This window comes from Siniperca chuatsi, linkage group LG4, assembly GCF_020085105.1.
Source record: "Siniperca chuatsi isolate FFG_IHB_CAS linkage group LG4, ASM2008510v1, whole genome shotgun sequence".
NCBI classification, from domain to species: Eukaryota; Metazoa; Chordata; class Actinopteri; order Centrarchiformes; family Sinipercidae; genus Siniperca; species Siniperca chuatsi.
In genome coordinates this window covers 23,819,817-23,880,764 of record NC_058045.1, presented here as the reverse complement: position 1 = coordinate 23,880,764, position 60,948 = coordinate 23,819,817, and the positions used below count along the sequence as shown (strand labels likewise).

General features: G+C 40.8%; 2 protein-coding genes across 3 annotated transcripts in view; both read left to right on the top strand.

The window, feature by feature from the left end:
* The first annotated feature begins 11,544 nt into the window (after window positions 1–11,544).
* Window positions 11,545–22,809, top strand: klhdc4 (kelch domain containing 4). Of its 2 annotated transcripts, XM_044193907.1 has the most exons (14): window positions 11,545–11,775; window positions 12,089–12,180; window positions 13,109–13,187; window positions 13,568–13,666; window positions 14,960–15,096; window positions 15,406–15,498; window positions 16,291–16,453; window positions 16,570–16,648; window positions 16,784–16,992; window positions 17,120–17,348; window positions 17,450–17,638; window positions 17,841–17,857; window positions 17,927–17,960; window positions 20,525–22,809. In XM_044193907.1, the coding sequence occupies exons 1-14, from the start codon at window positions 11,677–11,679 to the stop codon at window positions 20,695–20,697; spliced, it is 1,692 nt and encodes a 563-aa protein (XP_044049842.1). In that variant the 5' UTR covers window positions 11,545–11,676; the 3' UTR covers window positions 20,698–22,809. The 2 variants fall into 2 exon arrangements, with proteins under 2 accessions (XP_044049842.1, XP_044049841.1); XM_044193906.1 differs by having other exon boundaries at window positions 11,546–11,775; window positions 17,841–17,960.
* A 9,724-nt stretch (window positions 22,810–32,533) lies between these two features.
* jph3b (junctophilin 3b) overlaps window positions 32,534–60,948 on the top strand; it is a 51,457-nt gene continuing 23,042 nt past the window's right edge. The window contains 3 exon segments of the mRNA XM_044194969.1: window positions 32,534–33,624; window positions 48,463–48,949; window positions 51,542–51,907. Of these exon segments, the coding sequence (XP_044050904.1) occupies window positions 33,243–33,624; window positions 48,463–48,949; window positions 51,542–51,907 (1,235 nt within the window). The 5' untranslated portion in view covers window positions 32,534–33,242.

Below are 60,948 nucleotides of genomic sequence, written 5' to 3'. Positions count from 1 at the left end.
GGTGTAATTAGAGCAACAGATTCCAGATTGTGCTGGAATAACTGTACTGCTTTGACATTCTTTGCTGTCTCCACAGCAAGATTTCTTTTAGCTTTTTTCAATCTTAAGATTGTCATCCATCACCCCTTTTACCCATCCCACTTCTTCAAAGCAGGATTAAACACACAAACTGGTCTTTCTATTAGTTTCTGATGCTTGTGTGTCTTTATACATTCTCTGCAAAATGGGGCAATGTTGACATGTGCTCCAGTGTATGCTGTGCCACTAATAAAAGCTAAAGACGTATGGGTGATGTCATCAAAAACATTACATCCCTGTACCACACACCAGCAGAGCCTAATGAGGACTTGAGACGACATAACAGTCACAAACTCTGTTACTCTGTAAGAGTGTTTTAGCAAATTGCAGTATAGGGGAGGTTGCTGCAGGTTGCTGCAACATTTCACAAAGAGGCCTCAGCTGACCCTGGGTGTCCCTGCCGGCCACTTCTCAGGACTCAGAGGCAGCAACAGGGTTTTCTTCAAACAGCCTGAGAGGTGTGAAAGCTGATCATGAGACTGTTGTTGGAGGAATACCTACATGTGTTTGTTTGTATAGGTATAGGGGTGCGTAGTCCTTAATTATACTGGCTGCAATTCAACACTCAACACTTACTTGAAAATGTACTGGATGTTTTTGTGGATCCAGCTGGAGTCATTATTGGATTCTTTAACTTCCGATGTTCGTTATATAGTCTTTTGTTAACAGGAAATAAAGCATGGAAATCAACATCTGGATTCCTCAGTTTTTATCAAAACATTATGAGCGAATGTTGGACCTCAGTGAAATTCATCTTCAGTTGAACTTTGAGTGTCTTCGTATTTCTCATAAAATCTCAGATTTAGTTGCATCTGCAGACATAGGCCTGTTGTTTTACTGCCCTGGCTCTTTGATCAGTGAAAAGAAGTCTAAAAATCTGACTAACAACGACCTGATGAAAGAGGAATGCCTCTCCTTCACAAGACTCAGTAATTACGAAGACTAAATCACAGAAAACAAAAGTCGAGGAATAAACTTGAATAAACTTGTGCCGCAGACATTTCAAAGAAATCCTTTTTCCAACATTTTTTTTCCCATCAATCCTTCCAAATTATCCTGTGATCACCTTTGACCAGTAGTTAACAAAATATCTCATACAGTGGTCTGATGCCTGTTGCCCTGGGTTGGTTAGTTTTACAGGTCGGATGGAAACCAACCTTTTTGAGTTTAGGGCTCAACTCATAATCACTGTACAGCCCCTTCTGCCCCAATAATTACACACTCTACCTGTCTCGCTCTCATATTTCTGTATGATTAACTTTAAGGTGCGGTTGTTGCTCATGGGTAGGTGAAATCAAGTGGGCATGAGCCAACAAACCTTCTGACAGCTCACTAATGTAACATTCCTTACTGAGTCATAAAATACATGCACTCTTCGTGTACGTACACCATGTTGCACAAATCATATGTACGTTAGCTGATCAAGTTTGCTCAGTGAGTATGATCGAAACAATCAAGTAGATACATCAGTAATGAAATGATCCATGTATATGTTGAGACCCTTATATGTTTAGAGGCAGGCAGGCTGGAGTCCAGCTGAATTGTTGGCACTGAACTAATCAGACATGTTTGACAAGTGCTTGAACAAGACTGAACGGCATTAACAATTCACACACTAGTACACTAATGCGTGGTTGTAGTGGTGCATGATTGAAACCTGACAATTTAAAGATTGCTTTGGCTGCAGGTTTCAAAATATAAATCAAGTGGGTTATTAGAAACAGAATTCTTTCTTTAGTGTACATGGAAAATGACTTATTACTTTTTACTTGATTACTACTGACAAAGTTTTACACAGTGAAACAAGAAGGTGTCGGCCAAAACCTACCAAATTTTCCTTTGTAAAATATCAGAGCATTCTTTTATAAATATTCTGTACAGTTCGCAATTTGAACAAATAAAACAGTTGCTCGGGATAAGTAAAACATAGCTCATTAGTCATGACATTCATGGAAAAAAAAATCATACAGAGTGAAACAACCCATCTAAGTTATAAAAAAGCATGGCAACGAACTTTTTGATGACAAAACCATTTCTGTTGCATGTGAACATCATGTGCTTGAGAAACTACAAACATAGAAAAACTGCCAGCGGGGTCACTTATGCTATAAAGAATGATCTCGTTCTCAGGGTGAGTAGATTAATACTCCTCAACAACCCAACAGTCTGTTGGCAAGTTTTGAGTTAGATGAGACAAGCATATGTTCCAAGTCTGTTGACCCACAACTTTATACTCGAATATTACAAACTTACTATAATAGTAAGACTGAGTGGAGACGTGGTCTCTAGTAGGACTCATGATGGCTAATATTCAGAGTAAAAGCTGCCAAAAGCCATTATTTCTTGCATTATTTAATCTTAACATCTTCATCCTCAGTAGACCTGTCTCACAGCAGACACACACAGGTGTAATTAATAATATTAATAATAGCTGCATACCATTTAAGTATGGCATTGGGACGTTCAGACGTGGATGGGAATGACAACAATATCACATTTTTATTAAACACTGTTATTGGCCTCATAGCCAAATACACTGACCAACAGGAGTTTCTTCTTACTCACAAGCCTCCTCTGTTATCAGAATAAAACAACCAAAACCAAACTAATTTACAAGCTGCAGCCTTTAAACCAGATGAGATAAACCAGGCTCTGTAAATGTCAAGCCCCTTTGTGTGAAATGAGCAAACATTGTGTCATTCGTCAGAGCCCAGCAGGGGACACACATGGCTGTTTATCTGACTTCACTTTACATTTCTCATCAGAATCAGAATCAGCTGTATTGCCAAGTAGGTTTATATATACAAGACATTTGCTTTGGTATTATGGTGCATACAATAAACATAGGAAGTAGAAAAATATAAAGAAAAATAGCAAGCAAGTACTGCTAGTCAAAAGTCTTACTTATAAAATAGACAATAAGATATGAAAAATATTAGAAAAATAGTAAATAATATGTACAATATGACTGCAATTTCAATTAAATTACTGTTTGTACTGGGATGTGCAAGACGTTTACATGGGAATGTACAAGAGTACAAAGAATATCTGCAACCCCGTAGGCAATGTCCTCTAGCAAATAAGCTCAGATAAAGCAAATGTACAATACCTGTCCACCGGCACAAAACAGCAGACAAAGTTAGTGACTAACTGAGAAGCTGTACATCTATCAAACTAAAGATGCACATATTTTACTCAAAAAATCAATTACACTCAAATCCTATGATGACTTTACTGAACTGCTGTCTATAATCTGTATTGACTTTGACAGTGTAGTTATTGTTGGTGATTTTAACATCCATGTTGACAACACCCAGGACAGAGGGACTAAAGAACTGTGTCGTGTTCTTGATAACTATGCACTGACTCAGCATGTGACGGAGCCCACACACAACAAGGGGCGCACATTGGACTTAATCATCTCCAAGGGTCTGAACATTTCTAAGGTTGTGATGTCGCTCTCTCTGATCATTCCTGCGTTTTCTTTGAGAGTGCCATCTCCGTGCACACATATGTTCAAACAGAAGTAATCACAAAACAGTATATCACTGAAAACACCAGTGAAATATTTAATCAGACTTTCTCTTCCACACCCACCCTCTCTTGGGTCTCAGTCAATGAGCTTGTACGTAACTTAAATTCTAAAATTACAAATGTTACTGATGCCATTGCACTCACTAAGGTGAAGACTGTCTCTGGTAAGAAATGATCTCCATGGAGAAATGCCACGCTGGTAAGAACAAAAACAAGAGAGTGTCGTAAAGCTGAACGCAGGTGACGATAAACAAATCTCCAGGTTCATTATGACATCTATAAAGAGAGACTTCGCATTTACAATTTAGAACTGTGAAATGCAAGGAGGTCCTTCTTCTCTGACATCATCACCAAAAACAATAATAATGCACGTGCCTTGTTTGCTGCTGTCGACAGGCTAACAACCCCTCCTCTGTCAGTAGCCTCTGAACTTCTATCTACCAGGGCCTGCAATGAATTTGCCTCTTTCTCAAAGAATTGATTTAAAAACACTGCTGTTGGTTTATAAAGCCCTGAATGCTTTAGGGCCAAAGTACATTTCTGATCTTCTGCTACGTTATGAACCATCCAGACCTCTCAGGTCGTCTGGGACAGGTCTGCTTTCTGTCCCCAGAGTCAAAACTAAACACGGAGAAGCAGCCTTCAGTTTTTATGCTCCACATATCTGGAACAAACGCCCAGAAAACTGCAGGTCCGCTGCAACTTTCAGTTCTTTTCAATCAAGGCTGAAGACTTTTCTGTTTGCCGCTGCCTTTTATTAAATCAGATAATGATTAATTTCTTGCACTGCAGTGTAACTTTTGTTTTTGTGTTTTATACCTGTCTGATTATTAATAATAAAAAAAAATATTATTCTATTATAGCTTGTTATATTTTTGATTATCTTGGCTCTTAATGAGCTTTCTTTTGTGGTGTGTTTCTTTTGCACTTTGTCGCAATGCTTTTGATGTTTTGTGTGAAGCACTTTGAATTGCCTTGTTGCTGAAATGTGTTATACAAATAAACTTGCCTTGCCTCGCCAAGTTACAGTATGTGTTATGTACGCTAGTTACCTGTTTGCTGACAGAGGGATTATTGTCTGCTATGCTTCTGATAAGATGAGAAAAGTGTTCATTGCTGACCATAAATTCTACAATTTCAGTTCAAGTTAACTTTATTCAGACACATAGGTCCATATCAGTATAAAAAAAAATTAAAATACAATATCAGTACAGACATTTGTTCCAATGTTTCTAAAAACAAGAGGAGTACCTACTACTGGCACTAACATAGAGTCAGGTAGCATGCCATGCATTAGCAATCCAGAAAAGCACACAGCAAATAACACTGAGATTCTATGACTAGCATACTTCAGATGTTCTGCTGTTGTTTGGTCAAGGCCACATGCTTTGTTCGCTGCCAATTTCTCAGTGGCGTAGCGTACTTCATCAGGTCTAATATCTACACCATCATTGTTAGAAAAATCACCAACCTATAAATCCATCACTCTTAACACAATTAAAAAGATCTATGTAATGTTTTCTCCACAGTTCAGCAATATTTTCAGACCCAGTAACCCCATCAAAACTGGATGGCAAGGGCATCTTACTGATAATCGTAATTCCTTTCCAGAATTCATAAACATAAACTCATGGCCTGCTCGATTCTTTTAATAAAGCGCACAGTGTTTCGTGTGTTCACACTCTGGGCCATGCTTAGCTTTTCCTGATAAAACCCAGTTTTTAAAAGCTTCTTTTGCCTCTACATGGAGTTCATTCCATCCTGGCCTGAAATGTTGTTGTTTAGCCCATTTTGGCAGAATGATTTACTGCCATTATTTAGTAAATGTTAGAAGTTAGAGTTACTTTCCATCAGTGGTGGTTGAAACATTCATATTCTCAGAACCTTTTTGTATCTAACACACACAGATCCTCTCCACAGCTGTGATTTCTGACAGCTACACAAAATAGACAAAATCACAATGCAACCTCCTTTTCACTCCATCTTCCTTTTACTATTTCCTCTCTTTCCCACACTCTGCTGCTGCTGATAAAAGCTGTGTGAGAGGAAACCAGACAGAGCAGTGGCTGCAGTACAACAAACAGTCTATATCCACACTACAGGGAACACTGACAGGCGTGAGCTCTGATTTTCACTTCCCTATATAAACACACACACACACACACACACACACACACACACACACACTCACTGAAACATCCACACGTAGCTGCGTTTACATGCTCCCTGGAACATAGTGAACACACATGTGCATGGAGGCTCACACAGACACACACTGGGTGGTGCACTGGGATCAAACAGTCGCTTTTTACTTGTGTTTGTCTTTCTCTATTGTTTGTGAGGTTTAAAGGAGCACAGAGGAAGAAGATGTCACACACACACACACACACACACACACACACACACACACACACACACACACACAGCACCTCTGTGTTTGTATTTGCCTTGCTGCTGACTGGATTTTTACAAAACTCATAGGGAGATTTGTTTTCACAGCCGGTACATACTTCACACAAATATGATTCTCACAAACATGTCCTAGCATTTTCATACTTGTATTACATTTTTTTAACAATGTTCTCAATACTGTGTTCACTTATTCAAACCTCTTCACACAGTCAGCACAACAGAAGTCAGTGTGGACTAAACCGTGGATCACCTTTCATTGCTTTGACACAAAATCTATTCAATGACACCATCTTTCAAAATTCATGAACTGTTTTCTCACTCAAACTCAGCCACCACCAAAACTCTGTGTATTTACACTCCATTTTGCATGTTTACTTACTATTGACAAAACTGTTACATTTATGCTTAAAACCTAACATAACGCAAAATTTGTGTAAATTAGACTGCAATTTGCTATATTTTGCCCATTCTACATCTAAAAAGAAACAAACTCCTAATTGGGACATACAACACTGAGCGCCTATTTTCATTCCTTGATGACCTCTATGAAAGACTTGTGCCGGGCGAGGAAAGGGGGGCCAGTGAGGCAGAATCCAGAAGGTTTTGTAATTGTACGGGACGATGCGACGTTTCACCATCTCTTCCAGTCACAGAGTGGTTAACAGCCCATCCCAGGATGGCGTCACTTTTCCTTCCACCTTACTCTCCATTCCTCAACCCCACAGATGAATTATTTTCCCAGCCACGTGATCACATGTCCCTCTTGGACACAATGAATGCTGGATGTCTGGACATATCTGCAGAAGATTGCCACACATGCAAAAAGATCTCTTGTGAATTACAAGAGAGGACATAGGTGTGATGTGGATGAGAACTTGTAGTTAAAGACAGGGTTGACTAGCACTGTTGTATTACTATATCTGTAGCTAACTTATACATGTACTGTGTGTATAGTGAATATGTATAGGTTTGTATCGCATCACTGGAATTACTTTAGTTTCATTTTGTGCACTTGGAATTACTCTCTGCAAAAATAGCAACAAAAAAAAGCCTACTGAAGCACATTGCAACATTTCATTTTCAGGGAGAACAAGGCCTCTGTCAGCTATTGCTTCATAAATTAGTGCCTAAAAGCCATTGACTTGTGTGCCAGTTAAGTGTGGACAGGTTAAACTAATAAGAACAAAGAGGATGGATAAAAAGAGAAGGATGAAGGATTGTTGAGCATGCTAGATGTCTATAGCTCCAGCATGAAAAGGTATCAGAATATGTTGTATTATAATCTCATGACCTAACACATAAAGGATACTTTTTAGCCTGTTATCCTAGAGCTAAACATGTAGGCTGAATGTACTGTATGTCTTAATTCTTAAGTAATAAGAATTTAACCAAATAGTAAAATGTTAAAAAATCAGTGGCAGACTGGTATGGAGCAAGATAAATCTAGACGGGGTGATACCATTTTGGGGGCAGTAGCCCACTGTGGCTAACAATATTGGGCCTTGCTGCAGGCTGAGCTGACAGAGCGGTGCACTCACACTTGTGGAAATTTGCTTACTTGCTTTCTTGCTTAGACTGAGTTGAGAAGACTGATGCCACTCTCATATCTGCGTCGAACCAGAAGGAGGTTAGCCTAGCTTAGCATCAAACCTGGAAGCAGGGAGAAGTTCAAAAATACACCTAGCACACCTAATTAACACTTTGTATAACAAACAACAGCTTTTCCAACTGCGCAGCACTTCAGCACAGCGACACTGCTGGTCGACCGGAAACCTTGATTTGGCAAGACTCTGGGAAGTCACTACACCAGTCTGTTGTTATATTTACAGCACACAACTCCCCCCAAATTGACATGTTTACATTTCTGTTTGTGTATGGATACAACAAATGACATGTAACCTATTAACTGGTGAGCTTTGAAGTTGTTGATGAGGGTATTTTTCGCTTTGGACAGAATCAAGCTAGCTGTTCCCCACTGCTGTCAGTCTGTATGCAAAACTAGGCTAATCTATCTCCAGCTCCATATTTAACACACAAACATGTGACTGGAATCAATCCTCTCATCTAAATAAAGTAAGCGTATTTCTCAAAAATTTGAACTTGCAAGAGAGCTTATTGCTAGCTCCAGTCTAAGAAATATGCAGGTAAAAATCTCATGGTTAATGAAACAACAGAAGCATATGGTGCTGGGTGCTCAGGATAAAACTGAATTTTATTAGATTTGGAGTTATATTGATGTTGGGGTGAGAGTTAGAAGCCCAGAATTAGGAAATTAATATTGTACTGTAAATGCAAGGTTTTCACAAACACAATGATAGAAATATAATGTATGTGGGTTTGCTTGAATTTGAGAAAGTAAATCTGAGCATGAAGATTGGTTGCTTTGTTTCTGAACAACAGCAGAATGATATCAGTTTTCCATGTTGGGCCACAATTGTGTTTGTATTCCTGCTCCCTTGTTCGTGTGTTTGCAGCAACATTTCAGAAACCTTCATAACCACAGCTTGGGTAATTGCCTACCTAGGTGTCAACATCTCCGCTAATCTCATCACCTCTGTCCTTTATTCTCTCCCTTCAGCGTCAGTCACGTCCAGACGTTTAGGCTAACAGGCAGACAGCATGGTTCTGAGAGCAGTATTGACGCACTGATGCTGAGTCACAAATGCATTTGTTTGTGTGTGTGTGTGTGTGTGTGTGTGTGTGTGTGTGTGTGTGTTCATGCAGATGGGCACCGGTGCAAAGCAGCCATCTGTTCTTCTGTCTTCATCACGGTAAAGATGTCCATGTTCTCTTTTGGCTCACTGACCTAGGCTTGAAAAGTACCTGTGTTGTCAAGTCCAGTTAAATTATCTTGAATTAACTTGACTCACATCAAGTCAAGTCAAACTAGGTCATGCTGAGCAAAGCCAAGGTATTCTAGATCAAATCTAGTCAACCCATGTCATATCAGTTCAGAGACAAGACGAGCCATGTCTAGTCAAATTGAATAACCTCAAAACAAGCCAAAACAAATAAAATTAAATCAATAAATTCAAGTCAAGGCAAGTAAAATCAAAAACTGAAACCAAGCAAAGCCAAGTCAATCAAGTCAAGTCCAGACAAGTGTTTTGCCTTTAGGGCATTCTGCGTATACTTCAGTAAGCTTGCAGGCTGGTCTCAAGAATAATGGTCAAGGAACCAGTATTGCTCAAGGGCCGCTGTCTCATGGATCCCCACATGACTTCAGTGAAATTTTTTAATGGGCATGGCTCCCAGGAAGGGGTGCATGTTTCCTATTTGAAACATAAATATAATGTGAATTTGTAGTTCATTGTGCTATTTCATTTCTTGACACGATCTGTACCAGCACAAGTGGAGAACTTGTGATAAAATGTGTGACTGCCCTGCAATGCCCTGAGGTGGAGAAGATGGAGATGTGGTCCCTTAGGCTCTCTACGGAAGTAAAAATTCACTTGTATTCGGTCCCTTACTCATGTGAACAAACAAACACACACACACACACACACAGTAGCACACACACACACACACACACACACACACACACACACACACACACACACACACACACACACACACTGTAGCACATACCCAGGGAGCCTCATAAAAGCACCAAAGGTTAGCAGTCAGGAGTGAGTGTTGGGCAGAGCAGTCATGTGCTTTATGTGCGTGTGTGTGTGTGTAGTCAGCTGATGTGTGTGTGTGTACACGTGTGTATGAGCTTTTGTGAGTGTTTGTAGATGCTGGGAAGGAAAATGAATATCACAAAATGCTGACAGATGGCTGGAAAGAACGGGTACCCACAGCAGAAACTGGCCTTGATGAATTCATAGGTCAGGTCTAAACATTGTGTCCTCCATTTTTAATCACTGTGAACAGATATGAAATAATTAGAAGTGATGGAGATGAAGGATAAGACTTCCATTTAACCAGAGAGGGCCGATCCATTCAAAGCAGCGGAAGGCATAGATGAGACATCCTCACTGATATTGTGAAAGCAATATATAGCAATATATATATAGCAATCTTGTTCATTTGACTGCTACATTTAATTCTGCGGTGGACAATGTTTCACTGTAAAAATAGCCTCCCTTCACAAAGCAGACATCATCACTCAATTTCCAGGTGTTGCTTTAGTTGGACATTTTATCTCTTCGAGTGTCAGGCACTAATATATTTCTCCAAATATCAAAGGAGATTAACACAATACCCCTTGAAATTGCAGGGCTATTGTAATGCTGTGGTTCAAGTCACCTGTAAAGGTTTTGAATGACTGGGTCCAAAGAAATACACAGCTGCCCCCTTCTGATTATAATGTATACTGTCATCCATTTTTAAAGTGTCCTTAACTCTATTTGCTGCATCTCCGTGGTGTTCAATTTTTCTTTGAGAAAGTACCCAACTTTCAGCGTCCTCTCATCAAACCATCACATTTTAGCTGAAAATTAACAAATATTACTGTTGATGAATGATGGATCACTGCTGCTGTGTGCATGCAGGGACTGTTAAGAGGGTTTTCTTGTAAAAAAAAAAAGTTATATCAGGGTGTCAAGACACCCTTTCCTGCTCATTAGTACCTGTCGTTTCTCTCTGTGACATTTCACACAGGTTGAGCACTACTGCTGCATGTTAGGTTGACGGTGAGAACATGGATGTGGGTGAGAGACATACATCCATGGTGAGAGAGCAGTGTGCTCAAGATGGCTAGAGTTAGAGAAAACAGCATTAGTGGTTGTGAAACATACAATAATATCTGCTACGATGTTACAGTGTGTTCATTATTATGTAACGTTAGTAGATAGTGGAAGGAAGCTCCAGGGTGTGGTTTACATCCCAAAACTGCACACTCTACCATGTTTGCTTTCAAAACTTTCACTCCGCTAACTTAGTGCAAACTGTCACTCTGCGCTGACAAGTCCGCTCTGCTGGAGCTTTCTTTGCTGGTGGTATTGGTTTTCGAATTTGTTCACGTTCCATATCTAACTTGCCGGGAGTACGTTTGAATCTCAGATTTTATGGAAGTGTACAGACATCTCCCCCTTTAATAGAGGAATGTGAAAACACCTCTCTAGTGACAAACTTTGCACAGATTCAAGTCAGTAAATTCAAGGTCTGACATTTCAGGGGACATAAACATAAGAAAAACACATTTTTGAATGGAGGGGTACTTTAGGACCAAATTTTCAACATTCTCTGCTTTCACCCTGTGTTTGTTGGCTGCTCTTTGTTCAAAAAATAAATTATATTCAACCATGAAAGTCGCCACTGTGTTTGAGATAACACATGGAGGCTCTTTCAGGATGCTGAACTTGGCATGTTTTATCATTTTGAGTGTTTACAATGTGGCTGCACTCGGTTTAGAACATAGATATCTATATAAAGATATTTATATACCGTTTATGGTTCAGAAAGTCAAAGTTTAGAGCTCAGTGGCAAAGCCTGAACTTCTATATGTCTTCCGCACGCTAGAGGGCGCTGTTACATTTCCACGCCGTGCTAACGTCCAGTGTGTTGCCGGAAGTAAATCTCGCTTGTCAGAGGAAAGGCATTCGGCATGCCAGTTTGTTTGGATCTCCATGTGACACCGACTTCATTTACAATCACAGATCAAACCCCTGGAAATTGAACGGTAGTTGCCAGTGCATCACAGCTGTCATGGGCAAAAAGGGAAAGAAAGAAAAGAAGGTGAAGGGAGCGGAGAAGACGGCTGCCAAAATGGAGAAAAAGGTTTCAAAGAGGTCCAAACGAGAAGAGGTAACACTCAAACTGGACTAAATGATTAACGCTATATGTTACATTTTGTTCTTTTCATATGACACAAAGAAGACATTGTGCCGCACTAATAGCCGTTAATATGTTGTGCAAATTACTTTTAGCTAGCTATTGGTCCTTTCACTGCATAGTTTACTGCAAGTGCTAACTAAAATTCAACTCTCAAACTAAATGAGTGCAAGTTAACACAACTGTCTGCAATATTACTAGGACCCGCAACATTATCTAATTTTTGAAAGCCATTTACATCCTTCTGGTTTTGATCTTCTTACCTTCCTTCCTTCTCTGTCTCCAGGAGGATTTGGAGGCTCTGATTGCTGAGTTTCAGAATCTGGATGCAAATAAGACCCAAGTTGTAGAGACAACATGTCCACCTCCATCACCAAGGTGAAAGACTGCATCACTTTCTACAACTTCAACTCCCCCCCTGCGGCCGAGTGAAACACGGAACACATACAGGCCATAGAACATAATGAAACATATCAAACATAAAACAAACATATCACTAGCTCGCACAAAACAGTGTAGATCAGTGATAGCATAACATCAACATCCCGCCATAATCATCCAGCCTAGGTTAAAATAACATCACCATTGTCACCCACCAATTTTTATATGCAAGATCATCAGCTGACTCATCAACAGTTAACAGTTTAAAGACATGAGAGACAAAATGATTTCTTACCCTGAAATCTGAATCTCCTTCCAGAGGGGAGAAGCTCAAATTCTTAACTATGTGATGAAGCCTGTTCTCGTCATGAATGACTCCACCAAAGAGTTGTAGATGAGTATCATGAGTTTTCCACTTCCAAAGGAAGTTGCTTCTGGGCTGTTTTACAGATTGGTGGTGTTATTGGTGTTATTATGCTAAAATGCTAATGTTTAGCAGGTATAATGTTAACTATGTTCACCATTTTAGTTTAGCATGTTAGCATGTTAACTAGCACTAAACACAAAGTACAGCTGAGGCTGATGGGAATGTCATTAGTTTTGCACGTCATAAACCAAAGTATTGGACAAATTGAAATTTTGACCCGATGGTGGCACAAGATGAAGGTTCAGGGATCACAAAAAGATCTCAAATCATCCTGAAGGGGACAAGAATGTCTATACCAAATTTCATGGCAATCCATCCAATAGTTGTTGAGATATTTCAGTCTTGACCGACAGACCAACATTGCCATCCCTAGAGCCATGCTGCTAGCTTAGCTAAGAAGCCATTTCAGGGTTGTAACATTATGCATGAATCATGCCTGCCAGCCAAAGTAGGAGGATGTACGTGTCTTAGTCTCTGATGTCTTGTCATGTCTTTCAGGTTGAGTGCGTCTCTCTCTGCCCATCCTGAGAAAGATGAACTCATCCTGTTTGGAGGAGAATTCTTCAATGGAAAGAAGGTAGTAAACATTATTCTAATAAATGCTTCTTTATCTATCTATTAGTGATTTATGAAACTTGTCACTTTGGATGCAGACTTTCCAAATATGTCTTTTGAAGATGAAAGACTGAAAGATGGTTCAACATGGTGACATTTAATCTGTGTCCACCAGCTCGCAGCCACAGATTTTGCAGTACTAATAGCAGCTTCTTTAAAGCAGAAGCCATCTGTATTCTTAATGTAAACAATTGGTCATCACAGTTTCACAATCATCCACACTGTGTAACTGTTTATAAAGCTCATGAGCTTTCTTCTTTTCCCAGTTTTGTCAATACATTTCAGCAGAAATTCCACTAAATCAACTGTTAATTTAAAAACCTGTTGTTGCCTTTTTTGCAGACGTACCTGTACAACGATCTGTTTTTCTACAGCATCAAGAAGAACAGCTGGGTTAAGTCAGAGATCCCCAACCCTCCTCCCCCACGCTGCTCTCACCAGGTACGCCCACAAAGAGGATCCTTATGCCTCTTTTGTTGCACACTCTGCTAATATTTCTGCTCACATCGAAACACTGCAGTGGTTTTCTGTTTGAAAATCCAGCAGCCAGCAAATGCCACATTGTCCACTGTTTCTCCCTCTGCCTGTATAAGTTCTCAGCTTTCCATGAAAGTATTTGATTCTCAGCAACAGTTTTAGTTACATAGTACCGCTTCCAAGTAAGCAAAGATCAGGGGTCTCATTTAGAAAAAAATGCGTAGGATCCTTACTAAAAGTGTACGTGTGCACAAAAGCTGAAAATGTTGTGCGCCAAAAAAAAATTCAGATTTAGAAAACCATGCATAGGCACACCTGCAGGCAACTTTCCCTTTATAAATCATAGTCCGCCTGCAAACGTGCGCAGGTGGATCAGCCTCATATCCCGCCCTCTACACGCCCACATTCAACCATAAATGGTCCCCTCCTGATCCTTGCATTCGTTGTCCTGTAGCGATTGTGCGAGAGTTGTCACTTTATTTCCAAACTTAGCTAATTTACACAATTCATGTGTGCAGGTGGTGAAGATGTGCCGGGTGATGTGATGGTCAGACAGCGCTGATGAAATATTGAGCGGACTTTGATTTAATATTTGAGTTGGCTTATGTCTTTTACAATTGAAAGGTGCTTAAGGAATAGGAATAGAATACTGCTGGTTTGAATGTTTATGATAACGTGGATCTATAATTAATGTTTGATATTAAGTGAAATTAAATGTGTGAGAGGCATCATTATACAATCTGGCTTCAGTTCACCACCTCACCATCTGCGTCGCCAATTTCCCCTGTCTCCAAAATGCACGTACACATGGGTCAGAGTTTGCTTACAGGTGTGCACATTCTCCCGTCAAGTTTGTTTTTACAGAGCACAGCTTTCGCGTTACTCCTCTTTAAGGCCCCATTTCGTGCGTAGACAACGGTTATAAATGAGACCCCAGGTGACTAGTATTAATCATATTACTCTTATGTTTAATGGACCCTGGTAATGCTACATTTGCTACACTGGAATATAATTTTGCTTGGGAGTCCTTGATCAATTATGTGATTCTTCATTTAAACCACAAGGGGGCAGACTGTTGTAGCACATTTTGGGGAAACTTTGAAACTTATCAGCAAAGTCATCACGGCTAATGGCCTTTGCAGGAAAACCAATTAAATCTGAGGACATCGAACCTGCTTATCTCGCTCTGTACATGCCCCCCCCCCCCTTCTTCCTGCATCCTGTCTCACTCCTCCCTCCCTCCTTTCCTCCCTTCAGACGGTGGTAGTTCCCCAGGGTGGGGGTCAGCTCTGGGTGTTTGGGGGAGAGTTTGCCTCTCCTAACGGTGAACAGTTCTACCACTACAAGGACCTTTGGGTGCTGCACCTGGCTACACACACCTGGGAGAACATAAAGTATGTGCAGACAGTCATAAAAATAGATGTAATGATGAATGGAAGGCTGGATAAATGGAAGTAATGATTGAATGTGTGAATACAGGGATCTGAGGGTTGTAAGAAATACTACTTTATATTAAATTAATCGATGAGGAATTCTTAATTAGTTCATCCTATCTCGTAATGCAAGCCTAATGAGGAGATAAGTTGATTGGTTAATAAAAAATACACAGGTGCATGGTGTTGTGGATTATTACTTTGTATTTGTAAGTGTCATTTTACAAACATCAGTGATCTGAAATTATTTAAAGTTTTGTGTTTTTCCAGGGCACCTGGTGGTCCATCAGGTCGCAGCGGCCACCGGATGGTCCTCAGCAAGAAACAGCTGCTGGTGTTCGGAGGTTTCCATGAGAGCACCAGGTAGGCAGAAGGTTACTGAATAGTAAACAAGGACAATATGTCTGTAATGGAGTGGACAGTGGGTAGGTAACATGGTTGGATACATCACTACTTCCTTGATACATGCAAAAAATGCTAATGTTTCTTCATGTCTGCAGGATGTGTAAATATGCAACTGTTTGCTAGCACGTTAGCCATATCAACTTTAGGCCCTAATATGTCAAACGTGTGTGTGTGTGTGTGTGTGTGTGTGTGTGTGTGTGTGTGTGTGTGTGATATTACGCTTGTTATAGAGTTCTGCCCCCAAGTGGCCAAAAAAAGGATCAATGCAGCTTTAAAGCCAAATTCATACTTTCTGCGTGTCTGTGAGGGTCTGCTGAACGCGGAAAGTATGTCCAAGCGTTAAGAATGAAATCCAGACTGTCCTCTAAACAGCAGTGTTCTTTTTAAAGAAAACTGGACTAACCCATGTTTGATCTATGGCCTCTTTTGTCCCTTCGGCATCATTTGGTACGAAATACCACAGATCAGGGTGATGAAACAGAAGCATCCTGTATGCAGTGTACTGGTATACTGGCATTGAAGTTCAGGTCATTAAACTCTTCCTGACGTTTTAGGCCATTCATGTCAGAAGTTGCAGATGATTTTGATTCAGTATTTGGTGAGTATCGCATAGATTCAGTGAAGTGAGAATCTTCTTGCAACAGGTCATAAAGTTGACACTCCTTAAGCTCTTAAATGTATCAAATCCTTCTGGTTTTTTGGTTCAGTTTCAGCCCTTTTGTCTCCTGCTTCCTCCTCCTCCCCCTGCAGGGATTTTATCTACTACAATGACGTGTACTCTTTCTCCCTGGACACCTTCTCCTGGTCACGCCTCACTCCATCAGGCTCCGCCCCCTCCCCACGCTCTGCCTGTCAGATGACCTCCACGCCAGACGGCACGGGTGTCATCATCTACGGGGGATACTCTAAAGTGGTGTGTGTGTGTGTGAGAGAGAGAATGCCTCTCCCATATTGCTAATATTACTTTATGTGATGTGGAGATGCCTGATAAATGTGTGTGTGTGTGTGTGTGTGTGTGTGTTTATCTAGAGAGTGAAGAAGGATGTCGAGAAGGGAACCATCCACTCTGACATGTTTCTTTTGAAGCGAGAGGGTAAAGATGGCCAAGGTATGAAAAACTTCATTGTTAGAGACAAAATTATTTAAGACAATACAAGTGATAAATATTAATAGAAATCATCCAGCTACTATCCGTGTTGGTATTTTTTGTGACTTGTCTTGACTGTCTGACTCTGTCCTCCAGAGAAGTGGTCATGGTCCAGAGTGAACCCCTCTGGTAGCAAGCCCCCTCCTCGCTCTGGTTTTTCTCTGGCGGTGGGCCCAGCGGGGCGGGCGGTGCTGTTTGGTGGGGTTTGTGATGAGGAAGAGGAGGAGTCACTGGAGGGCGACTTCTACAACGACCTCTATCTGTATGATACAGTGAAGAACCGCTGGTTCCCCAGCCTGCTCAGGGTAAGCTACAAGGCCATGAACCTGCTGCATGAAGGGGTGTTTGGATGAAAGGATATGATTTCAGAAAAATACATAGCACTGCTTTGGCGGTCTGCTGTAGTTTATCGTTTTGTTTCTGTCTGTCCAGGGAAACAAGTCAGAGAAGAAGAAACGACGGAGGGGGAAGAAGGGTGGAGCGGAGGGAGCAGAGAAGGAGGAGGAGGAGGAGGAGGCGGCACCTCAGGCACCTACTGAGGTCATCAAGGAGATTGTCACGGAGGACGGCACAGTGATGACCATCAAGGAAGTGATCCCTGGAGCTCAGGAGGAGGAGGAGGAGGAGGAAGAGGAGGAAGAGGAAGAGGAGGAGGACGATGGCAAGATTACACACACACACACACACACACACACACTAAACTAATTTAAGATGTGAAAAAATATAGATAGGTTGGACAATAACATGCCTTTATCTCCTCAGGTTCAGCCTCAGCCCCCCTGGTGGAACCTTGCCCAAGGTCCAGCGCCATGGCAACGGTGCGTCAGGGCAAGCTTTTCCTATACGGGGGGATGTTCGAGGTTGGCGACCGCCAGTTCACCCTGAACGACTTCTACTGCCTGGACCTCCACAAGATGGACCAGTGGGAGGTTCTGGTTGAAATGGACCCAAGTGAGTGAAAAAGTTATATAAGTAATAACACATGTAGACAAGAAAGGATATGAAATGTCAGCTCAGCAGGTAGTCCTACAGCAGCCAGTATGCTGATTTGTCTTGTTTGAATATCTCGTGACGCAGGGGAGCAGTTGGAGGACGATAAGATGGGAGAGTAGGGTGTGAGGTTTCAATTGGATTTATGATTCTTTCTCGGCAGAGACACAGGAGTGGCTGGAAGAGTCTGAGTCAGAGGATGAGGAGGAGGAGGAGGAGGAGGAGGAGGCGAAAGGAGCAGAAGAGGAGGAAGAGTCTGAAGAGGAAAGCGAGGATGAAGAAGGCAAGGGATTATTCTGTCTCTTCACTGTGTTACACTTACCTGTCTCTTTCTTTTCCACTTTACCTTTTCATGTGACTTATAATGAGCAACAAGCACATTATCTAGATCAGAATATGCTTGACATTAAACAGATATTGATATGAGGTATACCAACCTTCCAAACACGTGAAACATCTCCAATATGAAAACTGATATGGCATCAGTAGGCGACTCTAGGCGTTAAATGTCTAGATTTAAGTAGAAATCAACATCTTTTTCTAAATATCTTTAATATCAATTTAAATTGGCCACACCAATATATTGACTGATATCAGCTTATTGCAAATATATCTGTATTGGTGAATATGTCTGCAAATAAGTAACAAGAAGTTGCAGTACCGAAGTCCAAACATTTGTTTGAGGTGGGTTGTGAAGCCATTACAGAGTTTGTCCACCAGAGAGCACTGACAAGTTAATTGTCAATGAAAAAATGTCTCCAGCCATGCTAGTAGATCTTTGAGGCAGTACTTTAAGCTAAATGCTAACATTAGCATGTTAACATACACACAGTAGGCCTTTCTCATTTCTCAGTTAGTACCTCCTCGATTCCGCTCCTCGCTTCTCGGCTCGCGTCGTAGTCCCTCCCACCAGAGATGCGAGCGGAGGAGGCGAGGCAGAGACTCGAGGAGAGAGGAGTCGAGGCAACAGACATTTAACCAAATGAAATATCCTCTCTTCGGAGCCGTCATTTTAAAGTGACGTCAATTAAATACGACGTGTGGCACAGCTGCATCAGCTGTCCATTGTTTTGTTGTATTTTATGATCTCTGTCAGATGAGCATAACAGTGTTCAAGACAACTTATATATTTACTTTTAATTAAATTCACAACGTGGCATAATGTGACAAGAATGTACATCATACTTTTCTTTTATTGAACACACACACACACACAGTCATACAGTATATAGCCTTTATATATTTTATGGTCTGAAGCACTACAAATGTTTGTATGAAGAGTACTATACAAATAAAGTGACATACAGTATATTATGTATATGATTGAGGAATATACAGTATATTAAATATGTGATTGAGTTATATAAGCTACAGTATATTATAAAGGCCTACACACAAACACACTGACAAAGTAAAATTGATCTCAAATGGAGCCCACAGCCCCAATTGCAACTGTCATCATAGGACTATAATTTTGGAATGATATTTGCAGACTACATAATGGGCAATAGACTATATGACAACATGAAATACAGCAAATTAGTGCTGAGAAGAGAATGTTCTTGTTGATATAGTAATGTGACGTTAGCAGCTGTTTGCACTTGTAAACATCATGTCACTATTATAGGAGTTGATTAGCCAAGGAGTAGCCGATTAAAAACACAATTAATATAAAGGTGAAATGTCATTAAGGAAATGCGGTTAGAACAGCGCACCTTACGAGGCGCTACACAAATGGTGAAGGCCGTTTGATCATCTTAAATCATTAATACAACTTGTGAGTATAAAAGGATCGCTTGTATGATGGCTGTGGCTTTTAGGTAGAGCAGGTAACCAGATATTTGGTTATAAACCCAAGTATTGGACAAATGAAATGTTGACCTGATGATGGCGCTAGATGAAAAGTCAAGGGATCGCCAAAGTGATTACAGTTTATCCTCTGGGGACCTTGAATATCTGTTGCAAATTCCATGGCAATCCATTAATAGTTATTGTAAAATATTCATTCTGAATCAAAGTGGTGGCCCGCCCAACCGACCGACAATAAGCCTTTTTCAAAGAAGACATTTTCACATGTCACAGTAGGAAAAGCACCGGTGTAAATAAAACCTCAATGATGGACTGAATTGCATTTAGCTCTTTCAGTTTCAGGGTCTTGGTATTGTGACTTACTATCATGACTTACTGGGTGGGACACATGAATGGAATGGATCCACTGTTAGTGTTATTAGCGACACCTGTGCTTTTCCTATTCTGACAAGTCAAAATGTCTGCTTTGAAAAAGGCAAAAAAAACTAATTTGGGATTTTATTTGTTTATGTTCAAAAATAAGTATTGGCTGATATATCATTATCAGATTTTTAAACTTACAAATATCAATATTGGTATTGGCCTCAAAAATACAGTATTGGTGGGGCTATAATCCTGACTTTTACTCCCTAGTGTGGGTCAATCTCCAGTAACACTGGATCTTAGATTTGCTGTAATGCGACTGATAACATCTTTTGCCTGGTACCTCCATGCCCAAGGTTTGTAATGTAGTCTTTCGTATTTTTAACAGAATGGTTAACGGTTATTTTCTCAGATTTGACTAAATTCCTCCAGAGCCAAAGAAGACATTATAAGTTAAGATCTCATTTAATATAAGGTTGGACTAACCTTAGCCACTCCTGTTCACTTGAATCTATGAAATATGCTTGTTGGGGAATTAGGAGCAGATACGCTCCCTTAAAGTTGATGTTTGATTTGGCAGGAAACCAGCTAGAAGCTGTTCTCAGTAAATTTGACCATGAGTTTTTAAAATGTTACAAGCAAAATTAACCTCTCTACTGGACTGTGTGTTTCCAGATGAAGAAGAGCACCCTGCAGTGCAGGAGGGAGAGACAGTGATGGATTACCAGCTCCGTACAGAGCAGTATTGGATAGGATTGGCACGTGCCAACATGGGCTCCGATGCCAAGGACAAAAAGGTCGCTAAAGTCGCCCTCGCCATGGCCAAAGTCTTCTATGAAGACCAGTAGTGGGATATGCCAAACTGTCTGAGTGACTGTGTGTGTGTGAAATATTTGTTTGAAATTATCTTTTTATAAAACATGTCATTTGAACTGTACTGCAAATAAATCAGCAATGCAAGCTGAATTTCATTCAAGTTAAAACCGAAAACTAAAACACTTTATTTTCTTCCAACTGATCAAATGAAATTTGAATATATGGACTATTTTCCATTTGTGAGTATACCATTACATTAGACGTGGTATTATGGTTTGTTGAGTATAACGGTTTTCATTCATTTTCATTAAAATAACCATTCTGTGACTTCACTAAATAATAAATAACGTTAACATTTTTGTACCTATATTGCTGCTGTCAATTTTGAGACCAGTGTTGTAAAGCAAAGTCAAGCAGAAATGAGTGTTTAAAGGGGCAGGTGGAATTAAATTGCATTTGTTTTTGGTTTCATGAGGACTAGCAAGTTGGAGGTTGTACATACTACCAAGTTGTACAACTTCTCTATAACACGTTTCTTTGTTTATACATACATATTCAAAAATCTGTCAAAAGTTTTTTGTAATTTTTCTCTTTTACTGTTGTAAAGTGAAGTACATTGGGGAAACTGCTGCTCGACCATGGTTTGAATCTTTGAAATAGTTTCTGGTCACAGTCCAATCAGTGATGTCACAGCGGGTGTTTTATTTGCAAGCTTCTCAGATTTCTTCAGAAGTACAGAGACCTGTGATGCTACACAGACAAGATGTACCAGAGCTACAACTTGTCTATACTTAAACCTGCATTCAATTTTTTTTTTTTCCTGCTTTACACTGGTCAACTTTTTCATCATTCCAGCCAAGTCGCTTCTTTCTCCATCACTTCTGCTTACCAGGCCTTTCTCTTCTCCCTGTAGCAAGATGACTGCTTCATGGATGTGATGGTTTGGTGTGCCCCCTGCAGATAGCTAGCAGCAACACATGTCCTTTGTCTGAGTTTTACTCCTCTACAACAAGCAAGAGGGATAATGGAAGGAGAGAAAGAGAGAGGAAGGTGCGCTGAGCCGAGCAATGACAGCATTCAGGAATCATCAAAAGATGAGAGGGATGTGAGGGGGTGGAGAGCAGGGGGAGCAGTGTCGAAGAGAGGAGAAGGTAGAGAGAGCAGGTGAGAAAGGTGGGACGACAAGACACTGTCGGCACCAGCAGGGAAGAAAAGGGAGAGGAGGAGGAGCGAGGGATGCAGGGAAGGAGGAGGGGACTAGTGCACGATGTGTGAGGGAAGACATCAGTCACTGCGAGCACCAGCCTATCCCTCTGACCTATTTTATCCTCCATCAGCATGCTGAACAAGGGATGAGAAGAGGCTGATGAATAATAGAGGAGAAAGAGAGATGGATGAGAATGAGGCTGCCTTCCTCTCGATCACGTCTCCCTCCTTCACTACCCCTCTTCTCTCTTTTTTTCTGCGACCCCCTTTTTTATTTTAACTCCGGGACAAAAAAAGATTTTATAAATAACTAAAGAGATTTTTTTGGGTGCACTGCTGACGTCGGGGCACGCAGCGTGTAATCGTCAGAGATACGTCTGTCGTGAGTGTGTGTGTGTGAGCGAGAAACTTGTAGAATACAGGTACGTCAGTTCGAGGCAGGGGGATATTTCTAGCTTTTTCTTTACTTGGTGTACATTATATTGCAAAATAAATTGCCAGACTTTGTATTAATAAAGTCTCTATATGTAGAAGAACTGAATCACTTTTGGCTGCCAGAATATCTTGGATGTCAAAGTGGCCAAAACTAGTGACCCAATATAGAGTTCCCTTTTGTCCACTGGATGGAAACCACAGTAAATGTTATTTACACATGTAAGCAGATCTTTTATCATTTGTTTGGTTGGTGGTTTACAGTCTTTTTGATCCTAAGGTACGCAATTCCAAGGCACACTTACGTAATTATTGACCACCCAGAGGAGTGCCCTTATTGACTGCATGGAGATGTCACACAACAGAGAAGAGAAAAAGGACATTACTGTCATTGTCTGATTTTACCTTTTGAGTTTTCTCCACCCTGGAGTTTATGAGGTGCCATTTGGGCCGTAATTCACACTGTAATTTTCAAATATATTAATAAAACCAATCAAATGACTACATGCAATGTGAAAGGTGTTGCTTGTAGTGATGAACCCACAGAGAATTATCCCAGACCCTGCCGTTGCCCACAGCTCTACAGAGCGTTTCAGCGTCTTTTTGGTTTTATGGCCTCTCGCACCGCTCTCATCAACATTCTTTCTAGATGCAACAGGCAGCTTTTTCAGCAGAACCCCCTGATAAATTCACTGTCCAGTACCTGACCAGCACAGAATGGCAGAAAGACAGAGTTAGCGACTAGCTGGTGAATATAGTGGAGCATTTAGCAGCTAAAGAGCCAGATTTTTCCATTAGGAGTTGGTGGAGACCAAAAAAGAGAAAACAGGATTTAGCTCTGTTTTGGGGTCCACAAACTAAAGTGAATATTGGACTTAAATTCATAGGGGGCCAGAAACACGACTCCAAATGAATGACATTGTTGCTCTGTCTGGTGAATGTGTAAATTAGCAATTAGCAATTAACATGTTTTTGCCAGATGCATCTTTTTGTATGAAACATGGTATATAAAGTTTTATTATATTGACTTAAAAGGGGATAATATGTCAATGTTATGTTTATAGTTTGTTTCCGTTGCCCCAAAAAGGCCAGAAAAATCCTTTAATGCAGTTTTAAAAACTGCAAATGTACCTTTTACCATTTGTTGTACCTTTTTAAATATAACAGTAGATGAGTGCTTGTTGGATTGCTGAACAGTGTTCAATCCCCCCGATGCAGCAATGAAATGTTATTAAAGTTACTGCTGCTAGATTAGTTATATAATCTTGTTACATCCTCTTGAATATATTCTGATTCTGATTCACTGATCTAATGGAAACATAACTACACTGAAATGAATATTCTGAAATAGCTGCCACAAATGCTATGTATAGTATATTTTGTGACAAACTAAACTTTTGTGTGTGATTTTAACTTTGAATTGAGACTGACACGGCCCTTCATACATATATGTAATTTTACTCTGCTTTTTACAATATGTAACAGTAACCATTAGCCAAGATTGTGTCAGCATCTTCTAAGCTCTAATTGACTCTGTTCAGATGATGTCATGGATTTGTGAGGGCAGACAAGTGTAACTTCTAACTTCTCTAAATCCTAATCCCTTTGTTGTGGTCAGGAAATCACACTAACTGCGCCTCCTCCCGCCTGTCCTCTCATTCATCTGCTCAACCTTCTCTCTCTCTTTCTCTCCACTTCCCTCCCCCTCTTTCTCTCTCTCTCTCTCTACAACCAGTGTGTTTAGAGGCCTAAGCCTTAATCCCAGCCTCACAGTGATTTTATTACTGTAATCTGGGCTGGAATTGGCTTAGCTCTTACAGACACTGGCAGACAGAAGGACAAGGACAACAACAGCAACAGGACAGCTGCAGGGAGGAGGTGAACAGGAAAAGAGGACATGGGAGGAAGTGTTAGAGAGGAAGGGACTTTGTGAGCTAAGGAGGAAGGATGAGCAGTCAAGAAGAGGTAGGAGGGGACAGACTTTCTAAGGGAAAGTCCCCTCTAAAATATCTAAAATAATAATTTTAGTAACATTTGCATCACCTGGTGTTTCCTTTCTGCCCACACTGAGATCCACACATCAGTTAAGTGATCCACATTGGCACAAAAAACTCAAATGAGGTCTAGGGTAGAGGGCGGGGGTTTCAATTCACTCCAACACCACTATCACTGAATCCAAATGGAAAAGGTACCTACCACTGTCGAGAGATCTGTTTTGACCTCACTCGGACCATCACTACGGTCTAAACAAAATGATAGCCTTAGTTCCGGTTACTCTCATGACCTTATGTAAACAGTTATGCCCATGACACACTCAGAATTCTGCTTTCTTCTTGCGCCCCCTTCAGTCGTCCAAACGACTATTGTCAAGGACCCACTACTAGAGCCCATAGTAGTGGAGGAAGTGCAGGGTCTACTGCAAAAAGGTGCGATTTCAAAGGTGCCTCCCAGCGCATAGCAGACTGGGTTTTATGCCACCTATTTCATAGTTCCAGAGAAAGATGGTGGTCATCGGCCTGTTCTCGACATCAGGCACCTCAACCGATACCTGAAGGTACTCTTATTCAAAACTATTCATACAAAAATAGTAATGCAGTCCATCAGTGCAGGAGAATGGTTTACATCCCTTGATTTAAAAGACGCATATTTGCATGTCCTGATTTGTCCAGAACACAGACTTTTCTACTCTTTGCTTTCCAAGACCAAGTTTTCCAGTTTCAGATTCTAACTTTTGGTCTGTCACTGGCACTGAGGATCTTTACTTGGGTGGTTTTAGTCTCTCAACAGTTAGACGAGACTGTCCTCGAGACATTGAGCAATGCTTGAGCTCCATCTACTTGAGCTAATTACTCCCTAAGGTGAAGAATCTTTTCAGGCTGGTGTTTGGGCATGAATGTTGACCCAGTAGCCTGTTTTGGGCTGCTTGTCCTTCGCTTGCTGCAGTCTCAATTGGACCAAGTCAAGGCAGCCAGTACAATTAGGGTTTATGCCTCAGCAGTTGCATTAGGGTTTATGCCTCATGTGTCAGTTTAAAGACGCTTGTGTCCAGACTGTACCTTGTGGGCACCAAGCTGGGACTTGCCTCTTGTATTGTCTCTTACTAAGGCCCCATATGAGCCTATTGCTGACAGCTTTTCTTTTGGCTCTCTGCTCTGCTAAACGGGAGCTGTGTGCTCTCTCTGTTAGTGATGATTGTTTACGGTGGAGGGCAGATGGCACAGGGTTGTCACTTTGGCCTAACCCTGCCAAAAGTGCTTAATCCCCAGTCTATGAATCAGGTAGTTGCTCACCCTGTGTCCAGTTAAGGCATTGCATGCCTATGTAACTCGTACTCAGTCTCCAAGGAAGTCTCATTCTCAGCTTTTTGTCTATGGAAAGGCAAAACTGGGGTTACCGCTTTCTACATACCAATTTGTCACATTGGTTGGTTGATGTAATTTCCCATGCTTGGGCATGAGAAAGAGATCAGAGGTTTGCCCAGCAAGGTTCGGATTATTCTGTTCCTCACGACACTTTTGGTATAATTCATCCTAGACCATAGTGATGGTCAGGGGGAGGTCGAAACAGATCGCAAGTTATGAATATAACTGTAGATCTGTGAGACCGAAGGATGACTGTCACTATCCCTGTTGCTTGGAACACTCTGAGGCATTCAAGGTAAGAGGACGAGCCGGAAGTTGACCCTGCTTTTATAGTGCTTGAAGTTCTGCCTCCTGGGGTCGTGGCATGACTGAAGGTCTCTAGTAGGCAGAACAAAGGCCATCATTATGTTTAGACTGTAGTGACGGTCATCCTTCGGTCTCACAGATCCAGTTATATTCTTACGATGTAACTTTGCTTCAAACCGACAAAATTAGTTGTTCTGCAGTAAACTGTATTAACTGACCAGAGGGATCTTTGCAGTTTTTTTGGTAAGTTAAATTTGTGCTTTATAAGCTAATCAGTAAGTTAATGTTATGCTAGTTAGCTAGCTAGCTAAGACAACAAGCAGTCTAACGTTAGCTATGTGGAATGACGTAGGTGATCAGTAGCTAGCAGTTACTAATTATTTTTTATTTTAGAAAAAAATAAATAAATATGAATTAACTTACTCCGTCTAACTCTTTCTACTGTGATGAACTTGAATTAAAAAGGTAGTACCGTAGTCCAGCCATTAGTTCTGCATCACTGACAGTAACGTTACTGGCCAAAAGGATTTAAAGACGTGCAACAATTAAGATGTGAGGTACTGAAACTATTCTGATGAGAAACAGTCAAAGAAAAGTCATCTGGCCTGACCAATCAGGCTCAACTTTTCTTCAGCTCCCTGTGCAGGGCTGAAATACTTATTGCTGTTGTAAACATTACTATTGCTGCGTATTCTTTTTTTAAAATAATATATTTTTAAAAAACAATTATTTAATCATTTTATTAATGAAAAAGAACCAATAAGAGTATCGATTAAATAACCAAACCGATAAGGAGTATCGATAAGAGTAGTAGTATTGATAAAAACCTAACAATACATATCCCTATGTATAACTTATAAGAGCATGCTTTGTTTTTTTGACGGTTTTTAAATTTTGTCAGACATAACTGTTAACCACCATTTTCACATAAGATATCTTGATATAATCACACTGTTTAATTATTTAGCTATGGGCAATGATTCACACAAAACGGCTGGGCAGACCTCACTTCAGGTTTGAGGCATAAGCTTCCCAATTAACTAGAACTGTTTGTGATGATTCTTTTTCTTTATTTATGCGATTACAGAAGCTGCCCTCAGATTCAGACCTCAGCGCCACCCAGTGACAACATGGAGGACTCATCCCATGTGTAGTACTTGTCCATTCTTAATGCTTACTGCAATTCTATGTCTTAATATTGGAGTATATTTCTGTAGTAATTTGTAAATGAACTGATGAAAAAAGTACAAAATCTAAAATGCCTCACTGTATTGTCAGTGAAACCTGCAATTGTAGTAAGAAAGTAATAAGTTACACTTGGAGATGGACAAGTCAATACTAATTGAATAATAATGAAAATGTAATTTGATTTTCTTATGTATCCTTATCCTGCTAGTCCTCTCAATTTATATGCTGCCTTTTACACTTATTGGAATAAACCGTCACTCAGTTTGGTGTTTAAGAATAAGTTCAAAAGCTGTTGATCTTAGACAAGCACAGCTTTTGTTTTTAACACTGACTGTTGTCAACTGCCCCAGGAGTATATGAGAAATCCATTTGTTTTTGTTATGTAATGCATGTTTTCTTTGACAGCATTAAATAAAACCTAATGTAAGGTAAAGGTCTTTACTTGTTTGTTGAGCCAAAAACCTTCCTCTGAAATTCTTTCACATATGCTACAGTAAATCTGGTAAGGCATGCATACCAGAGTTAAATAAAAAATATTTATTTACACAAACCTTTGGCTGACCCTAAAAATCCAATCCAGCATCTACCCTACTGGATTTGGTCTCCTTCATGCAAAACATGGCCAGGACCTCTATACTTTATCCGAGGAGAATGATGTACAATGCTTCCACCAATGGACAAAACCATTGGTGGAAGCACTGGTTAATAAAGCGCCAGGCTTGGTCCATCTTTTTGGTGTGTGCAAACCTCCATTGGCATTGCTGGGTGATGATAGAGAATATGATTTTCATCTGAGGGAACTGCTGGTGGAGATCTTGCAAGTCTCGCTTGATCCCTGTGACGAGCTTCACACTCTTGATGTTTCTGAGATAATTTCCGCCACAGTGGATCAACAGAACATCCTGTTGATTATAAAACGAAAAGAAAACATCACCTTTCTATGAAACATTGTGCTGGTGTGTTATTAAATTTAACATATTTTATTTAATATTTCAATTTTATTTTTCCATAATTTACCAGGTTGTAGTGTGCTCTGAGTGTATAATGGAAATAACTTAATGTTAAAAAATCTTATGCTGAACTCACAATAAGCAAGATTTGATTTCCAGATACTTCCATGATATTTATACTTACTCTTGGCCTCTGTAGAGGATGTCAAACTGAGGATGTAAAAATGAGGATAACAAAAATTAAACAATGACTAACTATCCATTCAAATATATTGACTCTACATGAGAAAAGCAGAGGTGTGTTGCATTGCTAACTACCAGTTGCTAACATATTGAATGCATGTGCTAACCTAGCTAAAGCATAGCCTGTATGAGCTAAAGATATGATTTGGCTGTTCAAAAAGTTATGATAGTTCAATTTCAATAATAATGAAAATTACGTTTTACTTTTACTTTTTAGAGATATAGTAGCCTATGTTAAGATGTGTGATTTTCTAAATATGACTATGTAGTTAGTTGTTGTACCTTATTTTAACAAGCCTTCAGTCGTAGTACAACCAGCGGCAAAGAGCGTCAAGATTGGAGCAGACAGGGGTCAAAAGTTCAGGGGTGTGTGCGCTCGCGATTGAGTTGAGTGTGTGCTCGCGATTGATCACTACTGCGCAGAGTCTGGCTCCAAATGACGTCACCAGCGCAAGATGGCAACGCCCGTATCTGGGATATTTTGGCTTCATTTATGTACAGTGGGAGGAAGTGGAGACGCGTCGTCCATCTTTATTTACAGTCTATGGTTCAGACCGACAGTAGTCCTTCGTGACACAACCCACAGCCCTCTCGTTCATTTGAATGGAGCCAGTCTGTCAACGCAGCGGGGGTGCCAACGCAAAACAATGCAGTCGTCCAGCAAAAAAGTTGAACTAGGCTCAACTGTTGCTGCAATAGAACAATCTTTACAAAAGACATGCTGTAAAACAAACCCTTTATTATCAAAATTTGAGCCAAAGGTCCAATAATAATTAAAAAATTATTTTGTGCCATTCATATGTGCAGGCAGCCAGCTGGAAGAACTCTAATGTGCATGCTCTATTGGCCCAAAACGTGGAAGCTTGAGGGACCCTGAAAAACCTTTCCGGCATATGCACCCAGTTAGCAATTTACACTGGAACTAATGGGGCGCCATCTGGGAACACAGTATCCAGTTTTCTTAACACATCGATGACTTCCTTGTGAGCAACTGGCCTGCTACAACCCTCAACTGTGAAGGCAAAGCTCCTTATTGGGCTCCTCAGTAGACTGTGTACTGGCTGACCATAATAATGTAAATTTAAAAATCTGACTCAGGTTCTCAGTAGTGTAATCAGTCTATCATTTTAAAGAACATAAGTAAATATGTAAGTAGATAAAATCCATTTCACACATAAGTGTTGGTTCCCTAAAGCATCATATTTCTCTTAGTATCATATTAGCTAATCAATAAAGAGGTCTTAGTGCTGTTTCTTCCTCAGAATGACCACTGCATACAGACCATCATTAACAAATGTGTTTCTTCAAATATCCCTCTTACTCCTCCATGCTAATGATGAAACAATAACGTTTGCATTAAATATCTTTTGGGGAACTGACTCCTGTATAATCTTAGATAATTAAAATTAATCTCAGACTTAATTACAGTATATGCAATATGTACTGACAAGTAAAAATATCTGATGATAGAAAGCTTTTTATGTACAGGGATCTGTCAAACTGTATGGAATTGTCATCTGGAAAATTGGGATTAACAGTTGGGAAAGTGCTGCAGAATTTACTGTTTTGTACATGCAGGCAGTAGCAAATATGACATGCTGCCCTTAATTTTAGTTGCAAGGTTAATTTTAGAGGCGATGCAATTGCATACCAAGTCAGTAGACCTCAGAAATGTTAGCATGCTTGCTAAAGATGCAAGGGGGTGTGACTAGATGCAAATTCGCCTGGGGTGATGCAAACTGAGGAAAAGATGTGTCGACACAAGCTGTAAAGGATTCAACTTGAGTAAAGAATTTGCGCTTTTCCTGGGGCTTTACAAATCTAGCGTTTATTGAAGGAAATTGTGTTTAGTGCATAATCAATTTATAACCTAGATGTGTTTTTATTTTATTAAAGCAACCATATTATTTGCATTTCTTAGATGTGTTTCATTTTAATCAAAGAAAGCACTGAATTTATGATCAGAAAGCAACATAGGAACATTGGTGGGAACAAAGGTTGTTTTGTTGGGTAGAGCCTGGGAAGTTGCTAATTAGCACTATTATTACAGGCGAGAGACAGTGAAAGATGAATCATCTATGTGTCCTGGATCCACCTGTTCTGCAGGAGTCTAGGATAAAGTTCAGGCAGACAGGTGTGTCACTTAGCAAAATCACATGACCTGTGCCCCTAAAATCGTAATAGCGCCTCCTAGTGGGTAAATGTGTAATGGCATGGGTCGCCCCGATGGCTCGCCTAGTGGAGCACGTGCACCACCCTTTGCTGCATGTTGCCCCCTCTCTCGCCCCTGTATTTCCTGTCTCTCTTCAGCTGTTCCTATCAAATAAAGGCAAACAATAATCCCCCCCCCCCAAAAAAGTGTAATGATCCCGCCTTTAATTCATGACCAATCAGAGACTTTCACTGAATTCCGTGTTTTGATCATTGACCAACCACACACATCCCATCCCATCAGGAGGAGCTTAGTATGAAAGGTTTCAAAATTGATGCCAGGATATGAAAAATGTCGTTGTCCTGAATTCTGAATCCAGACCCTTTGTATTACAAATTTGTATTGTACTTCCTGCAATCCAAATAATAAACGAGTTTGTTCTAAATGAAGTAGAGCGTTTCGTCCTTCTGTAGCCCAGTGTTTGGTTCCTATGAACCTGATAGTGATTATTTATTTAAAGTTACTGAAGGCTGAACAAGGAAAAGAAAATGAACCACAACACGTTACATCATTAGCATCCAGAAATGAGAGGGAAAAAAGGAGAGAGACTGGAGGAAAACAACAGAAAGAAGTGAAAATCTTGGTGGTGAATTCAGAGATCAGTCAGAGGGTGAGATAAACACAGTCACACACGCAGGTATACTATCATACACACTATTAGTGCGTACATTGCAAACCAACTTATAGCTGTACAGTTGGTACATTGGCTGTTTGGAGCGAATGAACACTGCACAATTCAATGGTAAATTTGCAATTGTCATCGATATTGCAGGGTGAAACAACTATACCTATAATTTACCAACAAAAAAAAGATTGAATTACTCTTTAAAAGAATAGTTCAACATTTTGGGAAATACACTTATTTGCTTTCTGGCCCAGAGTTAGATGACTCTTGATTGACACCACTCTCATGTTTGTATGCTAAATATGAAGCTAGAGCCAGGGTCAGCTTAGCTTAGCATAAAGAAACCGGGGGAAACAGCCAGCCTGGCTCTGTCCAAAGATAAAAAAAAATCACCAGCACTTATTAGTTAACACTTTGCCAAGACAAAGGGTGAGTAAATGATAAAAAAGCTACAGGTGAGGGAGGAAGAGAGAAGCTGGTCTTTGTGTAGAGTGTGTGTCTCTTTAAGAGCTGGAGTGTGCTATTGAGCAGTAGGAGTTGGGGGAGGGTGGGAGGGGGGGTTGTTGGTGGTTGGCTGCATTGGAACAGTCCTCTAATGAGCAGATTTTCTGAGAGAGAGAGACATACACACACACACATAGATCAGGAGAGAGAGAGATACAGAGATCCAGCCGTAGGAGGAGAAGAAATTGTAAGACCAAGACAGCAGGCAGGAACGCAGGCTGTGCGTCAGCCGGCGCTCCATAGGGAAACATGGAGATGAGCAGGAGATGCTGAAGAGGACAGAACACACCATAACAGGATCATATAGATGGATGTTATTTCATCAAGCAGGCAACCTGAAGGCAACCCACACACAGGATAAACCACTTATGGACGCAGTGGATTAAAGACCTACAGACAGACTGAGAGAGAGAGAGAGAGAGGGAGAGGGGGAATAGAGGAGGAGAAATTAATCAATTCAGCTGTTTATTTTCATTGTCTGTGTGTGCGCACTCGCTGTCAAAAAGTGTGTGTATGTGTGCCTTCGTATAGTGTGTGCGTGCATAAGGCAGGAGACTGCATTGCTGCTATCCAGCAATACAGGACAGACAAAAAAAGAAGGCAGTCAAGCAGATTAGCTTTTCTGTCTTTTCCTCTCTCTATGCATGTATGTGTTCCTTTGCTGTGCGACCAGGCACAGTGTGTGTGTGTGTGTGGCAGAGAATAAGAAAAGGATGGTGAAGCCTTAAGTGAGCTACAGATTCTGAGTCTGACTTTAAATGATCTTTTTTATGTCTGATCATCAGTAGTGGGTTCAAAGAAAAAACTATTTCTGAGGAGGAGAGTCTTTTCTCTCCCCCATCACACAACATGTCACAGCTCCAGTTTGGGCCTCGGTGCTGATCAGTGAGCCAAAGGGTGGCTTCTATGCTGGAGGCTTGGAGGTTTGAAGGGCTGCCACCGGGGAGACTTCTCAGCTCTACACCCCAGAGAGGTGGAGGCATCATCAGGTAGGAGGCGGCAGAACACGGGGGTCTGAGCGGAAAGCAGGAGAGGAGTAGGAGGAAGAGTTGTGTGTCGTAGGCAGGCCGATGGCAGGCCGGTAGAGCAGCCTGATGGTTTAAACTCCTGCTGAGAGAGGATAATGGCAGTTCTGGGCCCACTCTCCTCTTCTCTTACCTACATCTTCCACGGAGAAGCTGGAAAGTGCTAGCCGATGCTACAAAGAGCCCACCAAGAGGATGGAGTGAACAGCGTCACCCTTTCCCACCACGCCGGGAGACCCCAGACACCCCTGTGAGGGGCCAAGTTTTGTTGTTCACCTCGTTTCTCCTTCTTCGCCAAACCAGCTGAAAACAAGCAGTGGCGTTGCTTGATTTGTGTGGGAGTTTTCTCCCTCATCCTGCTACTCTCTCCTCCTCCTCACCCCTGGCCTCACCAGCCTCCAAACTCAGCTCCATGGGTTGGTACTAGCATCAACCTGTCCTTCTTTTTCCTCCCTTCGTTTTATGTTTCTTTTCTTTTTCTTTTTGTCGAGGCTTCAGGGGAATTGCCAAGACCTGTTTCATGCATGTCCACTGGCGGCAGGTTCAACTTTGACGATGGGGGGTCATATTGCGGAGGGTGGGAGGAGGGCAAGGCGCACGGCCATGGGATCTGCACAGGACCCAAGGGCCAGGGCGAGTACTGTGGATCCTGGGCCCATGGCTTCGAGCTGCTGGGCGTCTACACTTGGCCCAGCGGGAACACCTACCAGGGCACCTGGGCTCAGGGCAAGAGACATGGCGTGGGCGTTGAGAATAAAGGACGCTGGGTGTACAAGGGCGAGTGGACGCATGGCTTTAAGGGACGCTATGGCCTGCGGGAGAGCACGGGGACGAGTGGGAAGTACGAGGGGACGTGGAACAACGGGCTGCAGGACGGATACGGAACAGAGACGTACTCAGATGGAGGTAAGAGGGGGAGGAGAGACACACGGGCAGATGCATTGTGGGTGTTTTGGGGGTGGGTTTGAGTGTGTGTATGTGAGGATGTGTGAATCAAACAGTGCCTGTCAAGGAGCGATATGACAACTGTCTTCTGTGAAAATGACTTGTTACTGGAGAATGATTGACAGGTTACAGAGGTGACAGATGTAGGAGGGGTTTGTCTAGAGGTCTTCTCAGGTCATCCTTTCTTCTTCACACGCCTTGTCGCCACACAAACACACACACACACACACACACACACACACACACACACACACACACACACACATATACTCGCATCAGCATCAAGACAGGCTTTGAAAATGATTCTTAGCCTTTGACTCTTCCTTTATTCTGTCCTTTTCCTCCGCATCTTCTTTCCTTCCAAACCTCACCCCTCACTTCAGCTGCATGAGAACACACTGTGTACTTTGAGGCCTTCAATTCAGGCCATGCAGTCTTAAGGGATGAGTAAAAGGTTAGACGGACAGAGGAGGACAGCAGCTCCAAACTAACAAGTCCCAAGAAAACAAAGTGTTTTAAAAAACAGATTACAATGTTGTTGTCATTTAACAGAAAGTGAAGAGACATCAAATGCATGTCTTCACCCTCGATTTCCCTTACATACTTACATATACCATGCCAGTTTAATTACCCGTGTATGCTGTAAAATATTTGATCAAATACACCACAGAACAAAAGATTCACATTTCAGTGGCAGTGTAGCAGGCTAATTTTCAAATATTCTTTCACTCCAAATGAGATGTAATTAGTCGTGGCTTTAGTTATTCCTTGTCTAGACAAAACAAGAAGAAGAGTCTACAGCCATTAGTGGCTCTGTGAGGCTAAATGCCAACGTCATCATGCTAACATGCTCACCATAACAATGCTGACATCTTGATGTTAAGCCTGTATAATATTTACCATGTTTACCATCTTAGTTTAGCGTGCTAACATTAGCTAATTAGCACTACACACAAAGTACAGCTGAGGCTGATGGGAATGTCATTAGTTTTGCAGGTATTTGGTCATAAACCAAAGTATAAATTAATATTTTGACCTGATGACGGCACTAGATAAAGGGGGATTTATCTTCTGGGCATCATAAATGTCTGTACTAAACTTTATGGCAATTCATCCAACAGTTGTTGTGACATTTCACTCAAAATCACAAATGTAAACCTCATGGTGACACTAGAGGAAAAGTCACAGGACCACCAAAGTCAAGTCTTCATCTTCTGTGAGCCATGAATGTCTGTACAAAATTTTGTGCCAATCCATCCAGTAGTTGTTGAGATATTTTAGTCTAGACCAAAGTGGTGGATCAACTGACCAACCACTAGATCAGCATTGCCATGCCGCTAGCATGGCTAAAAATACAGCCAAAACAAGTACAGTATCTTCTGGTGGAAATGGCCAGAAAAATCTAATTTGCAATTCTACTGACACTTGCAATATCCCTGAATCTGACAATTTTGCCAAATTAAGTGTTGGCCATTTTCAAGCAAGTAATATATCTGTGACTCTGTTATTTTTTAAATTTGACTGCTGTAAAAAGCTAAAATATTAATTATGGCAACAAATTTCATTTATGATTTACAAGATAAAATTTAAGCCCCTTTGCACATGTAAACATATTTTAAAGGGACTATAATTCATTTGTAAATCTTTTGAATCAGCATCAGATTTGCCCTGAAACAGAAATCAATGCACTTTTAGACTGGGGCACAGTTCAGTCACTGTTAATGAGAAACACACCATATGGATTCCTGCTTAAAAATAGATACACACATGCACACACCGGAGCATACACATTATGTGTGCAATAATGCACACACACGAAATCTGGTGGTGTGAGTTGAGCAACAGAGCTGACAGTAGCATACATGCAATTAAAGCTTTGTTACATAACTCTACAACTTGCAGGCCATTTTACAACTCTGGTCTGGACCACACACACACACACACACACACACACACACACACAGACCCAAGCAGCCTGATAAAATCCTTAGACCAGACTGGTTTGAGGGGTTGAATCAGGACAAAGGAGAAGAAGTTGGCTTGACAGATAACCAGACAGATGGGACGGACGGACAGAGTGAGGGATAGATGAATCGACAGATGTACCAGTGTATGGACCAGTTAAATGATAATGGAAGGATGGCTGGCTGGATAGATGGATGATTATCATGATGTTCTAATCAGGGGATGAGTGAGATCATTACAGAAAGAAAGGGAAAGACAAAAATGGACAGCAAAAAAAGTGATAAGAAAACCTCCCAGAGAGGGATGTGTTGGAGAGACACTGTAGCTCTGTGAAGTATTTGAACCCACATACTGTAAATGCAGCAGCGAATGGCCTAGTTATGAGTGTTTAACTTGCTCCAACAGTACACAGTGTCCTTATTATAACAGCATGCATTTGTCCTTAATATAAATCTATGAGGTGATAAAAATGTGTGTAAAAATAAAACGTTTTTAGTCGAGAGAGTAATTGATCAAGGTGGAGCACGACACCACAGAACTGAACAGAAATATAATAAGAAATAACATCAAAATGATAAATACTTAAATGTCCAAAGAGGAAATGTATTTTCTGCCATGATAATCTATTTCATGTATTGCCAGGATAAACCTTACCTTGCTATGGCTGACTTACTAACATATCTCTTTCTAGTGATTTTCACCTGGCACATTTCCCTCCCTGGGTTATCTTTAGCCCTATGCTAATTGAGTCTCTTTTCACATTGTATCAGTTAGCTTGATTCTGTGTTCTTCAAAGGCCATGGCTAATGGCTAAGGCTTGTGTAAAACTTGTGTAGAACTTTCTAGAACTGCATCCAGGGACACAACATAACAATAGTTGCCACCTCTCAGACGTTCACACAGATGAGGTAAAGACAAAGATTATACTGTAGATGTCAAAGTGCTAATGGTACAGAAACGCTCATGCTGTAATAAATTAAAACAACTTAACACTGAGGTAAAGCACTGTCTGGCAAAAATTGGCCTAACTAAGAGATCTGTTAAAATGCTACATTAATTAGGAAGAGTACATTTCAAATTCAACAGATTGGACCTGTTGTAGCTTGGTGCTAGCTTGATTCGAAAGAGCAGTTCATTAATTTAAAGCTCTAGTAATTGATTTCTGCCCAGGAGGCAGAATAACTCCGAAGCAATCTGACTGACACACTGCCCTGACTGTTTATCACCTAACTTTTACACGGAGCAAAATTAGCATTTATTTGGAGTTGTGTTTTTGGCCACCTGTCAAATGTAAGTTTAATGTCAGTCTCTTTTTAGTTTTGTTTTGAGAAAAATCTCTCTCTCTCTCTCTCTCTAGCAGCTAAATGTTTGGATTTCTTTACCAGCTAGTTGCTAATAGCATAGGTTATAGTGGTTTTCTGCTCCTGATGGAAACACGGTTGATTAGAACAGTAAGACTGAAAGTGAGAACAGTAAGATTGAAAGTAAATGTACCATTAAACTAAAACAAAGAGCTAAAAGAAGCTAAAAAGCTCACTTTACACATTAAGTCATTTTATTCGGTGTCAATTTAAAAAAATATTGATTGATATAGCTTTACAGTATATAGTAGTAACACTGATTTGGCAATATAATTTGCTACATTATGTGAATTGAATGAACAAAATGATTGCGACCTAGAAATGTCATGAAACTCACTTCTCAGTCTTTGGGGATTTAATGGATCTTCCTTGTATACTGGAATTTAAAGTACAGTAGCTGCAGACCAAAGTGTTCTTGCTAAAAAGGCATAAAGGTGGGCATAAATTATGCAGACTATAATTGTCACCACATCAAGACTATTTGATTGTGAAATCAAAATGACAAAATTGTTGAATGGGATGTTGACATGTCCAAATCCCATTGACACTCTGAAATAAACTCTACCATGGAAAGGTCATAGTTGTTTAAGTGGTTAATGCTGACAGTCTTTGCAACCTCAGGGCTCTGTCATGTCCAAAGCAATAAGAGTCGGGAGCCAAAGCATTCAAAGATGCTCTGCTGCCTACATACTTTTGGAACACACTGTGCACTTTAGAGCCAGCTATATTTCCCATAGTCAGGTCTAAAGTGACTGCCAGTCCCACTCTCCCCTCCAACTACACCTGATGCTACATTTCTAGGAAACACTCCTCCGATATCTTATCACTGCTGTTTGGCTTTTTGTTCCTCTCCTACGTTTGCCAACATTCCTCTCTCCTCTCCTCCCACCGCTCTCTTTCCTCCCTCGCTCCACCGCATTTCCACGGAGCCGCTCTGTACAGTAGGGTTTCCATAGCAACTCTCACCGACATGCAGCAGGTCAGCGTGTCACGAGGGACTCAGTGTTCCTCGTTGCTATTGGCCGCCCAGCTGGGCCGGGCTCTGATTGGCTGGCTTGGCCTTCCGGGCTAATGGTGTTTACTGAGATGAAGACCTAAGCTGACTGATTACCAACCACACACAGAGAGAAAGAGAGAGACAGAGGGGAGTAGAAAAATGAAAAGACAGCTTTAGTAATCATTTTAGTGAGAAATGAAGTGAGTCACAAAGGGAGAGGCAGAGATTACAACTGTCACAGTGGTAACAGTTTAAGATTACAGCAGCAGCGGTTGTTGAGTCTGACTAGCTAATACGCCCCACACACAGTGTCAAACACACAGGAACCCACTCATCTATCCCTTGTTCCACTTTATATGAAGACTGCACCAAACGATTTATATCAAGGCACATCCAATCACAGATGCTTCATTAAACGAGGCTCGTGACAGCTCAGCAGCATCCTGGAACCTCCCCCCTGTCCCCCAGCTGTTGGCAAATACGCTACAACAACATTATAATTGTCCTACATTAACATATCTTGCTAGCTTGCTAAAGGCCGCTATCAGTGCAGTAATTATTCCAGCCCTGACCATGTAATGTAAGCTGACATAATAAATTAACTTCTCATGTTTAGCTACACCCAACAACTACATAAATTATTATCTACACTGAATATGGTAGGTGGGCCAAATTAAGTCGAAGACGTGCTTCCTTTGGGTCATGTACTGTAATGGTAAAACATGAGCTTTGGAAGCTTGATGACAGGTGCGTGTAATAGACAGTATTTGAGAGAATATATTTGCAGCCTGTTTGAGCGTGTGGGAGGAAGCTAACAGCCCTGCTCTGTCTTCTATCATCCTGTAACTAAGACATGTTTCTCTGGACCACTCAGCCGTGCATGCAAATGTTATGTTCTGATTGGAAGTATTGAAGACCATTTTCTAAGCAGCTTTTCAAGACATTTAATGCTGTACATCACCATTGTGTCATACTGGTGACTTTCAAGACAAAATTATTTTAGACAAGACCAAATTATATGAGGTCAGAGTCTCAGACAACACCAACAGGCCACGGTTCATGTCCCTCTTACAGCAAACATGAGCACTGCTGAAGTGTCCTTAGGCATGACAGTAGGTCCCTAGATCCTGGGACATAGGTCACCAACAAGACCCTCTATGCCTCTGCTCCATAAAGTAGGACTGACTTAATATAGGTATTAAATAGCCTAATCCTGGTTTGCAAGGGTAGTTTCTTGACGTTTCTAATGTTCCGAGCATTGCTGCTCACTTGTTAATGACACTGCGTATGATACTGTAAAGTTTTCCACCTCTTTCTAACCTTTACCTGCCATTGTAACTGCACTGGCATTGATTGTATTTACACTGAGGATCTTGGTCTTTCCTCTGTGGTGGTTGAGTCCTAAGAGAGAGCTGCAACTGTACTGGTCTTCTCATGCATCTGTTGATAAGAATGGGACAGTAATGCCAAGTCATCTGCAAGGTACAGGTCGCCCAGTTGTGTCTAAAGTCTTGTACGCTGTGAATGTCTTTGATTATTGTGAATTTCCAGCAAGAATAGAAAAGGGGACAGTAGGCATCCTTGACCCCAGTCCTCACTTCAAAAGCATTTGTGAGTTGCCCTTTATGGACTGCTTTGCAGGTCATTGCCTCATGTTTTTGATAATGTTGACAAACTTGGCTGATATACCACAATGCTGAAGAATATTCCAAAGAGTCTCCCTATCCATTCCGTCAAATACTCCTTGATTAATTTGGTGGATATAGAGTGGAAAGCTATATTCCATCATTGCTCAATCACAATACACAGAGTTGTAATTTGGTCAGTACAGTACAGCTCTGTGAAATCCAGCGTGCTCCTCCTGTAGCTGAATGCTGACTAATTCCTTTATTCTGTTCAAGATGATCCTGTTAAGCACTTTGCCTGGTATGGATAGGAGTGTGATCCCTCTGTAGTTTGCACAGTTACTGAGGTTGCCCTGTATTGCAATCTTGATCTGAAAGAGAGGGTGAAGCATCTCCACCATGGTGTTAAAGTAGGGATGTTGGCAGGTCCTGCTACTTTTCCAGAGTCCTTCTTTGTTTGGTTTATCCCTTTCATGTACAGGACTGTCTCTCTGACCACAACATCTAAAATGTTTGGTAGTCTCAGAAGGCAAACATCTCATACATTCAACCACCCAGTTTTAGGTTGTTTCCCATCCTGCGTATACATAAAATTGATTGAGTCAAAAAGGCATGAATACAGACAATCCATTTGTATTTCTACAAAGTTATTTGTGCTTACAAATAATACTGAATATACAATGAGGTCATCAAAAAAAATCATTGGTTACAAAATGTAACATTTACACACATTCAGATTCTCAAATGTTCAGGGCGACAGCATACCACCATGTCTTTTTCATGACATTTTTTAGCAGATAAATAATCCTCAAATGGAAATATGAAAGACTCAAGCCTGAGCAAAATCTTTTAAACGGATCAAGGTCCCACCCAGTGATTTACGCAGGCAGAGGTTTAGCTTTGAACTGACTTCCCTTGCTTTTAGTGTTCAGTGATTTGACCATAGTTTAGCTTGTCTGTCTGCATGCCTGTCCAGCATATCTGTGTCTGTTTATCCTGCCTGTCTGTATGGCTTGTTGCCTGTCAGTTGTCTTGTCTACCTGTCTTTAGTTACCATCTGTCTTTTTTTGCCTGAGCAGTTGTTGCTTTTCTCCCCAGCTGGTGTGTCTGTGTTACCTGATCTTATGGGTTATCCTGGCAAATTGGTTTCTTTCTCTTTTTCTGTCTGGTATTTCTTACACTGCAGTATGCATCACTTCATAGCAAATGATACAAAAAATATATCCACTGGCATTAGAGGACACAAACTACATGTGTAGCTCTCCAGATTTACTTATTTCTCCTAAAAGCATTGCACATTATGCCCACACATCAGTTCAGAAAAAGTGACACATCACCCATAAATGGTGCGGTCTAAGAAAATCTGCCTCCTCAGCATTTGTACTTCGCTTTTTTGATTTTTCCACAGACATGCTCAAATTGTACAGCAAAGAAAGCATTCAGAAGTGTCACTTGCATTCTGCTTTGGTGGGTTTTTTTCCCAGGGCTATTGCTAATACGCACCTCGTCTACTACCACAATAATCCCACTGCAGGCTTTAGCTTATGTAATGGGAGTGGTTTGATGTTTGTAGTGAGGATTATCGGTGTAGTCTGAAACATGAAAACTCTAAATATCTATCTTGGAAGTCTGCCCTGCACCACTGCCGATACAATACGAACTGGACATACTAATGAGGGTGTTTGCCCTGGAAGCACTTGGGATATCATGGTGCCACAACTTCTCTAAAATAATTGTTAGGGACTGTATAAAAATTAATAGCAGGAAAGGAGGATCAGAAAAGGGGGAGGGTTTTGTATTTTTTCTTTTTGCTGAGGGTAGTCTGAATTTAATTTTTGGGAGAGCAGGGGAGGGTCTTTTAATTTTTCCCTCCCCAGTTTTATATTTTATTTTTCCCTTGCAGACTAATTGTAAAACAATGAAGCTTTAAAGTTAAAGGTGGGGTGTGCGATTCTGGAGAAATTGAATACCATGACAAATACCATGATATAGACCAAACAATGACACAGTAAGTAAAGTAACTAATGTTAGCTAGGTTGTCGGTTAGCAAACTGTCCCTACAGTTGCTGCTGCAAAGCTAACTGCCAGAGAGGATGAGACATTTCCCAGAGCCAGCAAACCAGCTCCAGACGGCGATACTCACAACTCTCCTACTACTATAGCTAACATCACAACAACAGCATATCTTGGCAAACTAGCAAGTTAGCTGAATGTCTGCGGGCAAGTCATTTAACGTTACCTGACACCAGTGTTGGGCAGTAGTAGCTCTACAAGTAGCGGCATTACTAGTTTAACTACATTTCTCAGTAGCGTGGTGGTAGCATTGCTGTTTTCTGAATCAAAGTTTTCAGTAGTTTAGCTCTTTCATTGATCAGTGCAGTAGTGTCCACCCACATAAGCTAACGTTACATTTCCCTAAGCATTTTGAAAAAACTTGAGCATTTCTGAAGCTTAAGCGCAGTGGAGCTTTCTGCTGCGGTCTGAAATAAAACTACTAAGGATACTACACAACCATCATCAACCAAGCTAACCATCACAATTCAGTCAGTACAGTCTGCAAACACTAGCCTGCATCTTATCAACAGCTAACCACTAGCTAGCTACAATTTGTTCATTTTATGTTGGCAGAAAGTGAATAAAATTAAGCGTGGTTGGTTTTGGAGCAGTGAGAGCAGAGAGCACAGCTTATTGACCGTTTTATTGATCACTGAGATAGCAGTGACTTGGAATGAAGTTGGTTCAATGTAAAAAAAATAGCTTAGATGTAGTATGCTACTTTTGCCATGCTGCTGTTGCTTAGCTTGCTACATTTCTCTGGGAGGTAGCTTCAGTGTTGTGAAACTTCATTTAATGTAGAGTAACTGGTAGCTAAGCTCACTACACTTTCCAAGTAGCTTGCCTAACACTGCATGACACACAAATCATGGCTGGAATGGCTAGAATAGTGTTGTGTGGCCACTTTGTTTGTTTAGCATTTACAGAGCCAGGGCTGTGTACAAACACCTGAGTTGTTTGGATTAGAATCGTATACCCCACCTTTAAATGTTGGTTATAGGGTGCACCATCTTAAATTCTTTTAGCTATTAATGATGAATTGTTATACCAGTACTGTTAAATTGTTTTGAGATATGAGATGGGGCAGGATATTGCAGTTTTCTCAAGGGGAGTCAAGGGAAGAGAGTGTAAATAAAATGTATTTCACCATTAAATACTTTAATAACTTTTTAAAAAAAGAAGTGAAACATAAGGTTCAGGTCCCCTCCCCACCCTGATCATTTTCCTACAGTCCCTTATTATCTGTAATCTTTCTTAGCTGTGGTAATGGAGCATTGGATAAGAACTGAGGAATTAAAATCACTGAAACCTCCACTGTTAAAAACGATCTGAGAAAACTTTCTGAGAAACTTGACCTTGTGTTGTCTAATCTTACTCTCCCTCTCCATTTCTCTCACATACACAAACACAGACACTCAGACAAGTGCTGACATGGTGAAACAACACATTAATAATTCATAAAATAACCAATTTCAACTCCTTTACAGGCCGTCTTGCTCCATGTCTTTTTCTCTTTCTTACTGCTGTGCTTCACAAATCAATATTTTGAGGTGCAAAGTAGTAACTGAGGCTACTATGCAATAATATACATGAACTAATTCGACTCCTCTGGAACTATTGAAAAGATAGAAAAAGTGAAATACAGTTCAAACAAATGAGCAGAATTGACAGATTTCGACAAGTGTCTTCTACTGCTGTATGAGAATGAAATACAGACCCTAAGAGACAGATGGTTTTTAACCTAGAAATAGAGAACAGACGCGTGCATTTGTTAAAGAGACAATTATGAATTCAGCCTGGGGGTTGACGCATGATCAAATAGCTGTGGCTCTGTGATGTTTCCGCAGCTTTGATCTCACCGCGTTAACTCTTTCTGTGCAGCTGCCTCGTGCCCGCAGTAGCCCTGGCCTGGGTTACAGGCCCATATGATTCGAGAGCGCTTCCTGTTGGCCTCCAGGCAGAATCAGTGAAATCGTTTTGGCATGTGAGTTGTGAAGTGGATTCTCTTCACAACTGTAGGCCTGGGGTTGAAGCCTTTACATATTCAGAGGTCTATTTTTTTAATACAACTGTGACAGTTTCATATTGAAAATGATGAGAGGAGCATAACCTAATCTGCTGTTGCATGTCTCTCTTGTCACAGACCAGGTAAAACGTTTGGCATTTTTGTTCAAAAGAAACAGCTTTAGTACAAAAATTTACTGTTTTTGACTGTGTAATGTGTGTACCTCACTCTGGCAGATGCTCATGTTTTCTAGGGTTTCCATCTAATATACTGATTTCACATAAAAACTGTACATGGGTTTGATTTTGAAGGAATATCACCACCTGCCTCGCAGACTGTATTTTTCAGCACCATGGAGAGCGACAGGCCCACATTGGAAAAGCAGCCTAGTGCCCCACTGAATATTTTATTTACTCAGGCATTACTGATTGAGGGTTGTCTATGCTTCCAAGAAATCATGAAAAAGCAAAAACCCACACACTGCTTCACATATATTTATTCACTCACACACTCACAGTTGCCAGTTTCTTAGGTACACCTAGCTAAAACTAATGCAGTCTGATACAACGGCCCTGCAATAAATCCTGAAGGTTATAATGCTCATTTTTTGTTGATAGTGTTTCAGAGAGGTGTTGATTCAACTTTATGGTCAGTTTGGAGGCTGGAGTTTGTGGTGCTGTTGAACCGTATCATGTTATACTGAAGATTTTTCTACTATTTACAGTAGTCTAAATGGTGTGGACAAAATGTGACAAACACTGTGTTTACTAACACTTAAGTAGCTATACAACTGAGTATAGTTTCATTCAATACTTACAAATGAGGAACAAATATGTGTAAAATATTCACTAAATCTGTGAGAGTATACTAAAACTTCTCATTTTGCCTTTATTTTCACACAAAATATTTACTGGGTTGAGTGACATCTGAAGTTTTAAAATCATTTTTAGGTATGTGTAGTGAATATGAAGGTACAGCCAGCAGCCGGTTAGCTTAGCATAACATAAAGACTGGAAACTAGGTGAAACAGCTAGCCTGGATCTATCCTAAGGTAATCTCTATAAACAGATATCTGCATATGAATGCAGAATCTGTAGGTAAGGGACAAGATATTCATATCGGAAGCGTTCTGATTTTCCCTTTGTAGTCCGAGTAGAATTGACCAATCACGTTTGAGCGGGCTTTGGTTGCATGCAGGTAAACAGTCCGTGTGGAGAGCAAAAGAGGCGGAAATGCAATCTCGGAACCCATCGGCTATCGTCTGACGACAATGTAGCTTTTTATGTCATGGTATACCGGGGCTGGGCCCAAAAGCACGACCAGGACAGCGAGTGTGCAGTAGTAGGTTCCGTTTATTTAGAAGAACGTGGCAACGTGGAGACAGGTGACACGAGCGAACATGGACACAGGGAATTAAACAGGTTAATCAGGCGTTCTGATAACATGCAGGTCATTTCTTAGAGGAGTAGACAAGAGCTGATGAGTTATACCACTGAGGTAAACGGACGATCTGGCGAAGACTGGTGAGAGCCGGGTAGATATACTGTCAGGTGTGTTGGGGATGGAGAACAGGTGAGCAGCAGTAGATGGTTCGCAGGTGTCAGTTGCTGATTGGCAGAACCTCGGGCCGCGCATACACACACACACACACACACACAAGGAGACTAACAGGGGACAGACAGGAACACTAGGAATGGTACAGCCGTACCATGGCATTTTATCAATCTTGGAACCCTAGATATTAGCTTTTTAAAAATGTATCATTCAAATTGTTGTCAGAGGATAGCCGATGGATCCCGAGACAGCTAATGGGACTGTAAACAATGACCTGCGCACAGAAGTGGAAGTTTTGGCAACAAAGAACACAGAGATGATTATATATAGGCATACGTAATAGGGTTCATGGCGAGTCAAATTAAAAAGCTCACCATGGCAAATGGAAACGTTTCATATGAATATATGATATTCCCATAACAGCAATTATTAGCCCTGTGAATCATCATAAAGCAGCCTCCGGATCGAAATAAAAAGAAGAGTGAAGGAATGAAGAATAGGCTACAGATTTAGTTAACAATATTTATTAATCCTAAACTCAATATTTTCAAGGGACACTTCACTTGCAACTTTGTTTTTTCATTTGCCGTGGTGAGCATTTTAATTTGACTCGCCATGAAGCCTATTAAGTATGCCTATAATCATCTTTGGATACTATTTGGAGACCAACAGCAAATAAACGAATGCGCACATTTGGAAAAATCAGTCAGTGATGTATTCTCTGAAGTGTGTGCTTTTAATTTGGTAGAGGAATTTCTTCATCAAAGGTCATACAATGTAGATATTTGAGATTTAGTGTGCTTCTCCATGCATCTCTCATAGGCTTCAATAGAACTGGCACCAAGCAGAGCATAGAACATTAAGATGATGTAATGACCCTTCCTTCTTTTTTAGTTTCCTTGCCTGTAAAACAGCTATGGATTATAGAATAAGGTATAACAAGTTAATTGATGAACTTCAGAGTTACTGGTAGGCTGATTTTGTTACCTTTGGACAGAGCCAGGCTAGCTGTTTCTTCCTGTTTTCAGTCTTTATGCTATGCTAAGCTAACCAGCTGCTGGCTCCAGCTATTATACAGACAGGCATGAATGTGGTATCGATCTTCTCATCTAACTCTCCGCATGAAAGCGAATAAGGATATTTCCCAAAATGTTAAACTATTCCTTTAAGAATGCCATTGCCAATATAACTTCTCAAAGACACAGCAAAATGTTTTTCCAAAAATGTAGCTGTGATCCAGCTGTGAGCAGCCCTTCCATTTCATTTCAAGGGTTTTTTAGTATGCATACTATTTTGAGTGCACTTTATTTTGTCACTTTTCCAGTGTGAACAGACTGCATACTCAGAACCTGCTTAGAATTAGTATGTGATATGGATTTGGGACACAGCTTTTGGTTTGGTTGTACTGCAATCAGTTAGGGTTTTTCTCATTATAAACATCAACTTTTCAGAAATCTTATTACCAGAAATGTGACCTGTAGCAGAAACGCTGTCGCACAGAATCACAGGTGATGCTCTGTCTGTCTTTGGATACTCAGGACTGTCTCCCTTCTTCGTTGCCCTCTGTCTCACTCACCTGCTTAAGCATGCTGGCGGCCATTTAATGACATGGTAATCTTGACAAGCTGTTGCATGGGTGTTTGTGTGTGTGTGTATGTGTGTTCTTTGATCTGTCTGTCATATGGTCGTACAGCTGTGTGCTGACATGATTACAAAGGCCTAGCCAGATGTGCTGGCCAGCTGTCTTTGACACAAACTCTGTTTTTGTTTGTTTGTGTGTGTGTATGAGGGATAAAAGGCAGCATATCATCCTAATGACAAGGGCAGGTTCAGGAACAACACCACTTCTTGCTAAAGTTTTTTAACAGCACTGTGGATGTGCTTGTTGTACCTGTGTGAGTGTGTCTTAGAACGTTAGCAAGAATACGATTGGCTAATGACATTGGCTTCATTCAGCACTTCCCACTTCACAGACACTTGAGCCCACAAGGGAAATGTTTGTGTGTGTTTGCGATAGAGACGGAGAACGTGGTTGCAGTCCTTATATGGCCATGTAGTTTGGTTAGAGCGAATGCGTTTGCTACAGAATGAATCAGAGTGCTGTTACATCAGAGGTACGGGCAGGCGGGATGGATCACTTGCACTCCTATTGGAACACGCACTTCCGTTTGAGTGTGTGTGTGAGAGAGAGAGGAATGACGGAAACACACACACTCAGATGCCCTACTTTTCAGCAACATGGGGATGTAAGGACTATGCAGCCGTGGGTGCGGGTAGTGTAGAGACATGGTGTGAATGAATGGGAATGGATGGACAGACAAGAGGAAGCCACTCCCATGTACAGTACAACCCTTCAAATTATTTGATCAAAAATACAACTGAATAAACATCACAGAGAGGATGTTAAGTCTGCTTCTCTGATACTGGTGTAACATTATTGCAGTTTTGGGATATTTCTCAAAGTTTTTTTCAGGTCAAAAATCAGTCTTTTGTCAAAAAGAATCACTTTATAATCAATACATGCATAAAAAATGTACAGTGGAAACATTATAAATTGTGATGCTTAATTAAAGAGGGAAGAAAGTTGCACATTACTGTACCTTTCATCCATCCATGGACGGATTAACCTATTAGGGGTCTCTGGGGCAAGAAATTGCTGTTGAGCCCCTATTGACCACCCCAAAACGCACACATTTATTCAGGAATATCCACCTGGTAAGCACAATATAAAGTAAAGCTAGCAGGGCCCTTCTACAAGCCTGAGAAGATGTCTCAATCCCAGCGCATATCTTGGATTTGATTTAATCAACATTTCAAATAGGTCTGGTGTTGTGCCCATTGGCAGCTGGTTCCACCAGTTAAAATAAAGTTAAAATAATTGACCAATCACTGCTTAGTAGGCGGGATTAAAAATGGGAATGTCATCTTCCCACCTAGCTAGCCCCCTTGGGGGGACTGTCTCATCCACTGCGTGGGAAACTGAGGTGGGTCGGTTAACCAGCCATACATTTGCCAAAACAAGCAGTTAGTCTTCATCCTTGAGGTCTTTTGTCTTGTAAAACCTAAAAACACTGTTTGAGAACACTTCAGAGAAAGCATAAATCTCACCTTTGTTTTGCTGTTCAAGTAGTCATCCTGAGTATGCGGCACCACTTTTATAAGCCTGTAACAAATCAGGCCTACTACAGAAGTTTTTTTATAGAATTGGTATTGGTAATTTTTCTTCTCTTTCTCTAGGAACATTTCAGGGCCAGTGGGTTGGCGGGATGCGGCATGGCTATGGAGTTCGTCAAAGTGTCCCGTATGGAATGGCGGCCGTCATCCGCTCCCCACTCCGTACCTCTATAAACTCTCTACGCTCTGGTTCAGAGCACAGCAATGGTACAGCTCTGCTGGACCGGACCGGGACGGTGGTTCCTGGTCCTCCTCCTGTTCCTGGCACTCTGACCACCAGCGTCTCCATGTGCAGCACGGGCAGCAGCGGCAGCAGCCCCGCCGTGTCTCGTGGAGGTTTTGTGCTGACGGCACACAGCGAGGCTGAGCTGCTGAAGGGGAAGAGAAAAGGGGGGCTTTTCCGGAGGTCCATCCTGTCTGGCCTCAAGCTGCGGAAGTCTGAGTCCAGGAGCTCTCTGGCCTCCCAGAGGTCTAAGCAGAGCTCGTTCAGGAGTGAGGCTGGGATGAGTACGGTGTCCTCTGCTGCATCTGATATCAACTCTACTATCAGGTAATAACAGGAGTAGATGATGGAGGGGTGGGGTGGGCAGGCTCTACTGCAGGTCAGGTAGCCATATGGTCTACGAGTTAGTGAGGTTGTCCACAAACTGAAGGTCTAGAAGAAATTCACTGGGATATACTGAAAGGCTTGGTTTACTTTGCAACCCAACACCCTAGGAATGACGTCCATATTGGAAGATTCCGCACCTCACAATTTACATCCAATGCCAACATTCAGTGGCATTTCAGGAAGCATAGCGAGTCTGACTTAGATGCAGGAGACTGGAGTTTGCATCCTGTCACAAACCCACAATGAATGTTTTTAAAACATTTCCTGATGCATCTTTCTCTCATATGTATGTATGTATGTGTATGTATATATATGTATGTATGTATGTATGTATGTATATATATATATATATGAGAGAGAGAGAGAGAGAGAGTTTCATCCATTTCTGGGGCAACCCACCAAACTCTTCCTCAAGTCTTCAAGTCATTAAGTTCATTGACCCCAATATCCTGTTTCACGCAAAAACATGTCAAAACACTTTCAAGGGGGAATGGAAAAGTTAAAGCATGCATACTGTGCTGACTGACACTGAGAAGAGTGCGTCATATCAACTCTGTCATGAGGTAATGAAATGAATGAAAGTGGGGAGAAAGGTGGAGTGAGAGGACAAGGAAGGATGACGTACTTAGAAAGGGAACTGTCCTTCATCTGGAGGACATCAAGGCAACAATGAGCACCTGTCCTACTACTAAGTGTCTTTAAAATGGATTGGCATGCAGTCCAAAGTGGCCTATAGGTCAAAAGGTCAGTTTACTGGTCAGCTGGCTCAGAGCCTGATAAAACGTTTTCGGTTTTACATTGTGTTACCCAGTGGTAAGCCTGTCATCTTTGTTTCTCTGCTCCACTGTTCACTGTCCACTCTGTTTTTCTTTTAACATTTTTTTATCAATCATATTGGACACATTAGCTCAGAATCATAGTGTGGACATGCTGGTGGGTACTCTGAATTACAAATGAAATATAAAAGCCTGTTTCATTCATCGTGTAAACAGCAGCGTCTTTGACTTGAATGTATTGAGTCAATCCTGTGCCTTTGAAACGCTTAGCGTAAAATTCCAAGTACACTGGATTGAGGTGGCTTAATTTTAAAGGCACCAATTACTAGACAACAAGAGTCAGCAGCTCCTAACCTGTTTGTTGGCAAAGTGGCTGACAGCAGCTTATCAGGTCTGATTAATTATTGGCAAGGCTGATAAGGAGAGAAAGGTCTAGGTTTTTCCATTCTACTACTGTAAACATGATAAAAAACATTTGTATGTAATGTATTGCAATTGATCAATTATTTATTGATGTGTTAGTTATTTTTATCATTTGATGGTACATATTATGAACATATTATAGCGATAAATCTTGTGCTGGGCCAGTGAAAACATAAGGGAAAGAGGGAAGTAGAGATCTAAATAATGGACCCAGAGGAGGCAAGATGAAAACAAGCCTATGTGAATCCTAATGAATCCTTATTATTCCCTACCAACTTCAGATGAACTGTACAGTGGCATGAGGGAGTGTTACACCAAGGATTGGTATCATATGAATAGACAGACACAAGGGAATGGGGGAAAATATCTGTGGAGCATTGTGAGTGTATTGTCTGTTCTCAAGTTCTTGAGATGTACATTTCCTCATAAGACATCCTTAAAAAAAGATGCATTTTCAACTCGGGATTCTTGGATTTGACCATGAATCTCTGATTTAAATAGTTGTTTCTGACTATTTTGCACTCTAAAATTATTAAAGGAATAGTTCCTTTTTTGGAAATGCCCTTATTTGCTTTATTTCCAAGAGAAGATCGATATCAATCTCACGTCTGTGTGATAAGTATGTAAACTTGAGTCAGGACATGGTTAGCCTAGCTTAGCATAAAGATTGGAAACAGGAGGTAACAGCAAGCCTGGCTCTGTCCACCACCTCAATTTACAGGTTGTATCTAATTTATTTGATCTATACATGAAAAGAAATATACAAACAAATGTTTGTGATTTTAGGGGGAGTTCCATGCTGAAAGTATTTCTTGGCAAATAATAGTCAGGCTTCCAGGAATCTTGTTGTCTGGCAACCCATGCTATAGCTGGAGATGCTGCACAGAAGTGCAGAGTAGATGGATAAACTTGTTCATCAAGAAATAGCTTCAACACCTACCTCCACCTAACATCTCAAATTGTCATTTCTGTCTATGTACAAATTAAACAAACAAGTTACAACATATTAGACTGTTGAACTTTAGAGATGTTGGTAGGCGTATTTTTCAACTTTGGACAGAGTCAGACTAGCTGTTTCCCCCTCCTTCCAGTCTTTATGCTAAGCTAAGCTAATCACTTCCTGACGCCAGCTTTATATTTAACGCACAGACATGAGGTTGAAATCAATTGCAGTCTCAGAAAGAAAGCCAAGAAAGTGTATTTTCAAAATTATTATTATTAAAAAGAGTAGGCTATCATTGATATAAAATTAAGTAATTAGTTAATTAATTTGTCACCCTAGTTTCAAACTGCCCTCATAATAAAAGACCAATTTACCTATTCATCTTTCCAGTCTCGGAGATGCAGACACAGAGTTGGCCGCCGCTGACGACGATGTGGATGCCACAGCAACAGAGACCTACTGCGGGGAGTGGAAGAACGACAAGCGGACAGGATTTGGTGTGAGTCGGCGGTCCGATGGGCTGCAGTACGAGGGGGAGTGGCTTAGCAACAAACGCCACGGCTATGGCTGCACCACATTTCCTGATGGCACAAAAGAGGAAGGGAAGTACAAACAGAACATCCTGGTGAGCGGCAAAAGGAAGAACCTGATCCCCCTCCGCGCCAGTAAAATCAGAGAGAAGGTGGACCGAGCCGTGGAGGGAGCCCAGAAGGCAGCCGACATCGCCCGGCAGAAGGCTGAGATCGCTCTGTCCAGGTAGTGGCTTTATGATGGTTTCTGGATGAGTCTGTCTGGCTTTCTTTTGTTTGTCATTTGCCTCCACTCCTTTGGTTGAAGTAAAATGCCACCCAGTCTAGTGGTGGTTTGTGTGTATATGCTGGCTAGGCCATTGTTAATGTATAATTTAAACTGACAAAGGCTTTAAAGTCCCTGAAAACCTATTTTCTCAATCAGCTTCTTACTATGAAGGATAGTGTCCTATATGAGTACAAACACTTCTGGCAAAGTTAGAATGATTTTGTTTGTTTCACGTGAGAGATTTCTCTATTTGTGTTTTGTCTCATCTTACTGATTTGAAATGGGTGGAGCTCAGTTGGAAAAGGTGATTTCATTTTAGGTCTTTGGGAACCTCTCATCAAAGAGCACAAGATATTGAGACTTTGCATATTAATTGATTGTGAGATTTCAAATAAAATTTTCAGTAAAGCTTCTGGAATCTAGGGTTATTTGTCTGTCTGGAAAAAAAAAATGTCTCCGCTGTTATCTTACCCAAAAGGCTACAGTTTTACAAATGAAGGCTATGATACTCATTTTAAGCCTGATAATCAGCCTGAATTGCCATTTCGTTTCAATTCATTTATTCAGTCTGACATCGTGTTCATGTTAGATGATTTTTGTTTAGGGGATAAGGGAATATTTTGTTTTGTGTTGCCTCTCGATGTCAAATAATGTTATCGGAATCAGAAATCAGAATCAGAAATACTTTATTGATCCCCGAGGGGAAACTCTTTTGTTACAGCAGCTCACTATCATGTCAGTGCACACAGGAATAGAAGTACTAAGCAAAAAATATAATACACTATAATGCAGGTCAGAAAATAAATTACCAAGTGGGTATAAGTATAAAATAAGTGTGAAGTACAAAGGGGTTTACAGGTTGATAATAATAATACAGTATAAGATAATAGTGCATGAACTGTCAAGTTAAGTGTAGCTATTAAGATTATAATGAGATGGAGGATATTGCACAGCAGTAATAGAGGTATGAACAAATATCAATATCAATAAATAGGGCATTTTAAACTGAAAAGAGTATATCGCACAGGAGTATTACACAGAATATTCCACAATTATATCAAGTATTGCAGAGATGTTAATGATCAATGTCCAGTTTAATGACTTAAGGTCATATAGACTGACAGTTACAGGGAGGAGTTAAAGAGTTTGATGGCCACAGGCAGGAATGACTTCCTGTGGCGCTCTGTGTTGCTTTTTGGGGGGATGAGTCCTCCGCTGAAGGTACTCTTTTGTTTGACCAGTTTCCTTTGTTACACCTACCTGACTATACTGAATCACCATTGACACTGAGTGAATCAGTAGCTTTTAGTAGTGGAGCTCATAACTGGTGACTGAGAGCGCTGATGTCAACGCATGTGATACACAGTGCGTTACTTCCTCGTTAAAAAGCTTAGTAAAAGACAGCGAAAGCCTCAGAAACAATCATAATTTAACAATATTGTTGCAAATAGATGGCTGCTGAGCCATTAACCTGATAAACAGTATTTGTATGAACCTAGTTTTGTACTGAACTGAAAGTAACAGTCTGAACTAGTTACATACTGAATGTACTACTTAACTGAAGACAGTCAGGATCAAAAGTCTGAATGTTGCGGTGGTATGAACGGTGATGCCTACTGTTAAACACACTGTGATGCGATCGCTTAGCTTAGGAAAAAAGTGAATGAACTACATAGTCAGTGACTTCGAATCTATGAACTGAACTGAACAAAATGATTCGAGTCAGCAAAGTGATTTGTAATTTCCACCTCGTACTGATGGCTCCATGAGTCTGAATCATTGCAGAAGTTGTCTCTACCTGTAAACACTTGTGGATTCTGCTTTATAATTGAGATCAATGACAGATTAAGAACAGGATTAAGGTTAAGGTGAAAGTAGGGTTAAGGAGGTTATGGTACAAGTGAAACAGGAAGCGAAGCAAGACCGCCAGGAGCTGTTAAGACTTTGAAGAAGCTGCTCTGCTGAATGGAAATGAGAGCCTCATTATAACTACACTCATTGAACCAAAACAATGAGCACAGTTGGGGTTATGATGTTAATGGACGTGCCCTAACCTTCTTAACTGCAGCTAGAAACTTTTGGACAGGAATATAAAGCAACAATTTTTGTTTTTCAGCTCAAGACTCAAAGCAGAAATTAATTAGCTGTCCTGGGACTTGTAGTCATGGATACACATTGATACTCTGTTACGTGGGGACCCATCAGAAGTAGGCCTATGACCCATTTTGGTCCCAGACCTTGTTGTTTCAAGGAAACAGGTTATAGGGCCATGGATACAGTAGTTCTGTGGCAGTACTCATTGGTAGATTGAGGTTGAACGGCAAGGTTTGGATAAGAACATTTATCAAATGTCAAGATTAACATTTTGGATGACATTACACCACAGAAATCAATTCAGGGGTATAAACTGAGCAAGCAATTTGGCTGCTAGCTTCACAGGAATCCCATTCCACAGTTAAATTTATATCCACTAAAAGATGGTTTGCCCCCAGCCAGTTCTGAAAAGTAATACAGAAGGTCACAAGTTAAATGTCTATCTTAGTTCCCCAATGGCTGGTATTTAAACAGTATTTCCCTGATACCATACCAACAGCCTTGAGTATTTAAAATCTAAGAAAAGTGACTTCATATGATGTATTTTAACACATATCCTCAAGGTTTGAGAACCAGGCTTGCAGGGTTGAATCAGTGCTTGGTATCAGAATCACGCATAGCTAGTATTAACAATCGCTTGTACATCCCTAAAAAATTATTTAAAAAATAGTTTAACATTTTGGGCTCCATAATTTTTTAAAACCTACAATAGCCCTAATACGCTGTTGTACCTTACATCTCGATCATATTACAAATAAAAGAAGAGTCAGTAAGACTATAGAATATAAGAAGGAATATATAGAGAATATAGCCTACAACAAGAACACAGTAAAGTTAAATATGAGTAGGTTAAGCTCCCTTTGTAGTACAGGCCTCAGGTGAAGTGAAGGTAACGTTGACTAGTAAAAAGTAGAAAAAGTAGAAAAGCGACATTTCCACCTGCTTTGTCCATAGTTGTTTTACTCAACCACACCACGCCTGTTAAGTTAAAAGCGAATTGTTACGAACAAGCGAAAACGAAAGCTGTCTGTATGTACCCTAAGTGTTTATCTTAGTTTGCCACAAATCTTAAAATTTGGCCAAATTGTTGTAAACTTAGCTGTTGGCTGAGAAATGCCTCTTTGGCTTGGAAATGAGGTCTAATATTAGATAAGATTTCGTCCCCATTTGGATTTTTCGTGAAGAGGTTTTTTACTTTTTTGACTTTATGTTTGCCTTGTGTATGTATGCTAAGTTCACCTGGCAGCTGAAAGTGTTCTAACTGAGCCTAAAATTCAAATCTGATCTGAACTGTGTGGATATGTGCTACAAAATGAGATCTTGCTGCATGCAACCTCCAGTACATGTGACTTGTATTTGAACACTCAACAACAACAACACCCAATTTTGCCTCTGTTGGGTTATGTTGTAAAACAGATGTCCAGTCCTGCAAAGGAAAGGTGTAAGCAACAATTGGGATAAATGGCTGCAGAGTGAAAGCAGCCTCAGACAGTGGGTTAGTGACATTGAGTTTGTGAATGAACCGGTTGTCTGAAAAGGGGTTAGGTTTACTATCGGATTAGCAGTTGACCTTGGAACAGATCAATAATGTAATAATGTGTTGCACACTGATGTCATGGTCAATAACTGTCATTTATGTACAGCGTATGTATATATACTTCTGTTTGCATGTGTTTAAGAGTAGATCACCTGTTTTCTACCAGTGTCACGGCTTAGATGGACAAGCTTGTTAAGATGGGGATAGAGAAAACACAAGAGCGTGACAAAGAAATGGTGTGAGATAGGAAAGACTGGGATGAGGAAAGAGTGCAAAAGGGGGAGTTAGAGAGAAAAAGACAATAAGAATGTGAGACAGAAAAAGAGAGTGTGAAGTGAGAAGTGAGAGAGATTTCCGCATTATGCCAACCATGTTGGCAGGCAGCCTGAGAGAGAGCAGAGAGGCTGAACTAGAGGCTCACACTCACACGCACAAACCTGCTCTTCCTTATAGCCTTATAAGTTTACTTCCGTACTATGTGAATGCAGCTGGTGAACATGCCTGTGTTTGTTGGAGGTACATGCAAAAGGATACATGAGCTGAATCATTAAAGATCCAATCCTATTAGTCGTGATGATGTCTTCTGCTGAGGGCAGTGTGACCACAGCTCACTACAGCTGCTCACCTAACTCATCTCACACTGCTGATAAGTCACGCAGAAAGAGAAAAAGAAAGAAATGTAGACAAATTAAAGTTAAAGAATACATCAGGCACCGGGTTGTCATATAGGTCTCTCCCCTCACATTTTCCAGTACCGATATGTGTGTTCTACAGCTGTTGTAACAGCCTAACTGACCTGCAATGAACAGAATGTCACATAACTGAGACCTCAAGCATACCCAGAAATACTCTGATGGATGGACTAACACTTTGTCACATATATAGCCTAATTCTAATAGACGCGGTGTGTGATCATACAGTATGAATGACTGGGAGGAGTGGTAAGCGATGTTTAAATAGTAAATAACCTCTCAGCAAAAAGGGCTTCTCAGTTACGGTAAGTAAAGCGCATTTGTGCAGGTACATCACTGATTTTGCTCTGACTGTGCAACAGAGTCCAGTTCCACCTATCCTTGTGTTCGACTGAGACACACGATTTTTTGAAGTGGAGTTCTTGTGTCTGGTGTTAGCTTGTCTCTGCCCACAGGACAGTGAGAAATTAAAATTTAAGAGTGAGATCCAATCTGTCTTTGAAACATCAGGGCAAAGTATTCTGTCCAGAGGTAGCTGTACTCATCACAGACTAGCTAGGGCAGCCTGTCAGCTTTTTTTTTTTAAATATTGTAATACTCCTCAGAGATTTCAACAGAGCATCATGGCTAAGCAAAGTCAAGTATACTGTTGTAAAAGGTGTCAAAATTTCCTGTCCCTGGTTCCGTTCTCTAAATCAGTGTGGTCTAAAATGAATTATATTTTGAAAATGATTTGTCTTGCTGTGTGTACCTGTACTTACTGTAGCAACAGGTGCACAATTTTTATGTTCACTGACCTTGTTAGCCTTTATGTGAGCTGTTGTGGTATTCACCAGTATGTGAGAGTGCTACAGTAATTCATGACCAAAGACTTGTGATTTAGAAGGTTGGCTCGCATTTTGCACAAATAAACAAGGCAGAAGGCATAGATAATTATTTTAACTAGCGTCTTTGTTATTGTATCTCTTAATGTTGAATTGTACTCTCAGGATAAATTAATTGTAATATATAAACTGTATGTATCTGTCATGTTTTATGCTTTCTTACCAGGTTTTTTTTAGATGAGGAAAATATTTGAAGTTTCATCTCTGTGATTAGTACATAAATTGGTCTTACACATGTTTAGCCCAAGCTAAGAATAAACACTTTAAGCAGGTGGAAACATGTTAGCTAGCTACATCAAGGCACCTTCCATAAACATAGCAGTCCTACTTACATTTTGTATCTTGTGTATTTAACATGACACCTGTAGCTGTAAAAAAAAAAGTAGGCACTGTGGCACCACATTATTTCTATTTACTGACAAGTAACAGCTGAGTCTGTTGACAACACTGAACCTCTAAAATGACTGTACTAATTGTGAAGTTGGCAGCTTTTCCCACTTTCCTAACCCTGACCAACTCAGACACATAGCTAGTTGGTAAGCTATCAAGGTAAAACATGTCAGTTTGACAATTTACTGCTTTTTTACTTACTGCTTTCACCTGATTGTCTGTTTGCTTCTTTGTCAATCTGTTGGTTTACGTCTGTCTCTCTGCCTTTCTCTTAGGGTCTGGCTATGATCCAGTGGCCGTCTCTCTCTGTTTCATTTTGTAACAATCATTGCCTGCGTGTCTGGGAGCAGTTTCTTTGTCTTTGTTTTATTCTGCCCCTTGATATTCCCCTGAAGTTTTTCCTTGAAAAGTAAAAAAATAACTCTAAGTTCTGTGGGTTTAAACAATGGGCCTGATGCAAGAACCACTCGTACGAACAGATTCATTCTTAAGTGGCTTGTACGAGTGATTTAGGAGAATTTACCGCATTCAGTAATTTTCTCCTACTTTGAATTCAGACCTGTCGTAGGAGTCATGTGCAATTAGTCTGCTGTTATCCCAATTGAAGTTTCTCTCACTAATGGATTATATATTTTATTACTTTGAAGGAATTCTGAGTTTGAAAATCCTATATAAATTACACTTCATAATTATGTTGACATTATCCTATTTGACTCTGTAATTTGAATTATAATATCATAAATTTAAATTGGCTATTGATGCTATTGTATCACACTAACATCAATATGAACATCTCCAACTGCACAATGACTTAAATTACATATTAATTGAAGGTTAATTTGTCTCTGTATATAATAAGGTCGACTGGAAGTGTAATCTTTTGGATGCCTTTGCACATCAGGCCCTTGGAAGAGTGTGTCTTTAGACAGCGTGCTGATATATTGGCAGAGACAGATGAATGGTTGTTGTCGCGGTTTAGATTGCCACGGGCTGTGCTTCTACAAATGTGTAACTTGTCAGAGCCCCGCAGACAGACACACCCATCCAACCCTATTCCCTTAATTCCACTGCTGAAGCTGTTAAAATTGATAGACTTTCCTTTATGGATCTCTGAAAGCAAGACTCTTCGATGTCATTTTCATGAATGCACACTTCCTGACATATGAGGCAGGATGCATAGCCCTATATAGCATTATTGGGGCATTAATTATGCTAATTTAAAAAAAGGCATTCATCACGTTTACGCGGGTCATTTACACAGTTATGTGAAGTTAGGAGAGTTTGCTGACGTGGCACACTCGTACAGGCCAACTGTACGAAAGAAATTAAGAGAAAGTTAAGATAAGAATACGAAAATGTTCTTGCATGAGGCCCAATGTTTGACTGAACCCCATGAGTTGTGATCTGGATCCAAAGGCGGATCTGGCAGGGTTAAGAAATGAAGACTCACAGTCAGGTCATGCAAGCTTCAGCTAATGTATGCTGAGGAGGATTGTGCTCGGATATTTGGAGGGCAGGAGCTCAAGGGGGGGCTTAAATTATTTTTGGGGAGGGACAGAGTGTCCTTGTTTAAAGTAGGGTGCCGCTTTATGTATGCTTAAAGCACATAAACCCAGATCTCAATACAAAAAGTACTGGAATGAACCTATTTCACGAGGGCAGTCAGGTTAGCAGAGGAAAAACAAGAACGCTATGCTAGCAGCTTTGTGATGCACAGTGGTGGTTTGAGCTAAATGTTAACACATCTTAATTTAGTGTGTTACAATGCTAACATGCAACCTGCATTAGAATAGATAATGAGATCCCTAGAAACAGCTGACATCTACATTTAGAAATAGTCAAAACTCTAAATTTATTCTAGATTTAAAAACCATGTTTGTTTCAGCATCTGAGATGAGGTCTTCAAAACAGAAGCAGCCTAAAGTGCTCACCACACTGCTGAAACTTGTCAGCAGGAGCAGGATGTAACATGCAGATTTAACTAATTCGATGAGTATGAGTAGTAAGTGGTGAAGCTAGGAATATTTGCTAAGTTCAGTGCAGACAGTCCAGGTATGTGATGCAGGTTGCTGTTTTTCTTGGACAATGGCAGAAAACCAACTTGACACTGCTATGATCCAAACTGTACATGCAGTACAGTTGGAGCCTGGTCTTTAATGCAACTCTCACCAGCTCTTTCTTTGTGGTACACCCATGCACACTCACAGAAATGTCTAACCCAGATTTAGACAAGCAGCAAAGCCCAGGACAGGACAGCCTCTCTCTCTCTGTGTCCCAGAACAGAACAGCAGGGTATTTCCTTGTGGAACACCAGGAAAACCCCTGAGAGGTGAAACAGTCACAGGATATTTGCTGCAGATACTGTTGGAGCTAAATGAAAGCACAACGACAATTTGGTTCAAGAATGATGTGGCTCTTTGTCCAACTTTCCTGGAGTGTGCGTGTTTCTATAAATGTTCGTAGACTGTTTTTGAACGTTTATCCAACTTCTTAATGTTGACGTGTGCAATCCAGCTGTCCACGTGTACACAGTAAATCCCAGATTTATATGTGGGTGTGTGCGTGTGTGATACCAGGCTGATGTGCCCTGATTGTTGTTGTCACATGTGCTGATATAACTGATTGCATCAGGCTACCTGTGATTAGTTAGTACCAGATAAACACACCAATGACTCACTGTGCTTTGTGGATGGAGCCATTCACTGCAATCCTGTGACCTCGTTTCATCAGCAAGCTTAAAACCTGACACACACTCTCACACGCACGCACACACGCACGCACGCACGCACACACACACACACACACACACACACACACACACACACACACACACACACACACACACACACACACACTATTAGCAGTGATGCAAACCGGAAAGCTCTGTTAGATATTCAGTTATGAATCATCCTCATCATCATCAGCTGGTTCAGAGTAATGACAGAGATGATGGACGAGCTTAGCATGAGTTCTGGATTAGACTTTCTCTCCCTGTCTCTCTCCGCCCCTCACCTCAGTGTTCTTGTGTTTGTCTTCCTCTGTGTGTAGGCTATCGTTTCCATCTCGTGTTTGTTTTGGTTCTCCTCTTCTTTGCTGTCGTCCTTTTTATCTCTCGTTCTTTTGGCCTCACTGTGGCCATCACTCTGTCCTCTTAAATGTACTACATGTAGCATTTTAAACATCAATATACCTTTGTCAAAGTGTATGTGATACTTTACACGAAACACTAAAAATAGCGTTACCTTTGCCAAACTCAGCATCCAAACTGAGTTCTGTTGCAACAAATTATATTTTGATTACATTTTTATTTATTATACTGTACTATTATATTAGAGCTAACTAGCTTTACCCTGCAATACATGAACAATGCTCCTCCTAGTTTCAGTGACTTCTACATGGACT

What these genes read in the sequence shown, in the direction of transcription:
- klhdc4 (XM_044193906.1), top strand. Translation starts at nt 11,677, where the DNA reads ATGGGCAAAAAGGGAAAGAAAGAAAAGAAGGTGAAGGGAGCGGAGAAG. An exon ending in TGTCCACCTCCATCACCAAG is followed by an intron (nt 12,181 to 13,108) that starts GTGAAAGACTGC and finishes CATGTCTTTCAG; the next exon opens with GTTGAGTGCGTCTCTCTCTG. An exon ending in CACACCTGGGAGAACATAAA is followed by an intron (nt 15,097 to 15,405) that starts GTATGTGCAGAC and finishes GTGTTTTTCCAG; the next exon opens with GGCACCTGGTGGTCCATCAG.